Raw genomic sequence first — 72,089 nt, forward strand, 5'->3', positions numbered from 1 at the left:
CTGGGAACATGCAGTAATCAGGGATTTTAACGTTTAAACAAATTTACAAATTGTCTCTAAGTTTGCTTCTTAGTACTTTTTTTTTTTTTTTTTTTCCCTCAGAGGAAAATATGCAAAATGAAATTATTTTGGAGACAGAGTTGCAGTGATGTTTCTGTTTCTTTGGCTGGATCATCAGTGGTTAAGGTACAACCCAAAAATGGGATAAACCCCATCCTTGTTATACCTGAACACAGCTTGCCACAGGGCACTCCCCACCCTAATACTTCTCTTGATTTCTTTTCTCTCATGGCCTTGAACAACAAAGCTAAGCTCCAGCTCTTACTGTCAAATCTTGACTTGAAGAAAGCTGAAAAGCCACAAACTCAGCAATCACCAGATTTTAGTTCTTGGTGGTAAAGAGCCAGGGCACTAAAAATACTTCCAGCTGGATGGAGTAACCATGGAGAAGATGGAGTAACCAGATGGGTCAGGCTGACCTGTGCTTGATGGGAACACAAGCTGCTAGGATGTGGGTGAAGCAAACTTCTGCCTGAGTTTCTGCAAAAGCCTTGGGTCCTTGCTGTCACACTCCTGCCCAGGGCATGGTGGTTTTTTTAGTGTGTGTGTGACTGTTTGGGGAGAGGAGGTTGGGACATGCAGAGGAGAGTCCATAGGGGAGAGATGCCCTTAGTGGCTCTCATGCCTTTCATGCCTGCAACTCCCTGGGACCTGATTCAGGAATTTTCTAACAGACACTTTCAAGAGCATGTGAGAGCCTGCTGAGCAAACCTCCCTCACTCAAAGCCAGAGTACTTGGGTAACTTTTGCTCCCCTCCTCCACTTTATTTCAGTTGCATAAGCAAACATATGAGCAATATTTTCACTGGGCTGCAGCACTCTCCTTGCCCACACAACAGTTTGAAATGGGATTTGATTTTTATTCCTTACTGAGGATGTAAGAGTAATTCAAGCACATTCAGATCTACAAGGTATGCAGGTATCTCACTCATAATGATCCAACACCTGCCAAAGAAGCCCCAGACTCTAAAGAAAAAAAAATGGGAGTATGATTTTGGTGGGAATGTAGGGCTAAAGGATCTTCAGATCTTCACCACAGTACCTCATTAGGTTTCCACCCTCATTTTCTTCAGGTGAAGGTGATCTTGCTAAAATCCTGTTCTTGCTTCTCAATTTGCTCCTCTGGTCTGCAGACCCACTGATTTCATGCCCACATACAGCTACCAGTGTGGGGCCTTTCATTAACAGCTATGGAAAACAGAGGAGACACAACCTCAAAGTCCCTGAGGTATCACTTAGTCCTAGCTCATTGTGTGCAAAGCTTTAGAGAATTGTTTAAGAAGTCCTTCTCGAGGACTGAATATATTCACACTGGAAAATGAGAAAAGAAACATGTTTATACATTTATTATATACAATATTAAGGCACAAGTTTAAACAGCAAAGAACAAGAAATCTTTGGCTGACCAACAATATCAATATTTGCTGTGGGTGACACATAACTTTCTTAATTTTCCCCACTATGTACAAATGACCCTCCAGCTGTACAACACTGTACACCAACTTCTCTATACAAGCAACAACAATAAAAACAACAGTATTTTACAACTAGTTACCAATGTCACCTGGAATGGCTACAGCATGTTTCCCAAAACACAAACAGTTCAAAGAGCTGGGAAAAGCAGCACAAATGGAGTTGCCCCACTCTGCTGAGAGGGGCTGATTTATGGCAGTATTGCTCCACACAAATCCTGCTAGTGCTTGGGCTGGGGGGAGACCCCACTGGTCCTCCAGACCTTCTCTTCAGAAAAACCAACATCCCTTGAGTGACCATGGATCTGGGGCAGCATTGGTGTTAACACACCTTGGAACACCAGAGGTTGGAGGGACTGTGGTCTCCACAAGGAGGAGGAGGAGCAGGAGGAGGAGAAGAGCTGCACTCAACCTGACTTGGAGAAGCTGAGCCACACCACTACCAAACATAACTGAAAGCCACACGACACACATTGATCCAACACTGTTTCTGCTGGAGGCCCAGCTCTCTGCCTGTATGCAAAGAGTTAAATAGTTTAATCTAAACAAATAATACAGACATCAATAGAATGCTTAGGGACTTCCAAGCACCTCAGGATCCTTACTTCTTGGAGGAAAAATGATGAAGTGAAATTTACCTGTATTCCCTTGCTTTGCCTTCCTCCTGCCCTGCTCCCACTACAGACACTTGAGGAAGGGCCTCAGAGGGGGCTCAGCACCACTGCCTTTCCAAACACTTACAGTGCTTAAATTAACTTTAGACATAAAAATAAAATTATTTTACAAAGCATATATTAAGCCACGTAACATCTTCCAAGGGTGTAACACATTTGGTTTTACAACACAAAGCTGCTAATACTTGAAACAGTTTGCCTGCACAGCTACCTACCACTACTTTGCTTAACAAGTGCAAAAATCAGAAAGGAGGTGACACCACCTTACACCTAACTTTATGTACACACAAAAATAAGTGCATAGGTTCAACATAGCAATTTTGTTTTTCTTTTTTTTTTTAAATACACATTAGGCAGTATTGAGCATAGGGCTCTGGCCCCTGCAGGCATTGAGGTTGTAAGGATTTGAGTCGCTATTGAAAGCAGAGTTTAAAGTGCCTGATTTCACAGCGAGGGGCTCTGATCCAACACCCACAGGAAGAGGTGACCTTGAGCCAGTCCTGAGCACACAGTTCCTCCCAGCACCCATCAGTTTTCCACTCTAGGCAGCTTCACATAAAATCCCACCAGCCTTTTTCCCAGAGCAATGTTCTTCCTAATTTCCTTATGGTACAACCATAAGGTTCTGGAACTGCAAAGCCAAGTCAAAAATACCTCCAAGAGGAAAATTTCCTGATCAGCACGAGGCAAAAGGTGGCTGAATACCCTGATTAACACTGCAGGTACGTTGGCTGCTTTACAAAGACAGTGGCCACCTCTTACAGAAATCAGGGACTAAGCTGAAAATCAGAGATGTTCCATCCCAGGTAAATAAGGTGAAAGGAAACTATAGCTCAGCACAGGAAACAGATGATGTTCATGCTTTGCTTTGCAGTTAAATCCTTCCTGATCTGATCCTACACCTGTTAATACCTTGTTCCATGTCAGCTTGAACAGCACGTTTGTATGCTCAAGGAAGGTAGGATTTGGCTGTAGGCACTGAAAATAAGGACAAACCCTGTCCTTACTACAAACAAGCTGATTCTTCCACTACTGTGTCCCAGTGCACAGTTAGAGGCCTCTCCTCATCTCACATGCAAGCCCCACTTAACTCCACTGGAAATATTCCCAAACAACCCCCCCCTGAACTGCACAGCCCTTTGGGGAGCTGCTGGGATCCTCCTCTGACTTTCCCTCCTGAAACCTTCCCATCCTTGCAAAAGAGATTGCTTCAGTAGGGTCCCCTTCCTCCCCTGTACTTTCATCCTTCAGTGGGAATTCCAGCCAACAACTGCTTCCACAAAAAAAAGAAGCCTCAGCAAGCTCTGAAGCAGCAAGACATGAATATTTGCACTGTAAATCCCTTTCCAAGAGCAATACTTGTCCAGCCAGGAAAGAGGCACCTGACCTGCCTACCCAGGAAAACCACACCACACTACTTCACACAAATACTTACAAGAACCTGCCATGCACATCTACAGACCAATTATTCACCAAAATTAAACAGTGAATACTTTTGAGAAATGAACTGATACTGCAGAAGACACAAGTTCCATGTGGGTTATTCAGAAACTCCCTCTGGCCTGGAAAGAGCCAGGATTTTACTGCCTGTCCCAGTTGCAGAGGCAGGAAAGCAGAGTGACAGTCTGCACCCAGTCTGTAACTTCACTACCTGCTTTTTACTCCAGGAAATGCAGTTTTCTTTTCCCTCAATGATCCCCTTCTCACACCACATTCCATTTTCAATGCCCCTTTCTGCTCAGAAAATCCCAGACATTCACTTCAACCTTCCTCTTCAGTGCTCTTGACTTCTTCCCTTGTCCAAAGTCTCAACATCTCAGACTCAAGCTTCATTTCGGGCACAAACTTTCTCTGTCTTTCTTCAAATTTCTTGGGGTTAGTTTTTGAGCTTGGCACATTGAGGACCATCTTGGACCTGGCTGTACACACACAAAACCCCAGAGATTTTGTCCTCTGCTCAGATGAGGACTTCCATCATGTCTGTATCTGGAAACTCAGGCTTGTGGAGCAAGCTGCTCACTCTGCCTTTGCTGTCAGGCAGCTTCCCATGGCTTGAGTTCTCTGTAAGGAGAAGAAGGGAAAGTTGGTATTCAGCTCTAATTCAACAGCAAACTGTTCATAGCAAATATAGAACAATTTTTTGGGGTGGTGACGAAGCACATCCTAACTGTATCTCCTATGTATTAAAAGCCAAATTTGATCTCAAGGCTGAGAACATGTCATGCTGTATTCCCTGCACAATGAAAGGAGGTGTGTTGGGGTGCACAGACCCTGAGAGCAGCAGGAAAGCTGATTTTTAAGAGATACAGACCAAAGTACTTCTTCAGCTGCAACCTAGAGAGAAACAGGCACTTGGGAAAGGTCTGCATCACTTTCCATAGTTAGTAATTATCATCTGATCCACACTAGCTCTTGGCATGTATATTCCTATTCAGCTTCAGTACAAAATTTAGGAGTTTAAAACATCACGGAGGCAGGAACAAACAATCAGATGGGTGGTTTCATTTAAAATGTATAATTTTGCCAGTATATGGCCAATTATCACAATGTATGATAGATGCTGTTAGGTGTCCACCTTCATCATCACAGTTCTCAGAAGTCAAATTCAGGAAGGAGGACTCCAATTTCTTTCAAGCAAGAACAGCTTGAAAGACTATTTTAAGAGCCCCATGAAACAAATTCCAATCCAGGTTGCCCAAAACGCAGTAACTCAGGGTTTCAAGGAAACAGTGATATTTTGCCTTATTAATGATACATGGAATTTTTTAGAGGGAAGAACTGCTTTTGAGACAAGATGAATGTGTAGGAAACTGGCTTTTTCAAAGTCATGTGTGCAAAATAAATGTCTCCCTATTTAGGAATGCAAATCAGGAGTTTCTGCCTTACAAAAATAATGAAAATTGTGTTTCTCTACACTATTCACCCCTCCTCCAATTCTTCAGTTCCTCATTACTATTTTCCCCCAGGTTTCCTTTAAAAATTAGGGAGAGAATGGTGCCTTCACTCACCATGGTTAAAATTGAAAAAAAGAGAAAGGTCTGAGTATGTGAGCAGGTGCTGATTGTTTTCAAAGTGTGAAACTCTGTGATTTTATCTTTGGCAGTACGAATAATTGCATTTGTTGGAAACTTTGCCTGCCCTAGGCAAGTGGAGCTTTACAGAAGCTGCCAAGAATGAAACTCTGCAAAGCGGACTGGGCAACCTTGGGAAGTTGGGGTTGCACTCAATGATTTCTCATGGTCCCTTCCTATCCCTAACATTCTGTGATTCTGTGAAAGTTCTCTCCTCGTGATTTTAGTTTCCCTGAAGAGACCTCCCCACCACCTTACAGACTGTGAAGACCTCACCCCTCCCCATCAATACTGGGGTGTCCCTGGAGATCCACTGACAGCCCTGGGGGTGCTGGTGTTTTGCATGGGTCAGGCTGAGCTCAGCCAGTTTCTCACCAGTGACTCGTGTCCCTGGGGGCCGTGGGGCTGGGCTGTGTGAGGGGGTGGTACCCAGACGTCCGCGGCCAGGGAAGGAAGCAGTGGTGGGCCAGAAGAGCTCAGCACTTTTGTCTGTCTGGGTGCTGCTGTCTTTGCTGCCTGTTTTCATGTGGGAGGCTGTGGGTGCTGGGATGGGCATGCAGGACAAGGAGGGCAGAGGAGGAGGCAGCGAAGGTCCCGACGAGTGGTCCTGGTGCTCCTTCCCCAAGAGCAGCCCTGAAAACACATGAGGTTCAGTCACATCCCAACTGGAACTTAGGTTCAAGTGCTGTCCCCCTGATGCTCCTCAGAGCTACAAGGTGTTGGTCTGGGTATGTCTCCAGCCCTTTAGCTTGGCTTAGCTTTTCCCCCTGACACAGCCTATTGCTCTTCTTCTGACACCCATGTGGTAATTTCTTACAAAACATGCATTTTGAGAGCAGCTGCCCTTTCTTGCATCCCCTTCTGTATGCAGATACCAGCAGTACACCCAGCACAACCCCCATGCCCCTCGTCCCATGTAGCCTCAAACCACAGTCCTGCACTCATTTTTTTTAGCTGCTGCATTACATCACATCCATCTACTCCAAGTGATGCTCACCTTCTTGTTTAAGCAGGCTTTATTTCTAGCTCAACTTTGTTATTTACTCCCACAAAGTTAAAAACAACATTTCTGGTAGACTTTCCCCCAACTAGGACACAAAGCAAGGTTAAAAAACTACTCCTTTTTTACTTCAGCACAAAGATACACGTTCTTCCCATGGGAAGTGCTCTGGAAATGAGCTGTTAGGGTGTGTGTGCCATGGCCAGGGGCAATTCTGCTAAACTGAAGCAGAAGGATTAGGACAAAGTGTTGGATGTGCCAAAACTTCAGCAAAAACTGAGCTCACCTATGCTTCCCTTCCAGATTTTCTCTTCCTTCTTCTCCTCAGCTATTTGGTTGCTGGTGAGTGATGTCTGGCGTGAGTGTGTCCCTGCAGCAGCGGCAATGGAGGGGACAGAACGAGCTGGCCTCAGGCTGGCACTGTCAGCTTTCCCAGGGTCCTTCCGTGACCGCTGCTGAAGGACCTTGATCATGGCATCCTTCTCAATTATTTTTGCATGGAGGTTCTTTATTCTGCCAAAACACAAATGCTTTGCTCACAGGAATGTAAGAAGCATTCATAGGGGCAACTCACCCCACCCTAGGGCAGCAGGATGGGTTCCTGGGTATGTGCCTTGATGCTCTGTACTTCCAGTTTTGAACAACTTGGACAAGGGAGCTCCCATCAGCTCCTCTGGGGATAAACATGCAGTTCAAAATGGGTAAATGGGCAGCTTTCCGAGGTATTAAGCCAAAATTGGGAACTCTTTTCTGCAAGGTTAACTGAATCCATCTATTGCTGTGGCTTGAGCAACCCTGCAGGAGCAATGAGGGCAGTATGCTGACTGGGTTGCAGGTTGCTGCTTTCACTGGAATATAAACATAGAGGCAATTTCCACCCTCATAATACACTGGGGACAAATCTGGAAACCCTCCTTTGGCAGGCTGAGTTAACCCCCCCACTCAGGTCTATCGTCAGCTGGAGTGAAGTCCTGCTGAAGTGAGCAGAAAGATCCCCTTTGGATCTGGGCTGAGCTCTTGTTTCTCCTTCAGTGCTGCAGAAATGATCAGCACTCAGTGTGCAAAGCCAAGCAAAGCTTATTACTTCTCTCATACACACCCCAAAGGCTCTGAAATCACAAAGAACCCCACGACTATCTGGTCCATCCGTCTATCTTGGACTTTTTCTTTCTAAGAAAGGCATGATTAGCACCAAATCATGCCAAAAGACTGGAAAATCACATTAAAAAAAAAAAAAAGTATGTGTATGACAGCCAGGTGACTATAGTTTAACTGTGATGTACAATAAATAGTCCAATGCAGCTGCATATTGTAAAGCAATGAAAGTTAAAATGCAGCATCTTGAAAACCTATACATACAAGGGAGATAGCAGGTAACTTCATATTGGCATTAGTTTTCATAATTAGGTGTCTAATTTGCATTGAAAACACAAGATCCTAATCTATCTTTAACAAAGCCAATGGCAAACCTCCATTACTTCACTGGAAGCAGGATTAGTTTGCATCTGTGAGTGGAAAAGAGGAAACAAACCTAGTGAAAACAATCACTGACATTTTCCACAAGCAACAAATACACCTTTTATAAACATATTTGCAGACTGGTGTTTTTGTGGGGAAGCCAAGACTGAAGAACAAATTTTAAATAGTTTTTCAGTAAAAATGTAGAGGACTACACAAACTTTCTCATGGGATTTTTACTCTTAAAAACTCCACTGCTTACCAGGAAAAAAGTCTGGATTAAAAATCCTGACCAGGCCTAATGCTCATGGAACTACACAACCACATGTCCACTGAAAATGGAGAAGTATCTGCAACAATGACTTCTACTCTGACTGCTTGTCAGAGTAAACCCCCAGAAGTTTGCTTTGTATCTTCTACTAAATATATCTTTTTTAATGGTGCTCACGGTGCTAAATTTTGCAGGCTTGTTCCTAAATGCCAGTGTGACTACGAGACAACTTGGATGTCTGGAATTTAGTGTATCTAGAAAGAATAATGAGCAGGGAAGGCACAAAGAGCGAGGCAAAGGCAAGCCCTCACGTTGCTGATTATGTACTCGTGGGATTACAACTTCAGCTTTTACAACCAGACACTCTTGTTTCCAGAGGGGGATTTTCACTGAGATTAAACAAGCATTCAGCTTCCTCACACGCCAACCTACTTCTAATAGTGGAACAGCCTCTGTTTTGTAAGAAGGTTGGTTTTGGCACAGAGAAGATTTAACAGGAAGGTAGGGAGGAACTTGTTTAATGACGGCAACTCTTTAATCCCTGCTTTAACGCAAAGCTAAATCAAAGTGAAGCTAAGTCCATCCTTTCCAGGCATGCATGAAGGAACAAAAGGGCATCCTGTTTTCTCTGAACCCAGCCCAAACCCCCGTGACAAGCAGGTACAGCACGATGGTCCCTTACGTGTACTCCATGTCCTGGCAGCGCCGGTTGGCTTGCACGATCTCCTCCTCCTCCTGCCAGCCCCTCACCTCCAGGGTGCTCTCACCGAAGCTGCCGTTGCGCGAGTGGCTCGGGGCCGAGGTGTCCCTGGCAAAGGGGTTCAAGATGTGAGGGAAGCATCTGAGCCTGAGGGGGGCTTTTCCACACAGGATTGGTACTTTCAAGGAAAACCTCAAAGCCATGTTCAAACAGCAAGCTAGCAATGGTTGTCTGTCAAGGGGATGGCTTTGGGTCATCTTGGTGTGGGCTACTCTTGGCATCAACACCATTAATTAACTGGGCTGATGGAACAGAGAGCATGGTGTGGGCAACCTCCATAAGCACATCCTGAAGGACAGCAGGGGTACTCACTCACTGGGAAAATGGTCCCAAGTCAACCACACTACATTGGAAAACAAGGAAATTCACAGAATCATAGAATGATTTGGAGTGAAAAGGACCTTAAAAATCATCTAGTTCCAATCCCCCCTGTCATGGGCAGAGACACCTCTCACTAGACCAGGCTGATCAAAACTCCATCCAACCTGGCCTTGAGCACTTTGACAGATGGGGCATCCACAACTTCCCTGGGCAAAAATTGTACACTTTGGAATTGCTGTCTACACTGGAGTGCAAAAGAAAAGGATTACTCTGAGTCATGCATTTAACTGTATTTCAAAGGGAAATCCCATTTCAGGATGTTTTCAAGGGATTTGGCTTCTAAGAAACTGGAGCAAGAAGTTAATTATCCTGTCCTCCTCTTCACCGGAAAGCCTCGCTGCAGTGCCTTGCTTTTGGGCACCATGCTTTGACACAGACAAACTGGAGACAGTCCAGACAGATGCAGTGGGAATGGGTTCACATTAGGACATACGAGGAATGGCTGAAGGAAGCAAGTTAGTTCAGGCCAGGGAAGATACAACAGGGGCTATTTGTCCTCCAGTATTTACCAGGCATTGATGCTACAACATTGACAGTGATCTGTTCATCATATACACTTGGGAAGGACAAGAATCATTTGAGGTAATTTGCAGCAAAGAGGCTTATGTTAGCTATCAGGAGAACCCTCTAAGCTGAAGCTTAATGAAGCAGTGATTTTTAAAACTAGGTTAAAAAAACCACGCTACAGAGCTGGGATGGACACGGATGGATACCAACAGTCCCAGCTTGCTCCATGGGGGCAGTGGGGAGAAGCTGCTTCACCTCTGCTGTGTAATTTGTCAGCCAGAGACTTTGTCATTGAGGCCACTGCTTGAATCTAGTGTCTGATTTGATAAACTTTTGGACCTGATCAGAAGGGTAAATCCTATCTTAACCAACTGTTGTATCTCATTGGCTTGACACCACAGAGAGCTGCATTAACCCTGGTGGTGCAAGTCAGCAGGGAAAGGCAAGCAAAATCCAGCCTTAAGAAAACATCCATTCTGTATTATTCCCCATGGTCTCCACAATGAAGAGAGCTGCCTGCTTGCAGCAAGGCCATCTCACCTCTCTGTTGCAGCTGTGGCCGCAGCATTCATGGCAAAGTGCCTGATTGTACTTTCCTCCAGGTACTTCTGTTCCCACTTGGTCATGTCAGCTTCCAGGGCCAGGATCCTCTCCTCCTTCTCCCTCACCAGCTCCATCAGGGCTGGGGCATTGTGCTCTGGGAGGCTGCTCACCTGGTAGCTCCCTTGCCTCTGCCAGTGGAAAGAGCAACAGATATTCACCCCTTGCCAAATCCAGGAGATGCTGGCCCCTTTTTCCCCACATTTTCCCTGGAGTGCACCAAGACATTCCCATGTCTTCTGACCTACCCAGGGCAGGTGGAAACCCCAGGCTAAAACCCTTACGTTGCAGAAGGATGGGCAGGCTGACTGTGTGTGCAACCCCAGTACATGCTTGTCTGGACCATGCTGACAGAAGCAGGGGTTCAGTTGCTCCCTGGATATGCAGGGGCTTCATGGGATACTCCAAGGCAATAGGAAAGGAAGGAAAGAAGAAAGTTGGTAGGAAAAAGAAGCAATGAAGCTTTAGAAGATGTTCATGTTGCTGGGACTTCATCCCACAGCCAAGCAGTTCTTGGTATGGATGGTATCTATTACTAGAGGTTTTATATATAGAAGCAGAAAAAAAAAAAGTACACGTAACCTAGCATCTGAGAAAATACCCCAGACATGAATTTTTATCTCTTCTGGCACATAGTTCTCCTTTGCCCTCAGGAGATACCTTTGGTGGCGCAGCAGGTAACCTTCCAGCAGAAGATCCCCTGGTGCTGCAGGGTGACTCCCATGGGAAGCTGACAAGCAGTAATGGGTGTGTAACCCTGTAACCCTTTGCACCTATGCTTGGAGGAAAGTACTTACCCAGGCAAGATTTACCCCTCCTAGTTGCAGGTAATTAATTAAAGTACCTAAGTGGCATGGGTAGCTGCCCCAAGCTCCCTTCATTGCTGCTGCTAAGTTAAAGAGGATGGAGATCCATCCTGTGGCTCAGCAGAGGTTGGATGGGACGAGCCCACACCACAGGGGAAAGCATGAAGCTCTGGGAGAAGTCAGTAGAAGTAAATGGATTTTTTTTTTTTCAATTAAAAATGCAAGAGATTAGTTACACTTCACTGTGCACAGTACTGTCCTAAAGGGAAAACTGTGTCTTGAGAGCCACCAGTTTCCCATCTGTGCTACACCATGAACTTCCACTGGGAAAGCAGTTCCCTGGCACAGTATCAGCAAACCAGAGCGAGGGTTGCAACAGCCATTTCCATCTTACAAACCACATTTCCTCCTTCTAGACACTTATCTCCTGCTTACAGGAAACTAGAGACACCAGGGGAGGGCTGCAGCATTTGCCTTTGATGGGAGTAACAGCATGTTTGGAAGCTGCTTTCTGGAAATGCAATATGGAACAGCCCTTAGGAGCAACAGCTGCAGCTCAGCTCCTGCAAAAAATAGCACTTACACTTCAGATATTGTCAAAACCCTGGCTGGAAGGTAATCTCATGGAAGCGGAGTCCTGGTCTGTAAATGGCATCCTGGGACGCTGCAGTCTCCTTTCGTCTTCATTCTCAGTCAAAACCTCTGCCAGACCCACGTGCTCAGCCTGCAGTGCTAAGTCAAAGGGGTTTCTTTTGTGTCCTAGCTCATGCATCAGTGATAATGAAGATCTGCCACTTGAACTCAGTTATCAACAAGCCAGGAAAAAAGAGAGTCTGGCTTGCTGACTCCAGTAAAAAGGAGAAAAAAATTGTTTTTTTTTTCTGTGCAATGAGAAAGTATTTCAGTAGGTATATCTTTGATAACTCAGAGAAGACAGCTCTGAAGTAAAACACAGGGACATTTTGAAGCAACAAGATGTATTGAAGGGCTGTGGCTCATAAAACAAAAAGTATAAATAGTAAAAAATATCCCAAAGTCTCTCCTGATAAGTGAGATATGAAGTCAGAGCATCTTTCTTCTTAAGACTTTTTATAGGGAGCTGGTGTAGGCATTTGAGAACTATGACAATCTAAAATGCAGTTGCTGATTACAGTGCCAAGAATTTGTTTTAAATGAAGCAATCTGGAAGTTACAGAGGAATTTTCTACCAAAATGAGCAGACACAGCTTGAATTCCCAAGACAAGGACTTCGTCGATAGTCCTTCTCAGTTATTTAATATATCAATTTGTCCCTACATCCAGCCCAGAGAACAGAAACTTCTAGTTCTACTTTTACCTTCATTAATATTTTAATTGTATTTTCTCAAATGTTCTTTCATTAGCTCATTACACCACAAGTGATTTCTTTTTTAAGTTGGGAAGCAGGCAACTGAGGAGAGCTACTGGAAGAAGACAGGAACAGGAAGCCCACGGTGGATGGGGCAAAAGACTGAGCATCCTTATAAAGCAGCAAGGAAGAGCCAAGACAGATGGGAAGGGTCTCCAGGGAGCAGCAATGACAGCAATGCCATCAGAGGGGTGCTGGGGGACCTGCCTTGCTCTGGAGCTGCCAGTCAGAAGGGGATGCTTTGAGGTCCAGACACCTTGTGACTCTGCAAACCCCTGCTATTGCTCATGGCACCATTTCCCAGCATCATCCTGCTGGCAGGATCACACCCTCTGCTTTTTGGCAGCACAAGCTCTGTGTAACAGCTGCTTTGGTCTCCACTAATAGCTCATAAATAAGGAAGGGTTATCATAGCAGATGCAATTCTTGACAGAGATATTAGTAAGCCCTTCAAGAGCTACAAGAGCATCATGATTTGCTTATGTTGCTGTTTTTCCCTAAGTGGTGGTTTGATAGACTCAGTACATCTGCTTGCCAGCCATGGCATATTTGGCACTCAGTGCTGGCTGTAACCTGGAAAACCTCCCTGCAGCCTCCCCAGGCTTTTTCCCCCACTTTTCACAACTCACTGGACTTCGGGACTTGTGGATGGAGAAGAATGTGAGAGAACATTACCTACTCGAAGGAATAACTGTGTATAAAATACATGCATGACACTATCCCTCTGAGGACACAGGGCTGCCAATAAAACAAGGGGATAGAAATGCAAAAGTACACTTCTAGCCAGTCTGGGCTGGACTGGTTTTAATTTATTGCCTGAAGATGATGACACCATTGGACTGAATGATTCTGATGGGTCTATTCCCATTTGAGATATTCAGTGATTCTCTGTTTTGTCTCCAGATCTGTTATAAACAGAGGTTTCTGTAAACTACATACATAATAATTGTCCAGAATTAATACTGCCCAAGCTCTTGCTCCCATTTAAATCCACATGATGCCACTTTGCTTTTTCAAGAAAAGATCAGCCAAAATCTGTGGGCTAAATCTCATGTTCACATGTACTGCACCTTCCCTCTCTTCCTTTGGTGTCGAGCTGATCTTACACAATCTGTGATCACTGGAGAGAAACCTGGAAGGATGTTCTCCTCTGGCATGTGTGGGAATGTGTGGGGGCAGAGCCCTCCCTGTCCTTGGGCAAGAGAACCAGGACCTCCAGCCCCACAGCAGGCAGGACTCAGCTGTGTCCAGGAGCCTCACTGTGGAGCTCCCCCATTCTCCACTGAAGATGATGAATTAGAATCATAGAGTGGTTTAGATTGAAAGGGACCTTCAAAGATCATCTAAGCCCAACCCCGCCGACAAGGGACAACTCCAGCTAGATCAGGTCAGTTAAAAGCCCTGTTCAAGCCGACCCATCTGAAGAAAAGACTTAGGTGAAAAGCCCAATGACTCGAAATCAAAAGCAAGATGGCACCTGGCTGGAAGTGCCCATCCCTCTTTAAAAGCAACACTGAAGGCCCTGAGCTGGGGTCCTGCAGAAAGCTCCCCATCCTCACCTGCTGCATCCGCAGTGAGTCCAGCTCCCGCTCCAGGCGTGTGCGCAGCCGCCGCTCCATCTGCTCCCTCTTCTCACAGGCTGCCTGCAGCTGGGTCAGCGCCTGCTGCAGCTTCTCCACCTTCTCCACGTACGCCTGCTTCCTGCGGAGCTGTGGGGGACAGGGCTCAGCACTGCTGGGAGCCACGCTGCACCCACCCAGGGGCCCCTGTCAGCTTGCACAGGGCTTGAGCGTGCATCCGGCTGCTTGCTGCAGAGTTCCTCCAGGGGAGGGACGGTGCCCCTCGGATGGGCAGGGAAAGGACACAGCAGGCACTGCTGGGGCAGCTTTGCCCCCTTCAAAGTGAATGCTGCCCAGATCTTCCACCTGCTGGAGATCTGCTGGCCATGAAAACCCCTGGAGGTTTCTAAGCAAGAACCATCATGTTGGTGGGTACTCTCTGGGCAAGCTGGTCTCATATAAGAGTATTCTGGTGGGTCTTATTGAGTGGTGACACTCAGCACATTGTCTGCACCCCAAATCACTTTTTCAATCATGTATCTGTTCAGCAAAGGTGGGAGGAGCAGAGTACCAGCCCAGCAGCCAGAAGTGCTCCACTTGCTCTATCCTGCTCAAGGGCTTGGCCATGCCTATGTGTAGATGTGCTGGCAAGTAAAAAGGGGCCCTCCTTATGAATATAATGCAATTACTGAAGCTCTAAATATGACACAAGGATTTTGTGATAGTTTTACAGCCAGATTGCTCAAGCATCATGCCCTAAAAGGAATCTGCAAGTGGACCACCATTAGCAGCTATCCCCACTTCTTCTGGCCTCCTACCATGCCACCAGGCACTCAGTGACACTCCAGGATATCACGACTGGGGCTCATGACAGGAGCTGACACACTTAAAAGCCCTCAGGAAGAGAAGGCTACAGACACCAGACATGCTGGGCATCATCTGAGTTGGGCACTGGGACAGGCAGCAAAGCCTGTGCTAAACCTTGACCCCCAGATAAAATCTGTCACCAAGAAGAGGCAAGCTCAAGGGGACCAAGTGCACCTAGATGAGGCACCCTCATCCCTGGGCAGCATGAGTGCTGACCCAAAAACTTGCCCATGGGGCTGCAGCAGCAAGGGTCTGCCCACTCACCCCATGGGCTGCAGTCCCAACCTCAGGACAAACAGTTCCCCTCTCCCACCCCAACTTTTTGCCATCAATTTTCTCTTCACAAGCCTGAATACATTTACCTATCTACAGACACCTGTCTTGTAGTAGAGAAAGCAATAGTGCACAGTAACTGAAGCTCAACAAACCTCAAAAGACCCCCAAACAGTCTCAACTTCATCTTCTAACTCAGAAAGGGAAGGTGAATCAGTTCTAATGCTGGATCACATAGATTTGTCAAGTCTCAGTTGGACTCTATTTGCAGCCTGGGGGTTAATGGGCAATGCTCAGGATCATCATCATGATCACTACGATGCCCTTTAGGACACCTCCCTCATTTATCTGTACCCTTGTTTGAGACATCAAGTTTTTCAGAAGCAAACCAGGAGACAGACAAACACATTAACCCTGGCTGACACTGAGAAACTAGGTTAACAAAAGAGGCTGAAGAGGTGTGAGCTGTGAACTGGTGAGGCAAGGGCCAAAATGCTATCCTACTGCCTACCTCTTTTTTAAGTACTTAAATCAGTATTGAAACTAACTGCAATGTGGGTTGTGATACAGGAGCTACAGCCACAAAATATCTGTGTTTAAATATCTAGGGAATACAGTGAGAAATTTGCTGCTTTATTCCTGGGCATCTGGAGCACATAAACACCAGTGCTGGGTCCCCTTGCTTCTGTGAGGCTCCCCTTCACCCAGAATCCTCTGCTTAGCCCATTCTGAAAAAAAGTTCTCCTTTCTACTTGTGTGATGCTGGATTCAACTAGACCTCCTCCCTCTGACTGCAACGATAATAACACAGCTTTTTATTGAAATTCTGCTTCTGCCACCCTAAATTCATCCATGTCACAGGTGACATGAAATTCAGCTTTTTTATCTCCCCAGCCAGAGCCAATGACTGGCAGTGTGACCTTCCCAGCCCTGCTGTAATCCAGGTTAATGCTTATGACTCTAGGTCTTTCCATGAAAATCAATGAGATTATAATCCCCACCAGTCTTTGGCAGCAGCACGAAGACTGCATCCCTCAGAGCTCCTGATTTGGCAGGACAGACACAGCAGAGGCTTTTTGCTGAATGTGCTGGTTTGGCAGCAGGAAGGTGCCTGTGAGACCTCTGAGCTGCATGAGTGTGGAACAGAGAGGGGAAGGGGGCTCCCCTGGGGTCCCTCCTTGGCAACAAAACTCATTAGCTCCTGCCAGGCGTTGGAGGGCCCATCTGTACCACAGCGGCCACAATTTGGCTTTGCAGCAGCCCTGTAAGCCCCAGGATTCACACACTCACACTTGAGTGCAGCTCTGCCCATGTGGGTGAGGTGATACACATGCCTCCATCACCAGAGAAAAAAAAATTGTTGGAGATACAAAGCAAGACAGTTCCCACATTCATAAATTTATAGGGAGGTTCTTGAGCCCATTCTGACTTTTCTATGCTGCCTGTTGATCCACAGGCAAAGAATTCACCCACATATTTTAAAAATGTAAACACAAAATGTTGTCATTTAAACTAATGGCCTTGTCAGTGCAGGATGCACCCATAAAGGAAGGGGACTGAAATCAGAAATACAGGATTCTGTAAGATCCACTACTTCAGAGACACACAGACTCAAATGAAAAAAACAGCTGGATGGCATCTGGAGAGGTACCAGTCCATCCTCCCACTGCAAACTCGTGTCAACTCTACCTAAAACCTGGCATGTGTCTATATGATCTGTTTACAAAACCCTCCAGGGCTAGGGACTCCACAGCCTCCTCCTGCAAACTACTTCACATCTTATTTTCCTTTACTGCCAGAAAACTTTTACCCTAATGCCTAATCTGGCTCTCTCTTATGCAATTTAAGCAAATTACTTCTTGTTCTGTTTCCAAATTGTGATCTACTAGAGCAAGAAGCACTTAATGAAACAATTCACATATTCACAAGATCAGCAAACTTGCCCAAACACTGCCCTTGTCCCAGGAATTAGGAAAATAATGATGAAGAAGAGCTAAGGCTAAAAGGAGATGATCTCAGCAAATAAATATGAGTAAAGATGAGTGGGAAAAATACCTGCACTAGGAACATAACTCCAATTTGAGCTATAGAGTATCTATTCTATATGTATGAGATTTGAGTTAAAGATTGTAAGAGATGGAGAATTCATTATCACCCTAAATAGGTTGTTCCAGAGTTAATTACTCTAACTCTTTATGGCCTGATTTGCTCAGCTTCAGCCCCCAAACACTGCATCTCATTATTTCTTCTTATGTTAAAGAGCAACATTTAATCTGGCTGACAGCAATCCCTTCTTCATGTTCATGTGCACGGACTGAAGCTCAGCCACCTCTTCACTTTAATTGTTCACAGTGAAGAACAGCTTCTGGGCCCCAAATAAATTCTACATCTGTTTTCTGAGCCCTCTCCAATTATTCAGTCTTCTATCCAAAGCATGGAGCAGACACATGATTCCAGCAGCAGTCTCCTAAATGACATGTGGTGATAATACCACCTACATATTTTTGAATTAAATCCTTCCACTAGCAGGCACCCAGGATAATGTAGATTTACATAGAACACTATCTTATGTTAATTCCACTTACCAGTGACTGCTTATTTCTCGAGGCTTGATTTAAAAAAGCTTTAAAACTTAATTACATTCTGGTGGTAGAAGAAAGCTGGGTGGATTTACAAAGCAGTGCATGAGGTAGAGCTCTGTTAATAATAGCAGTGATTTTCATTTAAGTTATTTTGTATTTCCTTCAATATATTCCAAGTTATAGTAAAAATCCCTGGTTTAAGATGAAGGTTTAAAAATTCAACAGTATCTGCTGCATATGTGTCAAACTGAGCCCCAGAAAAACTGGAGACTGTTGAAAACATCTCTGATTTAGTGATGGAAGAGGCCAAAACCAAGGGAAAGGGAGCAGATGAGCTTGGGCAAATGCTGCCAGCTACAGACTAACTGCACTTCTGAGCTGGATGACACTGCCTTGAACAATTAAAACAGGGCAGCTAGGATAAAATTCATCCAAATTCCCTCTGGAATTAAAAAAAAAACCCAAACAACCCACAGGTAAACACTACCAGGTCAACATGGGTTTGCTGAGGCTGAGGGCTCTGCCAAACTCCAGCAAATATTATTGCATCCCCTTCAAAAGCAATCACTTCAGATCTATCATGCCACAGGCAGGAGGTTGGCATCTCTGTAACACCTACCATGCCCTGGGCAAGTTAGCAGCTCTCTAAAGAGGAACATTCTCCCTCTCCTCAGCTCCACAATCCAGGATCCTTGCTCCAATGCCCAGCAGAAGCACATTTTTGTTGGATGACTAGAATAGAAACTGGCTACTGCAGAGCTCTTGGAGACAGAACCCTATGTCTGCAAATGTATTTACTACAACCCAGCAGGCACAGGGTAGCTTCTTACACCACCTGCCTGGAAAGCTGCATTTATGCTTCTGCTGCCTTCACCTGTGCATATTCAGCAAGTCAGGGTTACCTGCCAATACCACACTGACAGCAGCCAGGAGTTAAAAGCACTTCTTCCCATTCCCTGCATGATGCCACAGCTGTAGGAGCAGGCATTGCCACCTCAAGCATTCATTTATTCAGCCCCTTTGTAATGAAATGCAAATAGAAAATGTCTGGTTGCCTTTAAGGCAAACAGTGTAAATTGAATTATGTACAGATTAAAGGTATGCTGGCTCCTGCAGCTACCCCTAAGGGACTGCCCCAAACACACTGGGGTGGTGAGGAGGCTTTAGTCTAACAAAGGAACAGTTAAACTTAATGTGATCCTCTTCTTGCTGCTGAGTGTATCCACCAGAGGCAATGGAGTTTTTAAAATGTTTCTAAGTAGCAAATCAGAGTGGTCTAGGTCAGGAACCAAGCACCGCAGCACTTATTACATAGTACCTTAAATCTTCCAGACTCTTAAGTAAGGCTGTCATGGTAGATATCCTGATAAAAAACATTAAAATACCACTGAGGCCAATTCACCCTTCATCCTTCCAAGGTGATGAACTGCACTTAAGTTACCTGCAGACATTTGAGAAAAGACCTTCTGGGCTGTTCAGCAGACCCCTTGCATCTGTGCACCCAGCAGGCTCCTGTGGCTCACCCCAGGCCAGGCCTGGGGAGGGTGCAGGTGAGAAATGAGGCACTTAAGGGGAAAAGGTCTGTTCAAGATGATGCCAGCATTCTGTGCCAGAGCACAAACCTCTACCCCAGCCTGCTAAGTGAGCATCCTTCCCCTCACCAGTGGCCTCCCTCCTTAAACAGGCTTATTTTACTCTCCTTAAAGTATCTCTTTTTGCAGGTCATAGGGCTAGAGAGTGTTTTCAGTCTTGCTTTATCTGCCACAGTGTATAGGCTTTCAGTTAGTTATTATATCCAAAACTTTTGGATAAGGTCTCAAGGAACAAGGTAAACTGAGATTGAGAGACCTCCAATAATGAGGAAATAATTCTTACTTCTAGTTAAACCTGAGCATTATTTCCACTTTGATTTTGTCTAACTCCAGCTTCCACCTACTAGATGATGTTCTGTGCCTGCCTGTTAGTTTGGAGAGCCCTCTGTTACAGGGATCTCTCTTCCCATCTGAATAAGGCTATGTTCTCACTAACAGCCTTACAGAAACCTTAAAGATCTCACAGATGGCAGTTCTTGGATCCCATGGTATGACAGGTTATTTCCAGCTCTCACATAAAACCTGTAGCTATAAATCCTGGAATTCTGCCTCCAGCCAGATCAGTCAGACCCTTTAAGACCACTGTTCAGATATGAAGTTACCAAAGCCCTGCACTTTTGTGCACATCCCAAAAGCCTCCTGACATTCTTTGGGGAGAAATGGGATGCATCAACAGCACATTTGTATTGCCATCCCAAGCCAGTGAGTAGTCAGATTTCTGACTACTCTGGTATTTCTGTTAAGTCCTACCATCACCTCAGCCAACGAATAGCTGAGTTTGGAGTTGCTCCTTGTTACATGTTGAAGGCTCTGCTGTAAAAACATCTGTGTTTGTAGTCTCCTTTTCTTGCTTTTCTGACTCAGCACTGTGTAACTATGCATTTCCTCTACAAGAGGGACAGAGCAAGGGGAGCAGGAGAACCTGCTATGGCTAGAAGAAATTCAGGACTTGGGTAGAGAAAGCCCTAATCATGAGCCACCACTAGCCTCAGAGCAGAGAAATGTTGCCCATGCCTCACCTCCTCTTCCAACTTGATGACCTTGGCTTGTGCATTGTTTAGGGCCTGGTCAAGGATCTCAATGTGCCTCCTCTGGTCCTCATTGGCAGAGCGCACGGCTGCAAGCTCCATCTCCAGTTTCTCCTTCTCCTTCAAGTGCTCTTTGTCTGGAAGAAAGACAAGAACAAGACCTGTTCCAGGAGGACAGCTCACAGGCCCCAGGTCATGTGCCAGAGGTAACCTGCTGCATCCCTAGGAAAGCAAAAATTATGTGAAGGAACAGAGAGTGGGACCATTACAACAGAGTGATGAGACACAGCAGGCAAAGCTCAAGCATCTCAAAGTCCAAGCTCATGTGAGCACCAGCAGCAGAAACAAGTGGCAGCTTGGGCTGCATCTGCACTGGCAGAGCTGTGAACCTGAACCTTGTACTGAACATTCTCCAGCAAAATTTTAGCTTGCACCATACCAGACACTCCTTTCCCACACAACACCCAGGTCCTGCTTGAGGACAGCCTATGCCAAGGACCACTCAGAGCTTCCAGCTTGGATGCTGCTGCCCTTCTCAGCCACGTGGCTGCCAGCTGTGCTGTGCCCAGCCCATTTTATCTACAAGAATGGAGATCATGAGATACAGAAGCCAAATAATAAACATAGATCTCTGCTGGAGAGTTTGAAAATGGGAAGAGAGGAAAGCAATAAGGAATAAAAGAAGAAGCCTCTGAACAGGGTTCCTCTGGCCATACAGAGAAAGAGGGGCTGCAGAAGGCATTCCAATCCTGTGGGGCTCCTGAGTCACCTTCCAGTCCTCCTCTGGGGGTCAGCAAGCAGTGCTTCTCCCTTATTAAAAGCCTTAGCACCATGAGCAAGCCTAAAACATGCAGATAACACCTGTGCTTAAAAATCATCCCTTTTTTGGTTAGGATTTAAAACATCATTAAAAAAGGCAAACAGCTCACTAAATTCAGTCAGCTTTGCTCACATCTTTTTCTTCAGCAAAAAATTGCAGGACGACCACTGACTTCATTGGCAAGCTGTCTGGTGAAAGCAGCTCCATCTGCATCTTCCTGGACAGTGCTGAGAAACCATTTCAGGGAACAGGAGCAGGACAGACCAGCCACTGGATCCCTGACATTGGACCACAGACAGCTAATGACTGGGATGAAGGTTTCATTCAGTGAAATATAAGATTTTAAAATCTGGCCTTCCTTCTGACTGACAACAAAAATAGAGCACTTGGCAAGCCTCCAGGGAGGAAATTTCCTCCATAAATTATTCTGGCATCGATTAAACCGTATTTTGACTTTTGGCTTTTTAAACACAGTATTATAGAATTTATTATTTTTAACTGAAGTAAAAAGTTGCTCCAGAAAGATTGAAATGTAGAAAAAGTGTCCCTAGTATCCATCTCATCATACTCAAGTGTGATGACTCAAGCTGGAATCCCTGTCATCCACCTCCCCCCGAGGAAGGACAGTTTTATGTGCCAAAGCCAGATCCTTTGAGACCTGAAATACCCCCAGAAGAGCCTTATTCTTCCTTAATTACTAAGGGGGGATGAAAATGGGTTTAATTTACACACTACCAGTAGGTGTATGCAGCAAGGTGAGATGCATCCAAGCCGAGCCATGTGGAACAAGGCACAAGAGGCTGAGGTGAGCCCAAACTCACCCAGCTATCCTCCCATTTATCCTAAAAGGAGCAATTCAGCACATAGCAGAAACATCCCTGGAAGCAACACCACTACATTGGCCTCTGGAAAGCCCACAGGCAAATCCCAGGGAGTGCTGCACACATGGTGCCACTGACTGCCACCATGAGCTGTCTCAGTATGACGTGGCCTTCATCAGCAAGGAATTTCATATTGGACATGCAGGTCTCTTCCTTCAATGCAAAGTACAACAAGGAACATTAATATCTATTGTACAAGTGTAAATCTGGGAAAAAATATCAAGCAGCTAATTTCATTAGATGCTGAAGAAGCTGGAAGGCTGTTTCAGCCCTGTGGTACTCCACCATCTCATGCTGGGACTACTTGCTGTGCTCCAGGTTTGAAATGTATATTTTCGGAGGACAGCACATAGCAAAATAGGATTTGAAACCTTCACTTTCAACTTTCATCCAGGGAATTTTAAGCTCTCAATTTGCTCTCCTGCATTATGATTTTTTATCCCACCCTAAAAGGAGGACAAGATTATGCTGTACACAAAATGACCACTGAACCCACTAGAAAGATGACATGAAAAGTTTACTTAACAGCTCTCAACACTTCTACATGTCAGTTTCTCACTGTAAAATGCTGGAGGCACATTTTGTAACTCCTTTCCTATATTGCACTAATTTATAGTAAAGAAGCTCTTTGTTGAACATACCTTACATTCTCTTCAAGTATGTACAGGTATCTTTAGAGTCAAAAAATACCAATTTACTGTGCTACACTTGCATGTACTTCCTGCCCAGGCATGTGCTTAGCTCCAGCTAAGAACTATTTGTATTTTCTGGTAAGTCATTGCTACATCCCTTTACTGAACAGTCCCCAAAAGGCTTCTCTGGTGTAGTTTACAGCTGTAACCTCACAGCTTTCCACCCACTGCCTCTGCCTGTTGGACTTCAACATGCTGAGGATATTACACTGATACTCTGGCTGGTAGAAGAAAGAGAAGATAAAGCCCAAAGCCTGCTTTCGTGCTTTGTAAATAGGCTTTTTGAGATATCAAGCTGGGTAAGTACATCAGGAGTAGACCACTCATGATCCCACTTTGAAGTAGCAACATTAGACAGAAAGTTACACTCAGTCTGCAGTGGCATTAATAATTATGATCAATTGTAATGTATTTCATAAATGGTTCAGTACATGGTTATATATGATCACTGATTTAAGCAGGGTTGCAAAAAGGCTTGATATTCCAGTCACCAAATATTCATTGAAACTCATAATGGCCTTCCTTAAGTTACAAAATACTACAGACAGCTTAAGCTTGGTCTAATTTACAGCAAGGACATTTCTGTTTGCATGTCATGAAGTAAAAGTCAGGGGAGTATTCAACTTTCACATGTTGAAAACTGAAACCATATTTCCCATTCCCCTTCCCTTTGGAGTGCAAGGGTAAGTGAAACAAAACAGAAGCATGTTTCTATACAACATTCTTTCTTCACTATTTCTTCAGGATGCTGCTCTCTGTGCAAGTGTACTTGGCTTTGGGTGCAGGGGGGCAGTGGCTTTCCACCTCCCCAGGTGCAGCTCACATCTGTGAAACAAGGAGGCAAGAAGGTCCCTTTCACTCATCCCTGAAAGTTCTGCCTCTGCCCCGATTTATTTCCTGTCTGAACACTGAATGGCTCTCAGTTTGCCCAAAATCCCACTCCCCAAAGCATCTACTGTCAATCTACTGTCAACATTTTCTTTGGGTGGATTATTTTGATAGGAATATTTCTTTGCCTCGGATATTTGGGACAGAGATGCATGCACAAGTTTTTCAAGGCACATCCACGTCCCACAAAGCATGACCCTCTACCAACACACTGCAAAACAGTCTACACATCCCCACTAATGGGCTCAATTTGCCTCAGACACCTGGAAAAACAGCCCCTTGGAGAAACCCCTGTTCTAACAGAGTGTCTGTAAGTCCAGAAATCCCAGAAAAAACACACAAAATTCTCAGACTTCACAAAAAGAATTCTTTTTCCCATGATTTGGTGTATCATAAGCTTTCTCTGTGTCCCTGAAACCATCCTCAGCCTTCCCACCTTTCCCTTTACACAGCAGCCTCTCAGCCCACTCCTGCCTGGCTCCTCCTCACCTGTATGGGCCTATAAGGCTTCATCAGTCACTGCTTTCCCTAAAAGAACCTTTTTAACCATCAAAACATGATATAGTTATCATTATACTAACAGGCTGTGAGTGCTCTCCTACCCCTGACACAACAGTAGCCTTTTTCTTGGGCACAAATACCCAGCATTTAGTACCTGAAGGCATGCTGCCTGGCTTTGCTTATTATTATTACAAATTATAATAAGTTTTGTCACCTCCACTCATCACCTCAGAGCACACAACTGCTCTGCACTATTGGACTTCTAATGGACAGCTCTGTGAGGAACTGAGAAATGATCCCTGCACACCCTGCCTTGCCAGATGTCTTTTTCAGGGTGCTTTTCCTATTGTTGGAGTTCTACCACAGTATAAATTCCCCATTTGCAGTATTACCAAGGACGAGCATTGAAAAAACCCTCAGGACTTTTGTCTTTCCTTCTTCATCTCATCATGAGACTGGCTTAAAAATTGCAACTTTCAGGAACCTGCTGATGTTGGAGTCTTTTTATATAATGTGGGATGAGGATGTTAAGGGTCATGTTTTCAGGCTATTTTACATAAATGCAAGGACAAGAAATCTGCTATTACTTTCCAAATGAAAACTGAGATTTCCATTTATTAATCTGACTTAATAAGCTACTAGCCTTAGGAAAAAAAACCAAAAACAACCCCACAAGTTTCATGACAAAATTGCAGCAGCTGATGGGAGTGTACATAGGCATGATTTTTTCCTCCCAAAAATGACTATTTCAGTCTTAGTAGACAAGTGTAAACATGGCAGCTAAAGAAGCTGTGTCCATTCTCTTCTGACTTTAAGATTGATCACTTTTTTGCCTGAGCATCCCATTAAAAGATGTGAGGAAGGTATAGACAGTGCTTACAATACTTCTAAATCAGCAGTGGACTGCAGTCCCATTCCTGTGCAGCCCTGGGGAAGATGGACAAGGATTGGTGTAGAAATGCAGTCAATGACACAGGATTTCCAAGCAAAATCCTTTGCTCTCAGATGGGCATTTTAGTTGATAACCTGGTATTGAGGTCATTACTGCAAGCACAAAGAACATGACTGAAGAGGTCCTGCTTTATATATGCCCATTTTTCTATTCTTGGAAGCACTCTGCATCACATTGGTAATATTTAGCTCCTTGGCCCAGCCAGGAGACACGCCAAGCATCCAGCCCATCTTATGTGATAGGATCCAAAAAGCTATATTTGTTCATAAGCTGTGAATTGATAGCAGGAATACGCTGGGTGAGGAGCACAAAATTTTATTGCTAGATATTTATCAGTAGAAGCACAGAGAATGTTTATGTGCTGGGAAATGGTTCAAACTAAGCCCATCCTGGGGATTTAACTCCCCCTTGTAGCTACTAGTACATGGGAACATTGACAGGCTGTCTCTAAATGAAGACAGCAGATCCCAGTTTGCAATTTGCACGGTGCAACTTACCCCGTTTGAACTCTTCTCAAGGATGACAGGAATTACATAGCAATGATATTTTCTTAACAGATCATACCCTTGGATTTGCAGAGGTATCTACACACCCTTACGGCATCTGCTAATATAGCAAAGCTAACACAGTCATGGAAAAGATCATTTAATTCTCCTCTGGTTTGTGCACACATGCACCAAATTATCAGCAAAGTTTTGGTACTGGCATCATCACTGCTGACAGGATCCAGGAGAAGGCTCTCCTGAATTTGGGAGTCTGGTGGACATTGCAGAGCTGGCAGTGAGGCATGCTGAGTGTTACCAAACAGCATACTGCTAATGCAGGTAGCTGGTTTTCCACCTAAGGATTTGGAGTTGCAGCTCATCTTCCAAGGAAGCTCTTGATGTAATGCATAAAACTGAATGATCAGCTGTACACAGCATTTACCTTCAATGGGATTTAATCCCACAAGGTACCCCCCAGCTCCCAGGTGCTCAGGAAGGATGCTGAAGATGCTCAGGATACACAAGAAGCCATGTGCTGGCATGAAGCATCCAGCTGCTTGGGCTCTGGTTTGGTTAGTGACACAGCTGTCAGCACATGGCACAAAAACCCTGCAGCCCTGTGATCATTCATGATGGAAGCCTAAAACTTGACAGGAAGAGATGTTTTTGATAATGGTAGAAGTTGTGAAATCCTTGTCTCTTCCCATCCAGGGAACCCTTCCCTACCTATCAACCCCTGTCATTAGAGGGGTCAGTAAGTCAGTAGGGGTTGCTCTGGGCTCATCACAGCCAAGAGAACAACCTGTCTTTTCTAAAAAGCATGCATCCTCAAAGATGATCCCTGCAACCAACATTTCACAATTTCAGACAAATATTTATTAAAAATCAGCTAAGTTGTATTACTATTAACTCCCACTTCCCAGTTTTGGTGCTCAGAGAGAAAAAAAAAAAACAACAGCAGCCCAGTCTGCAGCTTAAATAAGTGATGAAGCAGTCAAGTAGAATCAAGCCATAAGGACAATAACAATTAGGAATATTCTTATTAAGAGCAGAGTATTGACCATCACTACAGTACATATATATGTGCATATATACATAAGCACCTTCAAAACAGATTAGCACAGTACTCACTCTGAGTGACATAAAGGCCCTCTGTTGATTTATCCTCATGCCCATCGAAGTCTCTGCTGGCCAACTGCCTATTGGCTGTCTCCAGACGTTCTGCAAAAAACAGGAAATACTTGAAGTATAAATATACGTATATAAATTTGTAGGCCAACCAAGAAAATATGATGCATGCCAGCAGAGCAGTATAAATAGACCTCTGAAGGAGGACATTAAAATGCAGGCTGACACATACATAAAAGATGAGGCCTTTGACCTCTTTCATGAAGCTGTATTGTTAAGATTTACAGAAACTGGGGGAAAAGCCTCTGCCACCCATTGCTGATATGTCTGAGCAGTTCATCTCTCAGGCTGTTCAAAATGCACAAGGCACTTGCAATCTGAATCATCCAGCTTTGCAAGGGGATGGCTGCCTTCCCACAGTGGAGTGCAGCCCCTGATGCAGCCAGATGCCGTGGGACACATAATAGCTCAGAGTCAAAGTCATGGTCAAAAGCACTGACTGGTACTTTGCCAGGTTTCTCTGCAGCTGGACGGGTGAAAGCAGCTTTGTCTTATGCCAAGAGCAGGGCCTGATTTCTCAATAAGTTTATCTAAAAAGTGTGTGAACCCACTCCTTTGAAGTCTGCTACTCAGAAGTTTCTGAGATATGGAACACCATGTCAATTGGGAAGAAAAAACCCACACAAGTAAGTGTAACATACCACGGAGATCTCTGTTGAAGTCATGAAGTCTCCTAATTTCTCCTTCGAGCTTGTTTCTCATTGCTTTGTCCAGAGACTCTCTCTTAGTGGTGGTCTTGACCAGGCCCTCATAAGCTTCTGAAATCCTCTGAATCTCTATTTCAAACTGCAAGGAGAGAGAGCTCCCATGAAAGCCTGTTAGACATAAATCCCATCCCAGTGCTTACCTAGCATGTCTTGATGGGGTGTAAGGGTTGGGGCAACGCCACTGCCACACCAGCCACCAGCCCCACAATGACCAATCTCCCCAGTGGAAGATGTCAAAAAGCTCCAGTGGTGCTAGAGGCTCCTGCAGTGAGCAGTGGAGACCTGAAAATGCCCCATAAGGCAGTTTGCCACCCCACAGCACCCCCATTGGCAGCTCCCAATGAGCAGGGGATGGGCTTGGCTTGACACAACCATTCAGTTTCCTTCACTCTATGCTTTAACACCATCCAAAAGGAGAAATGAAGAAAATAGCCTACTTGTGTGGACTGGATTCTTTCCTATAGAGGTATCTGAGAGGCAAGATTTTTATTCTGCCAGATCCTTGACACAAAACTTAGCTCTAAGCTCTGTGCCACCAGAAAAGCTTTAGGCTTGGTTCTGACCACACATCAGTCTTAAAACTACTGTGGTCCACTCCCTTCCATCCTTGACCAAAGACTCTTCTGTCCAAAAAGAGACTATAGCAGATCAAACCAATTGTTTTGGGTTTTCAATCTTATCTTCATCTCCTTGAAATCTGGCACACTGCAAGCAAAGGATGTAGAGGGAACCCTTAGCAGTGAACTTGCATCTTAACATTCAAACCCAAAAACCTGACAGGATAGTCCCAGGCAGAGCTTTACTGTTCAGGTCAATTCCACCCAGCTCTTTTAATATCTAATGTCTTGTTAAGTGCTTTGCTGCAATCATTCCTGTAGGAATCTGCTCCTGCATGCCTAATGCTTGTGTTTGTCAGAAAAGCTTGATAATGCATGTGTACAGCTGGAAAACCAATAGATATATAGAGCCTCCCACATACCTTTCTAAATCTGGTGCTTTTTTAGCCTCTTGTGTCATGGGTGGGTTGGATTAGTGATTTGTGAAGCCCAGGTGTAAGCCCACCTCCTCTTGCTGTGGATGCAGGTCCCTCACCAGAGCTCATTAAACTTCAGATGTTTTTTTCCAGCTGCAGCACATACAGAATAAAGGTTCCAGGAACACAGGAGCTGTCATCCTGCTGCCTGCAGAGAAACCTGCAGAAGCCCTGATGATGAGGCCTCTCTGTCTGGATATAGCCCATGGACATACAGGACCACCAAGCCCCACACCAGGGAAAGCTGTGCAGAGCTGTGATGGGGAAACTCGGTTACTTTCTCCAGTTTCTGCTTTCAGCTGACTCAGGCACAAAAGCTGAAACAAGTGGTGATGAACAAAAGCCCATGGTGTGGCCCCACGACACCAGTAGCTTTGTATCAGTTCCTTGGTGGTTATCACATCACCTGTCTCACACCAGTGGTGATTTAACAGCTCACAGGTATTTCACAGACATACAAGCTGCTTCCCTACAGGTATGATGTTTAAAGGTATCATATGTAGATTAGTCCTCATATGACAGCCCTCTGCAGCTCCAAGAAGAAGATGACCTGGTGAACTGGCTGTGACACTCCTTCTTTGGTGAATTACAAATTTAATTATATTATTCTTTGGGTTTGGGTGGTTTTGGTTTTGTGCTTGTTTTTTTTTTTTCATTTTTCTGTTATGGCTTGGGTTTTTTTTATAGCAGGAGTTCAAGGAAGCCCCATTACAGTTTCCCTAACTACATCTAGAAAAGCAGGTCCTTCTTCCCCACCCCACTGATGCACGGCCAGGCACCAAGTGTATTCCCACCACTATGACAGCACACTTGGAGGAACACTGCATAAATCCAAACCTTCTTGAAATTCAGACTGAACCTTAACATGGTTCAAAAAAGCCAATGATTTTAGTCTTCCTCATAGCATATGAGAAGTAGAAATCGTGCATAGCAATGCAAGATTGTACAAAGCCTCATCAATAACTCTGAACTTTTTTGAGAAAACCTGTTTCATGTGAATTTTCCAGAATCAAAATGACATCTACACTAGATGCTCCAATAACAGCATAGTTTCAGCTACTGGATTCTGTACAAGCTTTTTCTTTAGATCTTTTTTTTCTCTTCCTATAAGTAGTTAGAGGCTATATTCAAGCTGCCTCGCTTTGCTCTCCTTGACCATTTGAACAGATTGAACTTCTCTCTCCTTGAAAGGAAGATTTGGCTTAGCAAAAATAAATTTTGAAGTACTTTCCTGAATTTCTTAACTACATGATCCCAACCAGAGACTGTCCTCAGCTGAGTGCCTTGATCCCCAGCAGTTGCCATGCCTTCCCTTCCTCAGGTGAACCACTATTTGCAGGAGAAGGTGCCTGCTCCAGAGTGCTCCTACCACTGCAAAGCAGATTTCCCAACACTGGAGGGGTTTTTCCACAGTCCTGCCCAGTCTGCCCAGCACTGCTGGTTACTGCAAGGGCTCTGCTCTGCCTGTTGCTTCCCAAAACACATCACCACACAAGTTTCTTGCAGCCCTGGATCCAAAGACTTGCTGCAGGAAAAGGAAGAACCTACATTAGCACTGAACAAAATTAAAGGGGAGCAGAAGAACAGTCCTAAATTGTGCAAGCATTTCTCAGCAGCTCTGGGATTTCCTTCTCCTTCTTCTATGGAGGGAAAAAACAGTTCAGCCTCTTCTCTGGTAGCAATCTTCTCTCTTTTGTCTGGTAGCTGCTAGAGCCAACCCATTCAAACAACCAGCCCACATGTATGGGGAAGAACCAGCCCAGCCTGGCAATTAAATTTCAGAAAGGTAACACCACCCATCAAACATAAATAGCACACAAAAAAAACAAACAAAAAACACTCAGAAGAAAATGTGAACAACTCCTCTCCCCAATTCTTTAGGTAAGAAAACCAGACAGCTTGTCAAACAGCACAGGGATTAATCACTACCTTGTACTTCTCTGCAAAAAGTCTGTTCAGACACGACTGAGAATTTTACAACCCTCAGGGCTAACCTGTTTGTACAAACACCCAGGGCTCCTTCCCCATCAAAATGATTTTCTTTAATTTCTTCTCCTGTTTTTTAATGAATATAAGTGATGGGAGTGTGGTTCTACCTAGAATAAACAAGTTACACACAAACAAGAAGTACTCCTGGTGACCCTTCTACTTCCAACAAGAGGAAAGAAGAGTTTTCAGACCTGAAGTATGCAATTTAACTCACTGCCATGTTTTCACAGGTGATGTTCAGCTGACACTGAGGAAACAGAGGAGGACTTGGCCTGTCCTTGTGTTCATACACAGAAAAATGAGCATAGGAGGGATACTGTGTGTTAAGGCTTTAGTTCAGGACATTTTCCTGAAGGAAGGATGCACTTGAACATGCATTTAACTTTAACACTTCACTTACATTCCCTCAAAGGTGAATGGGACTCGAGTCCACACTCTGTTGACTGAACTGAGACTTCAATTCATGCTTTAATACCTTCCTGTTAGTGTCTGATGCATGGGGTATCCAAGATAAAGACAGAGCTATTTACAAGAGTGTAAAAGGAAATCAGAATATTTTTAGGCCATCATACTCAAATATAATTCATTTAACAAACAATGCAACTTTTGTGAAATTAATAGCTGGAATATTTCTTTTTTGCCCATGAAGGCCATAGGAAATTTAGCATTAAAATCTTTGCAGACATCTTTGCAAATAGTTAATGTTGCTGCAAACATTTCTCAACTAAGTTTAGGAAACTCTGTGAGTAAATTCAACTCATCTGGTTGCAGGTGAGGAGGTTGAAAAGATGACAGCAGCTAGAAAACAACAGGTCTTTTCTAACCTGTTTGAACAGACTGTCAAGGATTTTTCCCAAAGCTGAGGATGAGAAATGATATCTCAGAGCTGCCTCTTCCTGTGAAGGGTGTCTACAAGAACATCCTGATCCCACACTGCATAGAAAAAAATTGAGATCTTATTTAGACTTAAATTCAAAGAGAAATGACCTGCAGCCTGAGCCCATTTGTGTATAAGCATTGGAAAGACATAAATTAAATACCAGTGTAGGATCCTAAATAACTCATTTGGGCCCTTGGACCCAAAGCCAGCAGATCTGGGAAACATCTCTGCATTGCCTTCAGTGAGCTCTCATTTTTAAGCAATGTTTACTTTTAATTTGAGTCTTCCTCTTGTCACCCCAGGCAGAGCACAAGACATGGCCCTTCTCCACTGAAAATGCCAGCTTGCATACAGAAAAAAGGATCTCTTTGCAAAAGGATTTTTGAGCAAAATCTTTACCAAATGCTTATTTCATATTAAGAGGGCAGTGCTTTCTGAACCAAGATGTTCAAAGGAAGGTGTCTAACAACAGCTCTTAGAAACTCATAGAGTAGCTTCTGAAAGCCTCTGAGACAATCAAGTTAATGCATTTAAAACAGCAGGCAACCCCAATGACACTGTTGCTAAACTTCCAAAGAGTGTGGAGCTCCAGGAAAGCATATTGTGGTGGACAAGGCCACTCAGGAGAGATATGGCCATGGTCTTCAAATGCTCCTAACTCACAGACTCTACCCATGGGAGACTTCCAGGGAAAGCTCTGGTGAGGCTGACACAGATCCCCAAATGAGAGACATCTGATGGGCTGTCCACTTTCACCTTAAAGGCAGGAAAGCCCAAAGGACACTGGGCCCAGGATTACACTTCTGAGAGACCACCATCATGAGGTAATATTTAGAGGTGGCCACTGGTGTGTCCCTATTGCTGTGGCAGGACTATGAAGAACAGCTTTGGGGACCAGCTTCAGGAGCATGAAGATGGTTGCCCTGCACAGGTCTCACCCCCACCTTTCCACATACCTTCTGCAGCTTGTCTGCCTTCTCGTAGTACCCCTCCAGCTCCTGCCTCAGCACGTGGTTCTCCTCAGAGAGCATCTCCACCATCTGCTGTGCCCTCTCCACGATGGCGAAGGCGTCAGGCGTCAGCTGCTGGCCCGGTGGCGTTGGTGTCGGTGTCTGGGCAGTGGCAGGGGCTGGCAGTGGTGGCAAAGCTCCCGGGAGCAAAGGGCCACCAGTGGCAGTGGCCTGCGAGGACATGGGGCTGTGCTGCTGGGGTGGAGGTGGTGGGAAGGGCACCTGGCATTGTCGGCTGTGAGGAGACACATGAGGGAAGGCATTAGAGTTGCTCGCCCTTGAAATGCTCAGAGAAGCTTTCACCTGATGACTGCATGGTTTATTGATAGGGTTATAACTGTACAGTGGTGATGCCAGTCCTCAGTCACTGCTAAGTACCAACAATCACAGCAGGGACTGGGTAAATTTTCTCCTCGCCTGCTCTTTACAGTGATGTATACATCTGGCATGAACAGATAAAAGAAGCATTGACTGGAAAGCAGCCTTTTTGCCTTGATGCACTACTAATATTTCAGCAGCCAGCCAGCCTCTCCCTGCCCCCGCTTGCCACAAACCCCACTGCTGAGCAGCATAATCCAGCAGGCCTGGGGGAACCACAAGGGATGCATTACTCACCCTTAGAACACCATTCCCTGCCTGGAGTGAGACCGACTGATCGGTCAAACTGGGAAGGGAAAGGAAGTGATGTGAGTGCAGCAGCTTCAGCAAGAGGCAGAGGGACGGGCTGCTGAGGAGCTGCAGGAGGCATCACCCAGACAATCATGGGTGATTTCATCACCACAGAAGCCACCTTCCAGAGCGAGACCTCATTGTGTCACTCCCCAGCTAACAGCATCCATCACACACGAGGCTCATCTCAGGGAAGGATAAGAAGTAAGCTGGAGGTGGACCTGCTCATGGTTAAGGCTTTCCAGCAGTGGGCAGCTCTTTAATCCACCTGACCCACAATTTGCAATGGCTGGAGGACAAACCAGGAGGATGATTTTGCAGGACCAGAGTCCCTCACTTCTGTCCTGCATTTCAGCCCTGTAAAGTTGGAAAGGGAGAACACTGTATCCGAAGGGGAAAATTCAGGCAGGGAGCAGCTCGGAGCTTGTCTGCACCAGACCCATCTCCATCCCTGCCTCACACAGCCTGCCTTGGAGCCCCATGCAGAGCCTCACTGTGCACAGGCTGAGCCACTCATCAGCCCCAGAGCCAAAGCTGTGAAATTTCTACACTGTGCTGTGCCAAGAGACTCAACCCGGACCACATGGGACATCTGGGTCAGAGCCTAGTGTGGCTTGAAAATAAGCTGGCTGCTGGACCTGACCTGAAGGCTGCAATCAAGCACCTTATGAAAGTTGTATTTTAGCTTAACCACAAGGTATTAGGCCTGCTGTAGCTACTGTTGCCTTCATTGCTGTACCCTACATGAGGCAGGAGACCTAAGAAACATCTGTATTTACCCTACGTGGCCTCAAAGATCCATTAATGCTACTTTTTAGACAGGAGATTTTGTGCTACATAAATACATAAGTATGATTATTGCTGTCTTCAACACCTATACTGCTTTTCAAATTCTGTTTTTCTCGGCATTGGCTTAGTTTTACTCATAATAACCTGTCATTGCCTTCAGCTGCATGGGAACAAGATAAAAAGCAAAGGTAATTTTAAAGCCCTGCCCTAAAAGCAAACGGCAGTGCTGTAACAAGCTGGTCCCCACCAAACAGCTCAACAGTGAGGAAAGCCAGCATGTCAGTCGTATCTTCTGTCCAAATTAGAGGGAGAGCAAACAGAGCCCTGCAACCTCCCAGACACAGCCCTGTATTCCCATCCCTGCGCTTGTTCTGCGCCCAATGCATTCCTGGTTCCACAGGAAGGTATTTCAGTGGAGCCAAGGCCACAGATGAGCCATTCCCAAATGCAAGCACTCTGCTAGCTGGCTGGCAGCACAGGGACACTGTGTCCAAGCTCAGTGTCCTTGGGAAGAAGATCCCAGACAGTGCAGTCAGCACTGGGGAAGCCTGTGCTGTATCCGCAATGGCCTCCAGACGGCTTTTCCCTGCATGACACAGACCTAAGGCCATGTCTGCCCAGGCAAATTAAACATCCCTGGAAGCTGCTCAGGAGAACAGGAGAGTGTCCATTCCCCACAGTCTGCTCCAAGGGCAACGAGGGCTTGCTCTCAGCCCTGGGCACGCTATTTGTCTGGCAGAGAAGCAGACTAATGACTAAGGAGCTAAATGTCTACAGAAAGTGGGTAACACTTTGCAAAGGACAGGAAGGCAGGGAGGTGACATACGACACTTCACGTATGGCCAACTAAACATACAGTAAGTCACAGAATCATGAAATGGTTTGGGTTGGAAGGAACCTTACAGATCACCTAGTTCAACTCCCCTGCAATGAGCAGGGATATCTTTCCCTAGACCAGATTGCTCAAAGCCCCATCCAACCTGGCCTTGAACACTTCCAAGAAGGAAGCATCCACAGTTTCTCTGGGTAACCTGTGCCAGTGCTTCCTCTAAATCTACTGTCTTCTGGTGAGAACTGTTTCTCCTTGTCCTATTGCTACAGACCCTGATAAAAAGTGTGTCTCTCTTTCCTATAAACCCCCTTTAAGTGTTGAAAAGATAAGATAACATCTCCCTGGAGCCTTCTCCTCTCCAGGCCAAACAATCCCAGTTTTCTCAGTCTGTCTTCATAGAAGGGGTAGTCCAACCCTCTGACTATTTCTTGTGGCCCTCTTATGGACCCACTCCAACTGCTTGTCCTTCTTGTGCTGCAGACTTCAGAGCTGAATGCAGTAATTCAGGTGGGATCTCATGAGAGAGGATTGGAGGGGCAGAATCATCTCCCTTGACCTGCTGGCCACACTGCTTTTGGTGCAACCCAGAATACAATTGGCTTTTCTGGGTTGCAATCATCCACTGGGGGCTCATGTTCCATTTTATATCCACCAATCCTATCCATTTTATATCTCCAAATCCTTCTCTGCAGGGCTGCTCTCAATCCCTCTGTTTTCCAGCCTGTATTTATTAGGGGATTGTTCCCACCAGTGTGCAGAACCTTGCACTTGGCCTTGTTGAATTTCATGAGGTACACATGGTCTCACTCCTCAAGCCTGTCAGGGTCCCTCTGGATGGCATCCTGTCCCTGCTGGGGGATGTGCTGCACCACACAGTTTCATGTCATCTGCAAACTTGCTGAAGGTGCACTCAATCCCACTGTCTATGTCATCAATGAAGATATTAAATAGTATTGATCCCAGTATGGACCAGTCAGAGACCAGTCACTATTTTCCACAGGAACATTGAGCCATTGACTATAACTCTCTGGACATGGCCATCCAGCCACTCTCTTATCCATCTAACTGTTCATCCAACAAACCCATAGCTCTCCAATTCAGAGGTAAGAATGTTGTGGGAGGCTGTATCAGAGGCCTTACAGAAGTCCAGACAGATGACATTCTCAGCTTTTCCCTCATCCACTGATGCAATCACCCCATCACAGAAGGTCCTTGGATTAGTCAGGCACAATTTGCCCTTGGTGAAGCCATGATGGCTGTCTCTAATCACCTCCCTGTATTTGAAATATTTCAACATAGCTTCTAGAAGGATCTGCTTCACGATCTTTACCTTCTCTTAAAAAACATTGTGAAGTTTTTATCTGTCATCACTGGTGAAAGCTCTGCTTACTGTGGCCCTGGTCACCCATCCCATGCTGCAGAGTGCACCACAGTGACAGCACAGTGGCATGGAGGAGAGGGAGAAAGGAAACTACAGCAGCTAGACAAGAACACCCTTCCCTTAATGCCATGCTAGCTGACACCAAAAACCATCCCACCCTGCCCGAGGAGAGGATGCTACTGCAGCTTTTTCCTCTGTACTGACTACAACAATTTGCTGCAGCACATGGCACTGCCTTAGCCCTGGAAGGCATTCCAAAGGGGACCATGTAATTTTGATTCAGGGTGTTGGGCTCCTTTGCTCTCCTGTGATTATCACCAGAAAGGAAAGGAACGTGCACCCTCCAAGGCTGACTTTCTGGCTGGTGTATCTGTATTGTGGCCTTCAGATGGTGCACAGCAAAGCCCAGGGCTGCAAAAGGAGGAACATCATGACCTCCCCTGACATCCTCTCAATGAGGTGGGTCCAAGGTGGCCCCAGAGGTTCTGGACACTGGCATTGGGCTAAGATGTTCCCTGCTCACTTGCCTTTGAAGAATACTGCCACTGACCACTTCTTCCCACTGCTAGGACCTTGCAGCAGGATGTCCTGGGGGGTCTCACTGACCTAAGGAAGCTGATGTTACTTTCTTGAGACACAAGCCACATCTCCTGGCAGTGCCTGGCAACCCAAAGCTGTGCAAGCCAGTGAGCCCTGCACCACGGTGCTCTGCAAACTGCAAGGACTGCTGACCATGGGCAGAGCTCTCACACCATCCTCACAGTACCCCTTTCCTTCTGGTGTTCCAGCATGTAAAACTCAGCATCCTGCACCTGTCAAGGGCTGGAATATTTTTTTGCTCAGAAATCTGAACAATAAAGAACATCATGAGCAAGGGATCCCACTCATGATGCAGAAGATGCTCTACAAGCGTGTGCAAATGCAGCCAAGCACATGGCACCTCCTCAGGTCTCCAAGTGCATGTTTTTCCATGGCAATAAATTCAACTAAGTGTAAGTTTATCTTCACCAAAACAAAGGCCACAGCTGATTTTATGCAACTAAAAGCCCCGCTGTCTGGACAGTTGTAAATCACTACAGACTTGCTACAGGTACAGATTTTCTCACTTCTTTATGGAAATAGCTCACAGAAGTATAATTAAATTGACCTCTGAATCTAAACCAGTGGATGTTGGTTGGTTTTTTTTGTTTTTCATAATGAAGTAGTGCAATCTTTTGTCATAGATACACCCTTCAAATGCTTGCAGGAACTTTTGACACTGTATTTTAGCAAAACCTCAACCTCCCATCAATTTAATGATTCCACGTGCACTGCAATGTGTCTACCTTTATGCTACAGAGAAGAGGGATCCTCAGGATCTCCATTTTCTTGAACTGCAAACCACTTATTGAGCTACTAGAGATTTACATCCTGTAGCAGCAGCCATGAGTCAGCATCTTCACAGCCTGGGCCACAGAAGAGGTTCTCCAAAATGTTTTCCAATTTGGAAATGGAGTGGGCACAATTGACATTATGCCTTTGGAAACACAGTTGTTTAACATAATGACCATGTTTCTGACTTTCCTTTCACTTGTTTAATCTGTCCCAATTTATTTCTGACTTAGCCAGTTGCAATATCTGAGCATATATGCAATAAAATCAACACAGTAATTCACATTAGCAAATTAACATTTCTAGAAACAGGAGAGATGTAACATCAGCTCAGTTCAAATCCAACTTCTCATGTAAAGCTCCAAAGAAATGAAGTAATCAGGATTATCCTGAGCTCCTTCAGGCTTAGTAAAGAATGACATTCTCAAAATGTTTTCACTGTATTTTAAATGTTGGTCTTACTTTGCATTAGAGCAGGCTTAAAATCTTCCACCCAAACACATTCTCATCAAAAATCACTCTTCTCAAAAGCATGAAACTGTGGGACAAGTTTTAGATATCTTTGCAACATTCAGCTACATTTCTATTGAAAACATGGTATTTAGTTGACACTGTTGTACAAGTAGAGCTCCTATATGCTTCTGCAATGCAACATAAAGAAGAAAAGAAGAAAATAGTAAGGAAACAGCTTTTTTTTTTTTTTAGGGAGCATCAAGAAGGTAGTGAGCTTTCCAAGGGCTACCATACTAGGGTCACCAGACTGCACTCTCTAAGTAATGTACAGCTTGTGATACACATAATAGCTTGATATACATAGCTTGCAATAGAATCACAGAATGTTTAGGTTGAAAGAGACCTCCAAGATCATCCAGTCCAACCTTTGACCAACACCATAAACTAACTACTAACCCATGTCCCTAAGGCCAGGGCCAAACACCTTTTAAATGCCTCCAGGGATGGTGACTCCACCACTGTCCTAGGCCAGTCCAATGCCTGTCTTCAATACAATGTCTTCACACTACAATGTCTTCAACAAAATACTTGACCACAACATCACTTCCATGAGAAACTCGTCAGAATTCAGTGAGGCCATGCAAGCTCCCAAATTTAAGCATGGTCTTAATACACCTCTTCTACTGGAACCCCTGGAACAAGAATAACCAACACAGAGAAATTTGGGGGGATTTGTATCTGTATGTAGGAATAAGAAACCCTGATAGGGCAATTAATGATAAGCCCACTTGCTTTATCAATATAATAATAAATACAGAGTAGCAACTGCTCAATAAAGCAGGGCAGTATTAGGAAGTAGTAAACCAAAACTTCCTGTGAACATTCTGGAAAGGAATGTCCACCTCTGTCTGGCTACAGGGACAATGCAGCTCTCCTCTGAGTAGGGAGGGAGAGAGGCCAGTGAAGAAAGGACTTTGTTTCAAACATACTATAGCATTCATCATTAAAATGCCCTCCTAACCTATTTAGCTCTTGATTGCTCTACCTTCCTCTATCCCTAGGGCAGACTACTACTACTACTACTACTACTTCATCTCTTCGAAGCCTCTCCCAAGGAACTTCATCTCACACCTTACCCCATCTACTGTGGACACCCTCGCTGAAAACAAAGTGAAAGAGACATTTCTGGGGTGCAGTTCTTGGAAGCTGCCTTAGGCTTTTACCTTTCAGTGCTGCTCACTGACTGGAAGCCTTGAGTCTTAATACCAACCTCAGACCCAAGTGTCTACATGACTTCAGCTACAGTTCCTGCAGTCATGAAGCAGACTTCAAATGCCATTCTTTGTAGCATTGAATAACACAGAGAAATAGATGTTGCCAGTATGTGGAAAAAGTATGGAATACTGGGAAAGTTTATAAGCCCAGCCTGATGGTTATGGTGCAAGGAAACACAGTTACAGACCAATCATTAACTGCTGATATAGCCAGAAGTGGGAGAGGATTTTCCATAGTCGAGATGTAGCCCTCATGTGTCCTCTGGATTATGGACTAAGCAACAGTTGCAGCACCTTGTAAACACAAAGGTTTCTGTCAAAACCACTTTGCAGACTTGGACTCACATCTCCAGAGTTCACTACTTTGGGAGTGATGTTTGTCAGTGCTAGGAAGACTTGGCCTGGCTTCACTGGGGGATGGCTGCATTAAGATTTACAGGGTAAAACTATCATCTGAAAAGACACATGCAGTATTAAACCTATCTGTAACTAAGAGATGAACAGGATACTGCATTTCTTTACAGGGATCGAGCTCTCTTTATAAAGCCCAGATGACTTTCTGCCTTGATCAAATTCTGTGCTCCTAGTGGAACCAACCAGGACAACCCGGAGGGTAAAGGGAAATGACATGGGCATCACTCAAGCCATTGAACATCTTCATTTCCCTTTCATATATTGTAAGGAAAGGCAGACAGACCAGAAGGAGATGATACAAAACTCTTCTGCAAGTCTATCTGCATTCACAGCAGCTGGAAGTGCAGCCTCCAACCCACTCCTGTGGCTAGGTTACCCTCACTGAATAACACCAGAAGTCACAGAGATCACAGATCACAGAGATCACAGAGTGTTAGGTGTTGGAACTGACCTCGAGAGATCGAGTCCAACCCCCTTGCCAGAGCAAGACCACCCAGTGTAGGTCACACAGGAAAACGTCCAGGTGGGTTTTGAATGTCTGAAGAAAAGGAGACTCCACAACCTCCCTGGGCAGCCTGTACCTCACAGTACCTGGGCAGTTCTGTCACCCTCACAGTGAAAAAGCTTTTTCTTACATTTACACAGAACTTCCTATGCTCCAACTTTCATCCATTTCCCCTTGTCCTATCATTGCTCATCACTGAGAAGAGCCTGGTTCCATCCTCCTAACACTCACCCTTTACAAATTTGTAAACATTTATGAAGTCACTCCTCAGTCTCCTCTCCTCCAAGCTAAAGAGACCCAGCTTCCTCAGCCTTTCCTCCCAGTCAGCTTGGGTGTGACATCCCCCAGCTCACCCACCTACCTGGGGTGTCTCAGGGAGGAAAAGGAGCTCCTTGTAGTTCCCTCAGCAGCCATAGATGTGTGGTTGATTAAGTCAACATTAATGTGTTGCCTGAAAGCAGCAGTAATGTGTGTGTGTGGGGTTAATACACAAATACCCAGAAAACCCACAGACTATTCCATTAGGTTAATGTCTATATCCAGGCAGGGTGGAATTTTCTGAGGTACATAAAAAACTGGGATACCTTTAAAAACAGCCCAGATTTTCTTCCATTGCATGCTGTTTTTTAAAACACATGGATTAAATCAGAATAAAAAGGTGCCCTCCTGATTGACGTCTCATGAATGAAGTCCCCTCAATAAGCAGTGATTCTAGTTCAAGACTTCATTTGCATTATACACACTTTTTATTACTGGTGCAGAGGAAGAAATCATTTTGGATAAAAGACACCCAGGATCTGACAAGGGCCACTGGGAGCAATGAATTCACTGCACTAAGTGATCAACCTTACTGCTTATGCAGGGCACAGAGAAACAATATGGACTTGAGCAGGTCCAAGTTCATCCACCCAGGAATAAATACAGCAAGCTACAGGAAAAGGGTAGGAAATCCTATCTTAGGCTATGACTGTCCCTCACATGCTTGAGCAGATAACAACCTGGATGGGGAGCTCCCACAGTGCCAAGGTCTGAAACAGCAAGTGTTAATGAGCTACATAAACCAGGAACCCTGAGTCACATTGCAGAAGTGATATTATATCTGGTACTGCAACAGTGTCCAGGACAGCTTTCCACAGTGCAAAAAAGGGGGTTGACAACAGTGAAATAATACAGGGCTCCACCTGTTAAACAAGTGAAAGGACCCAAAGTAGAGGGCTCCTCACTGTATCTGACAATGCTATTGCAAAATCCCAACCAGTAACTAGAAAACACAGGCTAAAACTAAGAGGCAGATCTGTGCCAGAGATGGCAATTACCTAGTGGAACAAGTCTGTAAAGGCCATGATGGATTCTCCAGATGGAGAAAATTATGATCACCAGGACTGAATGTGCAAACTGGAACTAATTCATAGCGTTGTGCAAAAGACTAAACCTAGATTATTTCCAAGTCCTGACAAGCTGCAACTCTCTTAACATGCACCTAAGGAAAGTTAGCAAAGACACCATTCAGGAATAGCTGTACATCTAGGAAAGGAAATGTTTTCTAAAGATTATTACACTTGGCCAACTTAAAGCATTCACAAGTCATGAGTCAGGGCCCCAGGAATCATGCAACTGGCTTTAAAATACTGGTATTTTAAAACAGGAACAAATACCAGTTCCTTTTTAATCTGCCTCCTGGGTTTTTTCTCTGCTCTGCAATCATGATGTCCATAAAACAGATTCTAATTTATACAAATGCTCAGCTTACTGCAGCACCAGATGAAACTAGCTCTTCAGGAAAATAAAAAATATTTTGGGATTTACAGTAAAGTTGTGAGGTTTGACCACGGTGATTATAAAGGCAAAGTTCCCTTTAAAATCAGCCACATGCCACAAAAAAAAAAAAAAAAAAAAAAAAAAAAAAAAAAAAAAAAAAAAGCCACACCAAAAAATTAAGTTAAGGAGCAGCTGTAATTATCCCACCTCCTTCAACAGCATTTGTGGGTTTCCAGCCACATGTCCTTCATCACAGAAGGACGTTGGGGGAGTGGAGGATCAGTGACCCTACAGGTCTTTTCTATCCCTGGTATCTGTGGGTGCTGCTTCTTGGCTGATGCAGCTCTGTGCCTTTCTCTCCACTTTTCTGGAAGGCAGAAGCCTTTTACACAGTACTCAGGATCCCAGGATGGATGGGCTGGGAGACAGGGCCAAGACAGAGAGAAGGAGATGCTGTGAGATTCCCATCTGACCGTGGGTGGGCAAAGCTTTGTTTCTATTAGCCTCAGTTCAAGAAGGACAGGGAAGTGCTTGAAAGAGTCCAGCACAGAGCTACTAAGATGATTAAGGGAGTGGAACATCTCCCTTATGAGGAAAGGCTGAGGGAGCTGGGTCTCTTTAGTTTGGAGAAAAGGAGACTGAGGGGTGACCTCATCAATGTTTTCAAATATGTAAGGGGTGAGTGTCAGGGAGATGGAGTTAGGCTCTTCTCAGTAGTGACCAGTGATAGGACAAGGGGTAATGGGTGTAAATTGGAGCACAGGAGGTTCAAGTTGAATATTCGAAAAAAAATTTTTATTGTAAGGGTGACAGAGCCCTGGAACAGGCTGCCCAGGGAGGTTGTGGAGTCTCCTTCACTGGAGACATTCAAAACCCGTCTGGACACGTTCCTATGTGATGTACTCTAGGTGGCCCTGCTCTGGCAGGGGGGGTTGGACTAGATGATCTTTCGAGGTCCCTTCCAACCCCTAGGATTCTGTGATTCTGTGTGATTCTGTGATTCTTTCCCAGGCTCTCCTAAGTTGTTTTTTTTTACTTGAGCTGGAATTTCTCACCTTGATGGCTCTTCTAACTCTTCTAAACTCTCCTCTTCCATTAAGCTTATAAAATCAGGTAGTCCTCAATCTTGACCTCTCTTATCAAGGTCCTCCACCCCAGCTAGATGTCTGGCTATGAGCCTCCCCATCAACAATTAATATTTCAGTACACCCAAGTAAAGTAAGAGGCCAAAATCCCTGTATTGAAAAATATTATATATAAGACCCAGGAGGATGAGGACCAGAGGACCAGTGCTTGCCTACTCCTACAGAACCAAACATTCCCCCTGGCACTGTCACTGAGCAAAGCAATGGCACAAATCACGGTCTGCAAGCAAGGAACTGTCTTGCTAGTGCTAGTTACCTCCTCACATGCAGCCAGCAGGAACACATGTGCAGGAGACAGCCCCCAGAATCCAGGCACTGTGGGAAAGGAGCTAAGAAGGACCTGAAAATCCCTTTCTGCACACCAGGATGCAGAGCAGCCTCAGAGAAAGCAGAAGAGAAACCATACACCTTAGACAAAACCTCGCTGTGGTGAAGTACCCCTGTGCCAGCCTCCTAAGCTACCCCTGGAAATGCATGCTGGAGTAGCCAGCAGGGATGTATGCAATGAGAGGTATTAAGGTAGTAACTGTGGAGCGCAGGGAAGACACCATACAAGATTTTTCAGTAAGTCCACATTAGCTCTGCTCCACCATGCTGCCAGCCCTCTGCTGCACATCTCATTCCCCCAGTGCCCCTGCACCTGCCAGGAAGGATATTTCTCAAGCAAAGAAAAATTTGTGCACAGGATTAGCAGGCATCCCCTGTGCAGTATGATTCAGGGGTCAAATCATGCTGCCTTACCAGGAATGAGCAGTGGTGGTTTCTCTCCACAGCTGCTGGGGTGATCCAGCAATTCCTCTGGGTAAGGTTGGGGTCTGGCCCACCCTGACAATGTGGAAAGCTGCACTGAATTCAAAGGGTTTCTCAGCATTAACCTTGCTGATCAAGACACCTGGGAAAAGTTTTGGAAGTGTCCCCAAAGGGTTTCTTACTCGACACCAGTGCTGCTCCCAGCCAGGTGCAACAGTGCATGCAGTGCTTGGGTCTGCTCGCTTACACGGAGTCAGCAGAACAGACTCTGTGGGTATTGAATCAGCATTTTCCAAGAGTGACAAAAAAAAGCCCAAACCAGCTCCTTTTTTTTGTGGATCAATCTGTTTGGTGCTGGAGATGTTTGTCTGCACCACGAATGGCTGCAGCAGAGCATGGCCCCAGCCTGACCACACTGCCCTCCAGTTTGTATAGCTGTTTCTTAGCATAAACAGAGATTTTTGCTGAGCTCTTAAAAAATATCATCTTGCTCTGGAAAAAACTGCACAAACTCTGCACAGTGGTAGGCTGGGAATCAAAACACACGTGTAGCTGGGGGAAGGCCAGTGGCACTCAGCACAGGCTCTCTGCTTGTTACAACCAGCTTGCAATGTCCACCAAAGCCACACTCCCTGTCTTGACAGAAACCCTGTCACTTTTGCAAACACAGAAAGGCAGAGCATTCACCCATTGATTTTATGCCTTATGAATTTCAGAAGGGAAGAGCTGGCTCAGCTGCACCACCTCTTCTCTTTGCCTGTGTGCAAAATAGATGCATATAACTTAAGCTGACGACAACAAAACCTTTTGGGATTTTGGTGTCAGAAAAGACATCATGAGGCAGCTTGCAATATGAAACCAACTCACAATCACACAGACAGCACCAACCTTCCAAAGCCAGCAAAACACTGTCTGGACAGTTGGACAAACAGGGATGACACAGAGAAACACTTGCATTTATGTACAAGGAAGGAAAAGGGAGCCCTCAACACACGGGCTTGCTTCTGAAAGCAGCAAACCTGCCTGGATGTTGGGCAGGACCAGGGCTGCTCACAGGGATCAGCTCACAAGGAGTAAACACCGTGGATTATTTTTAATGCGCTTGGAATAAACTCGTGCTCTGGGGAGGCCCAGCATGAGGGGCCCAGTACTGTGAAAGCCCCACATGAGCTCTGTTGGGAAGATTTAAGTAGCAGCTAAGCAGTGTATATGCTTCATTTAGCCCTCTTGGAGCCACAGGTGCCTCCAGCAGCCATCCTGTGATGTCCCCACCATGTGCCGGAGGCTGAACCTCACAGGGGCAAGGTCTCTGTGAGTCCCGAGCCCTGTAGGCTCCTCCAGCAGATCCACCCCCCTCAACGGCCATTACCTGCTGACCCCATACTCCGGGGGTGGCTGGTAGCGGACGAGGGCCACCTCAGCTCTGGTGGGCTGGGGGGGGGACATAGGTAGCTTTGAGGACATCCTGTGCTGCTGGCTGCTCTCCGTAGAAGAGCCCGTGCTCCTGCGCCTTGCTGCCTGGGGCTGCTGCCTTGCCCTTGTAGGGGTACTCGGGTGGCGGCCCCCGCGGGTCCGTGGCCTTGCTGGGTGGCGGGGCCGCCTTGAAGCCCTTCCCACCCCCTGGGGCTGGGGGATGCTGTTTGGCCCCATTCCTCTCCAGCGAGAGCTGCATGATCCTCTCGCTCAGCGAGCGGACGTGGCCCTGCTTCAGCTCCTTCAGCGCCTCGTCCTTATGCGCCTGCCCGCTGTTGGCCCGGTTCACCGTCGGCCTCCCCTCCGTCCTGGACTTCTGTCCCGTTGAGCCATAAAAAGCCGGTGTGGTGGCGGTGGCCGTTGGCTGGCCCCGGAAAAACTGAGACTGGGCCTTGGCCTCCTCGTAGGTGGGGAGCTCCTCGGTGGCGTGCGGGGGCTGCAGGGCCCGGGGCTGCTTCTCCATTGCAGCACCGTCCCCCTGGTGCTCCTGCCCCTGTGGTTCCTGCCGCCCCGACGGCTGGACCATTGGCGGCTCCTCGGGCACAAGGTTTTCTGCGGAAGAGAGAGTGCTGGCAGTGCTGTTGGAGGGGCCGGCGCTGCCCGTCGCCTGGTGCTGTATGGCCAGCAGGTTCATGTTCTCGCTGGGGTTGCCATACCTCAGCCGCTCCTGGATCAGGCGCTGCAGGACGGTGCCGGCTGCCACCTCCTCCGCCCCTCGCATCTCCGCCTCTGGGACCCGGCGGCAGCTGCTGGGTGGGCGCAGGGTGCAGAGGGCCTCCTCAGCTGGGCAGGGAGAGAGAGAGGAGACCATTAGACCTGCTGACCAGGAGGATGGACTGCCCTCCCTCTTTCTCCTCCAACACCCTACGGCTGTGACCCCATGTTCCATCCCTTGGGACTGTGCTCTGCCAGGGACCCCCAGAGAGCAGAGGGGACATGGCCGCAAGCAGTTGAAGGAGGGAGGGCACTGTTCCCTGCTCACCCTCCTACCCCAGATCATCCCTAATTCTGTCTGCATTCACGCCTAAAAACATATTCCTGTCCTCTTCCTGTCCTCTCCATATTCTCTTGGTGTCCCAAACCCATGGGTCTAAACCCCTTCTCGAGCCAACAGACAAACAGGCAACGGCATGGGGAAATTTGGTCTTTTCTAAGAGACAAACGGGGTAAATCCCCCCTGGATGGCTTTGAGCAGTTTACAGAGGCAGCCAGCATGACAATACTATAAGAGATGCTGCATTTTTGATGGCCAAAGTTAGATGAGCCAACTGCCCTCCCAAATGTACTGCCTGTCATGATAAAAGAAAACACAGAATGTGTCACAGAAAAACTCTGAAATTCCACCGAGGAATGAAATTCCACAGAGGAATCTTCACTCTGTCACCGTCTCATAAAACTTCTCTTCTGGCCAATAACACTATTGCTAAGGCAGTCAATACTAAGTTCTGTAATTTTGCTGAGTGAGTACAAGGAAGGCATTATGGTCATAGATGTAATGCCTGCATTTTAAACAGAGCACAGACAGACCAGCTACACAACTCTAACACAGACTGCTGAAGTAGTTCAGAGGCAATGGCACCACTATCCATGCAGTGGGGTTTGCCCCAAGCTAAGTATCTAATGACATATAACCACAGCTGGGAGGTTGGGATCCCTTCATTCTGGAGGCCTCCTTCTGCACCCATCTTAGGATGGTGGTAAGACATCTGCCTGAGCAGTGTCTGAGCCCGGAGGGGTGCTCCTGAAAGACACCAGTATGGGTGAAAGTGAGAATAAACCTCCAGCTCTGGACAGAGTCCTTCCATTTCCCTAGGCAAGAAGGAGGTGCTGTTTTTGGTTGGTTTTTGAGGTCATTCTTGGCAACTTTCTCTCCTGATGTTTCCAATTCACAGAGGAGTTCCTCAGAAGGACCTACATTTAATTTTTGGCAGTTGAAAGTAGTCAAAAAGCAAACTTTATTTTGAGGTCTGGTATTTTGAGGTTTCATCAGTTACTGCACATGCTGTGGTATAATTTATATACAACCCAGAGGAAGAAAAGCCTTTGACTCTTGACTGCAAGAATAGATTATTCCCACTAACATTTTTGTGGCAAAGCCTTAGAGAAGTTTGTGAGGCTCGAACAAGAGAAGATTCCCAGGCTGTTTCACTTCACTCCTGCCATACAAAAACACTTCTGCTTCCCCTGAGATGCTATCTGCCTGCCAGCCTGCCTCATGGGGGCTGCAGTCTGGCCACAAGCTGTCAGAGGGTCTGTCAGCTCCCCAGGCCTGTGTTGGAGCCAACAAGATGCACAGACACACACATCTCCATCTACCTGTCTGCACAACAGCTGAGCACCCATCTACTTTATATGTCCCTGCAGTTACAGCACACTCTTACTGCTTTATTCATGTTACTGCAGTGCACAGAAGCCTCACCAAACAGCACATTTTTGCAGACGTGCAATAAAAGGCACCCTAACACACCAGAAAGCTCACAGATGATGTTGTTAAGACTACTCCTAAGCTAAGCCTGAGTAGATAAAGCCAACACCATATGGTCAAGGAAGCTCTTTATCATACATCAGAAGGATTTTCACCTCGGTGCAAGCCATCTGTTAGTATCTTCCTATCTGGGAGATGTACTTTAGTTGCCTATTATTAAGGTGTGAAAGGACTGACCACAGCAAGCTTTCCTCAGGGTGCCTGTCGCCCTGCTCCACTGATAAAAAGCTGTGGACCTTGGTCCAGCTAAGCAGTGAAGAGCAGCCATGACCTGATGGACAAGTGGAAATTCTGTGTCATCTGCAAGCACAGGTGACAAATGATGGTGGGCTATAACACTCAAGCCATAGGTAACTCCCCTTCGTTTCTATGGAGGATGAGAAGCTGGCTTTTAGCTCTGTGAATATTATTTGTAAATGGTCTAAACAGCTCAATTTATACTTTGAGAAAAACCTGGAAGTAAATGTGGTGTGACCAAGCACTTACCAGCTTTTTCTTTGGCACCGATCACTTCAGCTGTCAGAGGAGAAACTTCATGCCTGCCAGCAAACAGCTGGTGATCCTGGTAAAGAAATCCAGTGTCTTCCAGTACCTGGACTGGGCTAGTAGGCTTGTAACAAACAGATGTGGAGCCTGCAAAAAAGAAGCATGGGATGGTAGTAAATAAACCACGTGAGTGACAAAATATAAAGCCACAACTTATGACAGAAGTCCAAAAAGGTTTCTTGAGCATGGCTGGGTAGTTGAGGCCCTGCTGAGGCCACTGAACCAGCTGCCTCTGTTGTCCTCACCACCCAGATAGCACATTAGCTGTGAGGAACAAGAGGCAGCCACCAAGTCATCAGTGCTGTTTTGAGGTCCCCAGACCAGATACAGTGGCTTGCAAGAAATGACAGTGACACACTCCCAGGTCAAGGCATGGCCCTGGGACAGAAAGCCAACTGAGCCAGATTAAAACTGAAGGACTGTGAGTAAAAAGAATGAAAGAAGGGTAGGTGAAGACCCAGCTACATATTTAAAAGGGCTAAAGTCTGGGAAAGGGTTTACCACAAAATCCACCTATGAATAATAGTTCAGTAACAGAACATTACTGAAAAATAAAATATAGTCAATGCTATCAGGGGAGAGAGTTTATAAATCACTTTGTCCAGATGTTAATATGGTAAAGAGAGGATGTAGCTGGCAGCCATGGGAATCTGTCTGACAAATTAACTGCATGGGAGCCACACACCTGAAACTACAGCATCCCACAGACATTGATGGTTGGGCTACACCCCCAGCCCCTTTCACAATTAGTGAGCAGGAACAAGCTCTCCTGGCAAACAAAAATATTCATCCTAAATCTGCTCTCATGGATGGCTTTCTCCAGGGGTGATTGTTTTAACAAGCTCATACAAAATGCATCACAGCAGTGCTGAGACAGGAATGACATTGATTTGACCCCACATTTCAAGAAAGACACAGATGGACTGGAGAGGGTCCAAATGAGGGCCAGGGAGATGACTACAGGGCTCTAGAACCTGCCATATGAGGAAAGGCGGAAGAAGTTAGGTCTTTTTTCCCTGGAGAAGAAAGGCTCAGGGGATCCTTCATCACAGTGTTGGAGTACTTAAACGGTGGCTGAAAAGAGGACAAAGTCTCTCTCTTTACAAGAAGTTACATGGAGGACACAGAGGACAATGGGTACTGGTTGCACTGTGAGAAGTTTTATCTTGACATAAGAAATAAATTCTTTACAATAGGAACAATCATTCACCAGAACAACCTCCTCAGTGATACAGAGTCCCCATCACTGGAGATTTTTTAGAAGCAATTGGGCAGGGTGCTAGCTCATCATCTAGGCTCCCATTCCCACAAAAGATTGAACCAAGTAATCTTTTGAGGTCCCTTCCTAACATAATTTTCCACTTCTTTATACTGAGCACTACCTTATTTTTGTAAAGAGAAGGGCTCTTTGAGGCCCAAACCTTGGAGGTGAGCATCTCCTGGCCCCAAGCACTCTGGTGCAGCAGAATCCCTGTCCATTTACACCACCAGTTGCCACAGGTCTTAGTCTAAGGGAAGGGCCATCAACCTCCAGCACTGGCCACTGCCAAGGGACTTCCCTGAGCAGGAGGTGGTGCTCACAGTGGCACCAGTGACATCCATCTGTCCCATCACAGCATCCACCTATCCCAGTGGGGCAGGAAGCCCATTTGCACAGGGACCACAAGCAGCCTGCTTTAGCAGGAAAAAACACCAGCCATGGCTGATCCAGATTTATTAATCCTGACCACTTGGTTTGTGCTCAGCTGACTGCATGTATCACACAGGGGGGTTACTCTGCTCTCCTGGCACACAGGTCATCACTAAACCCATGGCCTTGTGTGGGTAGCAGATGGTTAATGAGGGGTACTATCCAGCTCATCTTCTCTGCAGGCATGAAGATGCAGATTGTATTTTCTTCTGTGCCCAGAGAAGAAATAGGCACTTCTGAAAAATGTTAATGAATTCATCACTTTACCATTCATATTATGCATGACTGTGTCTGGCAGTTATCTATATTTAGAGAGCAAGCGGGAAAGATCGCTCACTCGAGTTGATCTAAGTAGATCTTTGTGAAACTAAGCAGGGCAGACTGGTCTGGAATTTGTGCTGATGCTGACAGAAACCCAGCAAAAATCTCAAGAAGCTTTATTTCCAGTATTATTACCCCATTCAGGTACAGAATTACATTAAAGACACCCTTCAGTGCCCTTCTGTACCTGGTCCTGCCTTGGAATTGGGAATCCTGTATGGAACAAGGGAGTTTTGGGTCCAGGGATTTTTGCCAGTCAGAGACCTTTGCAGTTTGCTGTATCCATGTTGTTGTTTTATCATTGTAAAATGATATACTTATGTTTAATGAAGTCTAAAATGATGTAGCAATGCTTTTACCTTCATTCACAGTAGGTTTTAATAAAATGTCAGCTATAACTTGGGGCAAGAAGCCAGTTTATGTGTAAAATGTAACAATTGATGAAAGACCAGTGCTTGGCATGCAGCCACAATCCAGGTAAGGGTCAGTAATTTGAAAGCTTAGTGAAGCCACATGAACCATTTGGAGCAAAGCACAAGAGAAAGTTTCTTTCCCCTCTTTCTATCACTGCAGCCTCCCAAATCCCAGCTATTCTATCTGGAGGAGAAGGGTTTGCTACACAAAACTCTGCTAGGTTGTAAGGCACCTGCTCCTTCCCCAAACCTCACCACTTTTTTACAATGCTAACCATAAAAGTAATTTCCATCCCTAAAACTGAATTCTGGTGCCAGAGCAGTAGGGCCCACAGGCCATGGGTAAGCAGCCAGTTGAAGGCAGCTTAGGATGGAAACCATCATCCCTCCAAAGATGTGTCCCTGAGGAAGGGCTTCCTACCCACATCCAGCTCAAACATCTCAAGCCACAAACCATGGCTGCTGCCAAGAAAAGCTGACCCCACCACCTCCATAGGTGACCATGGGCAGGTACCAGCTGTGCTGTGTCCCCTCCCAAAGCCAAGTGAGCCCCCTCAACGTGTCAGGATACAGCCTGGTCCATTGACATCACCTCTTCAATTGTCACATATCTGGTGTCTCTTACAGCTGTCCCTGTAAGACATGATTACACTTCAGGTGGGGTTCAGTCCTTGCTGAATGAAGCAGCTACTTCAGGCCTTCATTTCTGCATCTCTACTGACTCTCCTCATCTATGTGACTGTCTGACACCAATTAACTTGGTTTATATTATTTTTTTAAATTAAGATAAACACACACTATACAGAAGCAGATGTATTATCCTGGAGGGTTACTACAGTGCAGCACAATACATTTGAAGATTCAGAACCATTTCAATTAATCACTTGCTAAGATTAACACCAGACAGTCAGCATGGACCCAGAGACAGGGGAGTAATGCTTAAATATTTCCAGTTTCTGATGTGGTTTCAGTCTGGTTTTGAAAAGGATCTGAAGCAAAACCTCAGAGGAAGCTCATTGCTGTGACATTACGGGAAAGCCACAATTTTACAGCAATAACAGCATCCCCAAGAAGCAAACTTCCCCCTAAAAAAATCCCAAAAAACATAGTTGGAGAAGATGATTTTCTTACAGCCAGACAGTACTACTACTCACTCCTTCAGTAAAACAAACAAACAAAATTGCCTGTTGTGCCAAGACAGTTTGCTGCTATTTAGAGACAACAGCTGGAGGCAACACCCGGGTGCTGAGTTTCCACATCACACCCCTGCCTGCCCAGGTACCACTGAGGGACAGCCTGTAGCCTGCAGCACGTATGGCTCCCCCTCTGCCACCCAAAAGCCACCTAGCCAAACACAAACACACAGTTGTTCTCCAAAACATCCTCTTCCAATTTGCACTCTACTGACCGAGCGGTTTGAAAGAGACAGAGACATTTCAAATACCCTCCAAGGCAATCACCTGAAACTGAAAAGCAAGTAAGGCAGCTTTACACTTTCCTATAAGCTCTGCCATAGTTTGTTAGGAAGGTCCAAAAATGATAGAACAAAAATGACATAGTTTCCAAGCCCACATCTGTCCTTCTGTCTCATAGCCAAGCCACAAATGAGTATAAATACCTTATTCCACATTTAAAATATTTTCCCTGCCCTGTCACTGCACAGAAGTCTCAGGTCAAGAAAAAAGAAATTATTTAAGGGAAACAACCAAAGGATGGTTGAAGTGCTCCAGGGTCCCAGGGGCTGCCCAAAAGGTGTGCCCCAAATTCCACAGGATGGACCCATCAGTTCTTCCAGTGGGTGCAGGGTCCCTCCACTGAGGCTGGATGTGCCCCAATGTGCATCCCAGCCCACAAACTTTAGTTTCTCTCTCAAGAACCAGCCTAATTTCAAGGGGAAGGATTCCTGTGCCCCAGCCACATAGCCGTGCCACTCTCCCAAGGCTGGGAGGAAGATTTGAGTCTCCTTTGACTCACAAAACCAACAACTCGTGTGTCCAACTTCTTGGTTTAGGTACACCACTTCCAACAGCAATGCAAAGGATGCTTGGGGTGCCTCCCACAGCTTTCCTGCAGTGATGCTGGGACTCCTCTGCAGCCCCAGCTCGGACAAACTGCAGGCACTCAGGCAGGCATGGGTGATGGTTTCCCATCAACAGCTCTCCTATTGATGTGCAAGCACCTTAGATCACTTCTGGGATGGCAAATTCATCCCTGTACCCCATAGATCCTTTTGGGAATCTCACATCTGCTGCCAGGGCTCCTGATTTCTGCAAGGACTGAACAAACATTGCCAGGATTATTTTCATGGGAGCAGAACAACATCCTGCAGGACAGAAATCCAACCCACATGACACACACCAGATGTGAGCCAGCAGCACCTCATTTCCCACATGAAAGCTGGGGATCTACCACATCTGAGATGGGAGAAGCCTCACCCCTGTGTCTGGCAGGATTCCCCAGAACAACTCTCCTCTCTGCAGCTCTCTGCTCTGGGGAAAGAAATCCTCATCCCATGATTAGCTCCAGGATCCACATTGTTCTTGTCCCTTGCTCAAGAAGAGCTCCCAGCATCTCCCTGCTCAGGTACTGTCATTTCAGTTCCCAGAAAGTGCCTCATCCAAGAATATTCATCAACAAGAGTAATGAGAAAAGGCGACGGAGGCAGCCAAATCCCATCTCTCCCAAGGGATCATGCTAACACACCCATATTTAACTGCCGACAAGGATGAACACTTTCTGTGAAACTTCTGCCTCATGTGCTTATTTTCATACGTGCAAAAAAAACCCCTCAGCAAAAAACAAAGCGGACAAGCAAAAAAGCTACGAGCAAACCAAAGCAAAGACACCTTGAAAGCATCTCCCAAACCTGGCAGGAGATCAGTTGGATACCAGAAAGAGCAGAGCCAAGTCTGTCTGCTTGGGAGATCCCCCACGGATGCCCACACCTCCCTGCCTTCCTGATGGAAATCAGGTGCTCGGGCATGTGGGGGCAAACAGTGCCCACCACAGCTCTTTCATCTCAATGGTTTCAGGTTTTATAACTTCAGAATATTGTGCTGGTTTTTTATGCTTCTCATGCTTACCCCCAGAGGAGAGGCAGGATGCAGGCACAGTATTTTCATCACAGCTCCAAGCACTGAGCAATTACCTGGGCATCAATCTGACAGCAGGCAGGGATGGATTTTCCTTAGCTGGCCACACTAAGGTTTGCACAAATATGTGCAATTTTAAGGTCTATACATATTATAAGCTATAAATTCATGTTTGCAGCTCTAGTATTGAGTCTACAATACACAGACACATGAAATTCATTCCAAAAATTGAATCAATAATTGAAATTTCTTTGATCAAAGCGCAAGTGGCATGATGAGGACTCATGTCAGCATTGCTGCTCCAACATAAAAGGGTAAGTATTATTCAGAGATAAAAGTAGGGGAAGAAACTCTCAGTAAAGGAATGAAATACAAAGGCTGACATGGAGCTCATGAATGAGACATCACTTCTATAGTTGTGCTGCTTCTCAGCACATCAGATTCTGCAGAAGTTTTCATTACACCATAAATTCTGATTTCAAAGCCATAAAAAATCTACAAGATAAAAATTAATTGTACAGTTTCTTAGGGAAGGATTTTTTTTTCCCCTGGGGGGAAACCCTACATCAACCAGCTACAACATACAGACAATACACACAAGGCAAGAGCTTAAGTTACTATTAACATTGCTGTACTTACTGCCTTTAAAAATGATCATATTACAGAAAAGCACTGGCATGAACCATGCCACTTGGATATTTAAGCTCTTCCATTAATTAACCAGAAGTGAAACAGGACCCAGGACTGTAGATCATTAAGTCTAGTTCCTTGTTACTTTGAGTAACCATATTATAAAATTCCCTTCTTGAGCTGAATAAGCAGCATCTAAAGAAGAGCATTTACTTTTTTTCACTCCATTTGTAAGAGATTTTGGAACCCTTATCCTCCGATCCACACAAATATTCCTCTTGGTTCCCGCTCACAGTCACTGACATCGCTCTTTATCCATCTTTTTTTTTTTGTCACTGGTGTCCTTTAGGTTAAATAGCTTTCTCCCTGAGTCATTCCCACAAACTTGCAGTGTACAAAGGAGCCTGGGATAAGGACAGTACAAAAATAGTACAAAGACTGTACAGTACTCTAACTGAAAATGGAGGCATTGAACCCTATCGTATGGAACTTCAGATTTTTAGAGCTTTTCCATTTTTTTTTAGCACAGGCAACAAACCAGAGGCTAAGGACACACAGTGCTTCATTTGATCTATGTGAAGAACTGCTTGTGATAACCCTACACCGAACAGAGCCTTTGTATTACTCTTACTGTAAGTGTCATATGTAAAGGAAAAAGAAATTAAGCCTTCTTCCCACTGGAATACATATTAAAATTACGAGTCTTCAGTTATCAAATCATTACATGCAATTTATATTCAGCCACTTTAAAACTCAGAAATTAATAAAGGTATTAGCACTGAAGTGCTAACAAGATAATTGCCTTTAGTTCCTGCTCCCAGAAGGCTGAGCTCAGATTTAGATCAGGAAAAATCAGAGTAAGAGCTGATGGTGTGGAGCCATTGTCTCAAAAATGGCCCAAAACTGATGCATGTCACAGGCAGGGTGACATGCCCCAAAGGACAGGACATGCCACTGGCAGGGACCATTGCCCACCCCAAGTAGCCATCTGAGGGGGGGGTCCCCACAAGAACTGCCTCCCCCTCTCTATAGGATGCAGGTGCTGAGACCAGGTCCCTGGAGGGAACCAGGGTGCCTACTGCCCTCCAAGCACTTCAGGAGCCCCACACGTCACCCCCCAACCTGGTAGGGACTTGACTGAAATACTTGCTCACTGTATACACATTTAGAAGGAAGGGCAGAGGAATAATATTTTTTTAAAGACTTCAGTTGCTTTAGGTCTTAAGTGGAGACTGAATTCCAGTAAAAGCATTTTAATTCATTAAAATATTCATGAAATTAACTTAAAATAAAATAAATTAACAAAATAATGTAATTATTTTCCAGTCTGAGCCTTAACCACTGGAGTTACTGTTGTCTAAAGCACAAATATATTGTGCTAACCAGTATGGTCAGATCTGATAATCCCAAGTATTGCTCAATTATTTAGTCCCAGGTTATAGCTCCTCAAGATGTGGCATCCCCCTAAGGATAGCCTGTTCTTTAAAGGGCTCTGTCTAGATGTAGGTCAGCTGCCATTGCCTGCCTTGTGCAGAAAGGACCTGCTACAACTTCATGGTAGAAATGCACATGGGGAAGGGCATGGCCATACACATAGCCCATGTGGAGGGACACACTAGAGTTGGGCAAGGCCACTGAGAACCAGACAACACTGCAGGACCTTCTGCTGCAAACAGGATACACAGCACAGCAAGGCACATTCTGCTCTTTCATGCATTTGTCCAAATCTGGAGTGATTTCACCAGCTTATACAGATTTACACCCACAGCAGTATCTCACCTACTTTAAAAGTCACTTACAGGACCAAAAAGGCACATATACTTCCTAAATACTACATTTCAATTGAAAAGTTGTCCTAAAAATTTATTTTTTTTAGAGAGAGGTGGTGTTATTCTTGTTGTTACTACCATTATTTTCAATTTATTTCCATCTACTTCTACTCCTGCCCTAAGCTAAAGGCAAACTGTTCCATTTAAAAATTGAGGACACAAATGGGAACCAGATTACATCTATCCCAAAGCTGCCAAAAAGCAATTGCTCTATGAAACCAAAAATCCTCCTGGGATTTTTCCCAAATCCACAAAATATTCCTGAGCACTAAAGTTTCCACTGGGACTGCTGCATTAACAGATAGTCTCTGTGCAAAAACCCGAGCATGCAGCCGTCCTCCTAATGATTTCCAGGACAGGGAGGCTGTGCAAGGCACGTACTTTCTACCTTAGCACCACATAACATTTGTACCAGACCCAGCCTTTAAAGAGACTTACACACTTACCAGTGTAAAAAAAAAAAAAATAAAAAAAAACCCCAAACTTTGGCAATCACCAGGCTTTCATTTCCCAAAGCTGCAGTGGTCAGCAGTAACATCTCCATGTCATCCTGAAGCCTCCATGTGCACTCCCAGAGTCCAGCTGAGCCTGACCCACCCCCTCCCCACATCCCTCCCAGAGCTGCTGAAGGGATCCCTACAAACCCCCTCCCCTGTGTCTGCACTGGAAAAAAGCAATGCCAACAGCTCGGTGCTGGAGCTCCCTCCATGCATCAGTCCCTCCATCCAGAACACTGATGTGTGGGTTTGGTCAGACTGCTGTGTGGGGCAGAACCCCAGGAACTGCCCCTTCACCCACCCATGACAGTGCAGGTGTGTGGAAATGAAAAATAGGAGAGCAACCACTGAACCTGCTGGCATGGGGGCTTCAGAGGGGCAGCCCAAGCTGCTCTCCTAAAACAGCCAAATGCTTTCTGAAAGAAAAGGGAAAGCAAAGCTCTGCTGTCAAACACTGGCAAAGAGCAAACGGGAGCGACAGACACCAGGTCAGAGGAGGAGGACAGACAGACAGGTGATGGAGGAACTCTCAGCAGACCACCTCCACAGCCTGGGGAAACTGGAGGGCCAAGCCCCAGCAACTCTGGGGCATATATCCCTCCCTATTTAACAACATAAATCCACCCCTCCAGCTTCATCCTCTCATACCACTGCTCCAGTCAGGATTGGAGATGAGGAAGGCTGGGCAGGATATGGTCCCTCCATGCAGGGACACAGCTTGCAATCAGTGCACCCCCAGAGAGAGTTTTATTCTGGGCTCTCACCCACCTGATATTCCCTGCCCTCACCACTTGGGCATTTCTCGATAAGGTATTTATAGGACCCTTTTAAGAGGTTTTCTGGACATTAGAAATAGCCACATAAATATAATATATTATATATTATACATATAGTTTTTATATACACACATATAAAAAGATAAATGTACACCGCATGGCTTATATGTATATGTAGGCATATGTATATACATACATATAAATACAGCAACATATAGCCACACATTTTATATATCACTACATATATGTAAAAATACATATAAAGCAAAAATATTTATATGAAAATATTTATATCCATGCCGACCTGTGAGCAGAAACAGCCCTGACAGCTAGCAGTGTGCCAAAAACTGTAGGGGGACTCCTCATCTTCATGGCCACCCCTTTCTCAAAAAGCTTTTTAGGTTTAATTTTACATAAAAGTGACAAAACCTCAGCTGAGTGGGTGCCAATAGGTCTGGCAGATGCCTCAGCAGGCAGACCCTGGAACCTGCAGCAGCTGCTCCCCGCTCCTGGGACATTCACACAGCACCAGGAAAGAGGAAAAAACCCCCTCTTTCCATCGCAAGAGGAAAAAGACCAAGCAGCGACCTTCCTGTATTTAAAATTGTGTATCACAAAGCCTGGCAAGAGGATTTAAATGTAATTCACGTGGGTTTTTTCTCCTCTTTGAATTTTTTTTTCCTTCATTTAAACGGGAGTTCATCTTTCTTCTCCCTGCAGGGATAGGAAGGTTAAATATAAAAGTTCTCTCTCACCATCCCCCTACAACAACGACGAGGGAAAAGGCTCTCCCGGCGCGGGAGGCCCTTCCCGATCACACCCTGCCTCCCGGCGCTGCCGCCCCACGCTCCGCGGCCACCATCGCCCCCTCGGCGGGGAAGAGCGGGCCGGGAGCCGCCGTCATCCCCGCGGCTGCTCCGGGGCGGGGAGGGGGAAGCCGGGAGGCAGGGCTGGGGCCGAGGGTGACAGCCTGGGCAGAGGGACCCACGGGGATGCCGCGATCGCCGCTGCGGAAACACCAAGCGGCCGCCCCGGGTCCCCCCACCGCGGCCCCGGCCGCTCGCTCCGCTCCTCCCCGGGACGGCGGGAGGCGGCTCCTCCTCACGCCTGACACGTTCCTCCTTCAAAATAAACCGCAAACATCCCGAATCGAGCGGCGGCTGCTCCGCCGCTCTCCCCGGGATCGCTCACCCGGCAGATTTTGCCTTTCCGGAGTGGAGAAAATTCTCAGAAGTACCCGGGGAGGGCTCAGAGTGCGGAGGAACATGGAGTATCCCGCGGCCGGTCCGGATGGGTCCGCTGCCCGGCCCTAACGGTGCGGCGCGGCGGGGGAAGGAGAAACTCGCCCCCGCTCCCACTCCGGGGCAGGGGGGAGGTCCACGCAGCCCGGGAGCAGTTGGATCTACTGGGTCCAGGAGCCTGCTGGGGCTGCCCAGCAGCCCGTGTCCTCCCGGGGGAACATCCCCGGGGCAGCAGAGGGGCACATCCCCGGGGGAGCGGCGGGGCATCACTCGGGGGGGCGGCGGGGCACATCCCCGAGAAAGCAGTGGTGCACATCTCGAGGGAGCAGCGGGACGAATCGAGGGGGAACGGCGGGACGGATCGCGGGGGACCGGCGGAGCACGTCCCCGAGGGAGCGGCGGGTCGGCTCCCGGCCCCCCACCGGTGCAGCGCCCGCTTCTCGCGCGGGTGGGTAGGAGCAGGGCGAGCCCGCAATACACACCGGTACCGGTACCCATGCACCTTCCGATACACCCCCCGGCCCACACGTGGACAAAGGCACAGGCACTCCCACGCACACGAGCGCGCACAAATACACACACGTGTGCACACGCGTGTACGCGCAGACACGCACTTGTGCGGTGACACGGAGACATGCAGACACACACGCACACACCACACCGACCCCCGATCCCGCCGCCGTTACCTCCACCTCCGCGCCCCGCCGCCCCGGGCACCACCTTGGCCATACGCGCCGCTCCCCGCCGCCCCCGGGAGCGCTCCGCCGGCAGGGGCGGGGGCAGGGGGCGGGACCGGTGTGCGAGGCGGGACCGGTGTGCGGGGCAGGGACAGGGGCGGAGCCTGGGGCTGGGGGCGGGCGAGGGATGTGGGCAGCGGAGGGGTCAGGCGGGCGCGGCTCCTCCCGATGGGGGGGGCGGCTGCTGAGCACCCACTGGGCTGCAGCAGTGCTGGTCTGGTGGGAGGTGTCCTGCGTCCGGACTGGGGCTGGAAGTATGTGGTATGTAAGGTCATTTCCAACGCCAACCGATCTGTGATTCTGTGGTCCGGGGATGACTTTGCCGCAAGTGTATGGGGACCCCCAGGTCTGGCCAGGGGCTTCGGTGGAGCTTTGCAACCCCAAAGGAAGCCACCATCACCACCTGGATGCTCCCAAGGGTGAACGTGTGTGGCAGAACAGCTTCCCCAGTTCGTGCTTGGGGGTGCTTGGGACCTAAATCCCAGACTAGGTAACAACGCAAACTCCCCAAATCCCACCCCTCACCTCTCAGGCTTGGGAGTTACCAAACTGACAGGAGTTACCCTGAGTCTCAAGCCTGGGTTACCCTTGGCATCATATGTGTTTTCTAGGAGACCAGCTTCTTCCACTACACATGGAGCAGTGAGTGGCTGTTCGGGGAGCAAGTGAGCTGTAGCCAACCAGCGAGGAGCTGGGGCAGCTCCCCAGTTCCTAAATGCAGCCCCTTTCTCCTGCTGCCCACCCATTCCATCATGAGTAAATGCACATACCCCTTCATCATCAAGGGATTTATGGCTGGTAGGAAGAATACAGGACATTTGTCAGCTCAGGGTTTCTTTGCCATTTGGCACATAAGGTCCATGGGATGCATTTTCATTAGAGTTGTAGCCACTGCTTGACTCCCCAGCCCACCCTGGCCCCTGTTTGTTATTGTCTGACACGGGGGATAGCATGGGAGATCTCCTTGAGCATTTGCACCACTCTTCATTCTCCTCCTCAGGGCCATGTGAGCACAAATTGGGTTCCCCAGCTCCTCTGCAACCTTTTCCAGCACTGTCCCACAGGTTAGACCTATACTGATGTACTGGAACTGCCAGCATACTGCTTGGGCTTCCCACCTCATTGCTCCAACCTCCAGTCCAGTAAGATGCTCAATGAAGCTCATTCCTCCCTACTCTTAACACGGACAAGTTTTTAGGTCCAAAAGGGACAGGTAGTGCCAAAAGGGTAAAAGCAGCTGGAAATGCAGCAACAGACTGAAGAGGAGTATGCACAGTGCCACCACAGCCCTATAAAGGGGCATGACAAGATGGGACCCAGCCCGGTGCCATCACCACAGGGCTGGATGGATGCAGAGGGATCTGGCAGCTCCAGGTACTGGGAGCATGCTGTGAATCACAGCAAACTGAGGCAATGCTTTTTTCAACTGCAAAACTCAGCTTTTCTCAGAATTTGGGTTTTGCTTGGGTGCAAGACACAGGGAAACTATAGGAAGTGGGCAAAGGAGAATATAATATTGGTGGTGAAGCCAGGTTTCTCTGTTCCCTCTTCTGCACATCTCCCATGGCAGCAGTTACCCTGAGCAACCCGCCCTGTGTGAGCTGAGCATCCTCAGAGGTGCCCTTCCCTCCATGCCTGCTTTCAAGGGGAGGTGACACCCAGGTGTTGTCCCTGTGGGTCTCTGAATTTTGACACTGAGGCAGCCATTATTTTTCTCCCTTACCAGCTGGAGTTTTGCTCAAGCAGGAAAGCAGAGATTTGCAAACGTGCAGCCTTCAGGGGGGAAAGAAAGGGGAACCATTACATCCTTGGCCTCCTCAGGGCAAAAAACACAGGCTGGTGCTTAGGATACCAGAGCTGGACAAGAGAGGGATGTTCAGATGTGACCTGAGTATCTTGGAGCAAGTCAAGCCCAAATTAAGGTTTTTAAATGCCTAAATCCTCTGTGAAATCAGGGGGATAGGCAATAGACATACACCTCAGTTCCCTGGAGGAATTGGCCTTCAGTTTTTGAGATTGTGTATCTGCCCTCTCCTGTCTGCCCCAGAGATAGATACTGGCTTTGCCACAGGGAAACCGTGAAGCTGCTCAGCTGTAAATGAAGGTGAAATTTTGCCCTCAGGTTGTTAGGTGCCTGTTCACAGCACTGGATGAAAAAATTGGACATGGGAACTGCTTGCCCAGCCCAGTTAAAAATGGCAATTCAAGCACTACTTTTTGTCATGCTCTAACTTTGTCATTTGGTTGGACATAATAGGACACATGAGCATTTTGGTTATTCTGCTTGACAGTCTATGTCATGGGGGACTGGGCCATCCCAGTACCATCTGGGAGTACTACCTACAGCCAAGCAGACCCAGCCTGGCCAAGGGCTTATTTTGTTTCTCATCCTAGCCTCACAGTCTATGCTTCCCTTTTACCTATTCCTGTGTGATGACCAGTGATGGTATCAAGAAAAAGGATTATCTGCTGTCTTGTCTTTCAGTAGCATCTCAAGGATCTCATGAACCACGCTGTTTCCAGGTCATTTTGGACAAGGTAAAAGTGTCATTTCTCTTTCCCCAATTTAATTGTTTTTCTTGTGCATGTTTCCAAGTGATTTTTAGAAGTCCTCTTCCTGTTTGACTCTATTTGATAAACTCAAGATGGCAGCTTGGAGAGGGTGTTCTCTAATCCCTCTGTGGTTTGACACACCTGCTAACTGCTGGGGAGCTGTGCTTGCCCAGGAGGGCAAGGCAACAGTCTCTGAGCCTTTTCCACTTTGCACCTCCAGGATTTATATATATATACTAAGTATATATATATATATATATAAAAATATATATTGTTCCCCCAATGAATTTCAGAATAGCTCTAATATATATATATATATACAGATATTCCCCCAGTGAATTTGGAGAAGGAAATTAATTCTTCTACCTCTTTTGGTCTTAACCTGATGATTTGGGGACAACTCCAGTTGTCAGGTCAGCAGAGAGGAGCTGACAGTGCTGTCTCATTTCATTACCTCCCTTCAGCTTCTCCCCTATAACTACACATCCAGGTGACACACATGACCCTCAGGCTGGACGTGTATGTTTGTTATACCCTGCTGGGAAAGTAAACACCACTCATGAATTTCCCAAGCACTTCACTGTTCTGTGTGGGAAAGGAGAAGCATTGAGGACAGGCTGAGAGAGTTGGGCTTGTTCAGCCTGGAGAAGGCTCCAGGGAAACCCTATAGTGCCCTTTCAGTGCCTGGAGGGGCTACAGGAAAGCTGGGGTGTGTGTGTGTGTGATTTTCACAAGGGCATGGAGCAATAGGACGAGGTGTAATGGGTTTAAGTGGGAAGAGGGTGGGCTGAGGTTAGATATTAGGAAGAAATTCTTTACTGTGAGGATGGTGAGACACTGGCACAGGTTGCTCAGGGAGGTTTGTGGCTGCTCCCTCCCTGGAACTGTTCAAGGCCAGGCTGGGTGGGGCTTGGAGCAACCTGGTCTGGTGGGAGATGTCCCTGCCCATGCAGGGGACTTGAGACCAGATGATCTTTAAGGTCCCTTCCAACCAAAATAATTCTATGATTCTATGATTTCCAGGTGCCTCCCTGGTTCAGGCATTAGCAGCCCCTGTATCACTCAGCATCCCTATGCCACCCCAAATCCCCCATGAGTAGGTAGCTGTGAGTTGCCAGACCTGGGGCTGGGCCACTAAGGCCCTGCAGAGGGCTGTGGCCATCCCAACCCACATCTGCACCCTGCTATTGATGCTCATTGCATTTGCACCTACCCATGCATGTAATCCCGTGGATTCCTAACGCTGCAAGCAAACAAATTACTGTCCCACTCCACTCCAACCCCAAATGCCTGCACATAGTTTCATTTCTTGCTGTCACTGCTGCTTTTGCTGACAGCTGATGGGCAGCCAGAGAGTTACAGTCCCATTAATGCCACCACTGGGGACAGAACAAATAACCATGACACAATGCTGAGACCACAACAAGAGATGAATCTAGAATTCAGAATAAATTGTGTAGAAAGCTTCACTCTGGCAAGTTTAGTAACAAAAGGCACAGAGCCTTTGACATGAAGGGTAGCCTTACCATTACCTCAGGTAGATATAATCTTATCTCTTCTTGATAGTGACCAGATTCACTCACCCAACACACACATACCATTACAGGAGAGACCCTTCTACCCATCCTCAGCATCCCTGAGATCTTCTACCCATCCTCAGCATCCCTGAAGCATCTCTAACTGCTGACCAGATGTGAATCCTCTTGCAGTGTTGGAGCAGCACTTTCAAACCCACATCTGTGGAAGTTTTTTAAGGAAACTTGCTACCAGGCAGCCAGTGAGCTCAGCGGCTCAGGGACCCCCAAAGTAACTTTGTCTTGATGAATTAACAGCCAATGCTAACATTTTCACAGTGACAACTGTGCATGTTTATCAGGTCCCTCTGATACACACTGCACTGTATTTGGAGGCACAGAAATATCAGCACACATCTGTTTTTCCAGTTCTGCCAAAAGAGCTTTCATTTTTCTCTGATAATTTGACCTGTTTGGTTTCTGGCAGAAGACAGCCAGGCAGAGCACTCGCTCTCTGGATTCGCTCCAGGATGGGATGAGGTCAGGATAACAAAGAAAAAGAAACAGCTGGATGGCTACAAAGTGGTGAGAACAAACAGGGAAGGGACCTGAGTTTTTTCTTTCCTTCCGTTTTTATTTATCAAATGGGATTTCATTCCTGGGCATATTTATTCCCCTGGCAAATGGTATCACAAAAGCAGAGTTTCCTGCGGGGAGCCTCCTCCCGTGGGCTGACCATACCCAGGGTGCAGGTATAAATAGCCCAGGCAGCTCATCCCTCCTCTGGGCAGCTGTCAGGAAATGGGAGGCACACAGGTCCTCAGGGTTTCCATTGAGATACTGCATGTCCTACACAGGCATTTTCTTCCTGATTTGGCAGGGGGGGGTCACACCCCCACTCTTACTTTATTACTTCTTTTTATCACATTCTCATTAGCCTACCCAAGGCTTCCCAAACTGGGGACTTTCACCTTGCATTTTTCAATCAGTCTTTTTTCTGGTATTCAACTAAACCACTTTAAAGCAGCAAGAAGAAAAATTGCCAGTGGGATGGGAAGGAAGTAGAAAAAAGAGGAGGGATGAAGGAATGGAAGACAGGGAGAAGACAGCACAGGAGGGAGATGGCAAAACAGTCTGAATATGTTCAATGTTCAGAGACTTTCTCTCTCCCTGACCTCACTTTCTCCATGGCCAGAAATTCCACCCCAGAACTTGCCAAGGAGACAATGCAACATTCCTCTGCTGGGCCACAAAGCAAGTATAAGATGTACCATTTTAATAATTTACAGAACAAAAGGAACACAATAGTCACTGTCTGATTCATATCTGCTGAAATCCAGCAGCCAAAGCTGTGGGAGAAGGGAGACAGATGAAGAAAGGAAAGAAAGAGGAGGTGTGAGTTTGGTTTGTTTTTTTCTCTGGTTAGTTGCTGTGGACCTAAGGAAAACCAAGAAGGATCATGCCGGATTATACCAAAGTATGAGACCCTGGTGTCCTTTCTCTGATGTTGCCTCTGGTAGATGACTGCAGTGAAAATATAAGGAACAATACAAGTGCAAATGCTGTTTCCTCTAGTACATGATCCTATTTCCCTTCCCGAGCCAGAGATTGTAGCTGCATCATCAGGACTCAGAACCCTTCATTGCCCTTTTTTCCATGATGTTTCCTAATCCCTTTTAGAGCCCATTCATATTTTTGGCACCCTGGACTTCCTGTGGCAGTGAGTTGCACAATGTAATTGTGTGCTGTCTGAAGACACTCCTTCCTTGAGTTGTTTTAAGCTTTTCCTTATTTCACAGAATCACAGATGGCTGAGGTTGAAAGGGGCCTCTGCAGGGCATCTGATCCAGCTGCCATGCTCAAGCAGAGCCACCTAAAGCCAGTTGCCCAAGACCATGTCCAGATGGCTTTTGAATATCTCCAACGATGGAGACTCTACAACTTCCCTGGGCAACTTGTGCCAGCACACAGTGACTCTCATTTAAAAAAATAAAAATAATAATAAAAAAAAAAGTTTCCTGATGTTAAGAAGGAACCTCCTGTGTTTCAGTTTGAGCAGACCATTGTCTCTGGTCCTGTCCCTGGGCACTGCTGAAAAGAGCTTGGCTCTGTCCTCTTCAGATTTTTATACACATTGATGAGGTCCTCTAGAGTCTTCTCTTCTCCTGGCTGAACAGTCCCTGCTCTTGTCACCCTTTCCTCACAGGAAAGATTCTTCAGTCCCTTCACCATCCCTGTGCTCCTTCACTGCACTATCTCCAGTATGTCCATGCCCCTCTTACACTTACTTGCTTCTGTGTCATTCATAATTCTTCTACTTCTACAATATCCTCCTTGAAACATCCCTGTTACACATCATCAAGCTGCAGTTTACTCATTGTGTGTTTTCACAGAATCTGTTCTGTCCCTTGGTCACCTCTGCCTCCCTTGCCTGGTGCTTCCCCATGAAACCTCAGCACTGGGCTCACTGTTCAAGATCCAGATGAGCAGTTCATTGACCTACACAGCATCAGCCCACAGAGAAGTTTCCAAAGGCTGGGCATGGCAAGCAGAGCATTGGATTTTAAGAAGGGGAGAGAAAAAAGAATTAGGGAGCCATTTCCCTGTCATTGTTAATTCCATCCTTGAAAGCACTGGAATGGCCAAAAACTTTGGAAACATGTAGAGAAGGAGGATATGAGTAATAGCCAGTACAGATTCAGCAAGAACAGAGCTGAGCAGACTCATCTGATCTTCTCCAGTGAGGTAATAAATCTGTAGATGTGGGGGGAGGTGCAGATGCCATGGATGTTTGCCTATAAGTAAGTGCTGTGCTAGTGTGTCCTATGCTATCACTGCTAGGAAGAGAGGGACACCTGGACTAGGAGCCACTATAGATAGATGGCTGCATGATTGGTCAAAGGGTTAGTTGCTCAGGGCATGAAGCAATGCAAAAAATCCCTCATAAATCTGGTACTGGTCAGCATTTCCAAGAATGACTCAAAATCCAGGCACAGCTTTTTATGTTTGCAGTTGACAGCAGGCTGGGAAAAGCTGCCAGAAAGTTAGATGCAGGACTAGAGGTCAAGGCAGACTTGATGACTAGGAAAAAAAAGATGTGATCCAGTGATCCTCCATTGGGATCCTCCTCCAGCCCCTGCACAGAGGCCAAGAAGCTCTCAGATTGATCTGTGGAAGGGCTTTTCCTTGCTTATGCCTGTCCTTGGAAGCACAATGCATAACTGGCCTAAATTAGAGAAATTTAGGCCAAGCAGACATTTGCAGTGTAGTGAAGCACTGGGGTGGATTGCCTGGGAAGGCTGCTAGGACAGGCTGGTTCTCCAAGGTGAACAGGTCCCCCATGGGGTGATGGGTGAACAAAAGGTGTTCCTCCTGCCTTCAGGCAGAGGAGAGGTGCATCTGGCCTCTTGAAGTCAGACCTGCTTTTCTGTGATTTTATGGTGCTAATGCTTTCTTACTATATTGATGTTTTGTCTCAGGATGTTGTTAATATAATGCTGCTTTATTCTCTGCTTCTCTTCCAATGATTTCTGCTGTTCAGGTGGCTGGTTTGACCAGGGCTGAGTGTTTTTCAACCTATTATTCTCAGGCTCTAGTTACACAACCACTTCAACACAACATAAACCTGAGCTGATACTGGGATGGTCTTGTCCTCTCCCCCTCCAGTATGTGCTTGCTCTTACCCCCTCACTTGCCTGGCACCCCAGACCATGCAGCTGACCAGGACTCAGGTCAGGGGACTGATCCAGCTGAAAACTCACCAGCTAGGGGGGAGACAAGAGGAGGGGTCAGTTTTCTATGACTTGTTCTGCTATCTGACATCCTTTGTCTGTCTTGTCTACCTTGGATGGAGCAATCACATCTTGTGCTATGTTTGGAAAGCAGAGTGGAAATGTAAGGTGATACAAGCACTGGTTTGAATAATGTTTTCCTGACTGAGGGATGTCTAACAGTGCTGTGCAGGGGAAAATGGTGTCCAAGGAGTTCCTGCTGCCTCTCAGCTGGAAGCAAGGGTGTGCAGAAGCCCTGGGAGATGCCAGCCACCATCCCAGGGGGCAATGGATCCCACTGAATGGCATAGACTATTTCCCCATCCACGAGGGGCAGATGCCAGGAAGTTTGTTGTCACATCTTACAGCTCTGATCCCTGCCCCTCCAGGGTCCTGCCCCTTGAGCAGTGCTCACCATGAGCCTCATTTTGCACATCTAAAACATCTGTCTAGCTACTAACCTGTCTTTGGTATACAACTAAAACCAACCAAATCTTGTTACTGGGGAGAGTGAGCTTATTCTTTGTCACTGAATGTGTTTGCTAAGGCTTGGAGGGTTTACCAAGGTGAGGAGCATCAGTCACTGATAGAAGGAGCTGGTCAAGGCATAAGATGAGAAAGATCAAGACTAAAAGGAGCTGATGCAAACTGTGTTACAGGAAATGCAACTTAAAGTTACTTGACTTGTGTTTTAACTGAAATCAGATAATGAATGAGACAGCCAACAGAAGACTCCTGGATTTATTCCCCCTACCTGTTAGACACTCCTGGATGAAGGCATGTCAGAGTAGTCTCTATCCTGACACCAAGTGGACAGACCTAACAAGGACTCCTTTAAAATATGATCAAGTTTATGAGACTGCCAATGAGAACTGCCAGCCCAGCCACCCCCTTATGTGCCATCCTACTGTTCATAGGCATTTTTGTATTTACAGGAATTTTTTCAAGATCTTGGCTCTAAGCAAAGGAGTTTACATCCTAGGCTCCTGCAGTTTTACCTTTCTACCCCAAGTTTCCACCAGTGCTGCATGCAGTGAGCAGCCTGGGGAGTGCATGCAGAGGAAGTTGCAGAATCACAGACTGGTTGAGGTTGGCAGGGACCTCCTGAGGTCATCTGGTCCAATCCCTCTGCTCAAGCAAGGCCAGCTTGAACTGCTTGCCCATAGCCATAGCAGATGGCTTTTGACTTCTCCAAGGATGGAGAGTTCATTGCCCCGAAAGCAAAGAGGAGCGTGACCTTTTCTTGGGAGGAAGGGCTGGTGCTCTGTCCTGTAAAATGATGGGCATTGCAATGTGGGGGGCAGTCCCACCCTGCTGCCAAAGAGCAAGGCAAGGTGTACAGATTCCTGTGCCCAGAGTCTCCTCCAACACATCTCATTCACACTTTTCCACATGCTCCATTTGCAGCCTCTCCCCACTTCCTCAGGAGGGGTTGGGGCTTGAGTTGCACCCCCCACACTCCCCTGCACATGAGATCTCCTGAAGAAACTTTTCCAGTTTGCAGCTCAGGTCCTCAGTCTCACCTTGAAACCTCCTAAGTCCTCCTGAACAACACAGCTTTCTTGAACTCAGCCCTGGCAGTAAGGGGAGATCACTGCCAGATAGGGATCCTCCATGGATTCAGCCTCTGAAGCCTTCAGCTTCCTACACACATTTGAGGGTTTTTTCTCCCTGTGTGTTTTACTCTTTATTCTCTCTCTCCACAACTCTTCTGCCTCCCAGGGAGGGGACAGACAGGACAGATGGAACAGGAGCCTCATTTGGTTGCAAGACACCAGAAAAGAGGCACTGGTGATGATGAATTTATGCAGCAGAAAGCATTCAGCAGCTGCCCTGTGTTTTAAGTTATCCCCTAATTACTTTACATAGGAAAAAGGAAGAGGAATTTGTATCACACATGGACTTACCCAGCTGATCCAGAGGGCTGGGGAACCTTTGGATAGCTCATTGTCTGAGGGAAGAACAAATGCTTGGAAAGCTCAGGTGGAGAGGGAGGTGAGGAGAGCTGGGATGGCAATGCCTTTTTAATCATCCTGCTCAGCTTACAGCCTCTTCACCCCAGACAGCCTTTATGTGTGTGTTTCTTTTAATCCAGTTGTTATAGAAAAGCCTTGGATTCAGCTCAAGATGGAGGCTTGGCAGGATGAACCCTTATCCCCCTCCAGCACTGCCAAAGAACAAGATCTCTGCTGATCCCACACTGGGATCCCCAGCCCATGATCACCTTTCAGGCTGTGCCAAGGCTCTATGCAGCAGAGCATAGCCAGGAGCATCCTGTCCACAGCAAAGTTTTCCTGGGTGCTACAAGGATTTCCAACAGGGCTGCTGGGATAGGTTTAACCATCAGGAACAGGAAAATGCTCTATCTGGGATTTTTCAATTACTGAACAACATCTTGAGTCATCTGATAGTAATATTACTGCAACTCAATGTCTGTGGCAGTTTAAACCAGGACCTCTAGAAACTCCTGAACTGGTAGCATCTCTTCCAAAAAAACTCATGGGAGATTATTTTGGATTCCAGTCCCACCATGAGCCCACCCATTCAGACCTGGTGTCTTTCAGCTGCAGACCACAGCACGCAGTGAGGGAGCCCTCAGTACCAGAAGGACCTTCAGCTACACAGGAATGTGGGGCCTAATGCTACATGCTGGTTTTGCCTTGGAGTTGGTGGGTATTCCTTTATTTTCAAACATTCTTTCAATGTCAAAATGCTGCTAAATTGCAGAAGCTCAATGTGATTTAAAAAAAAATATAATAAGGACAGAGAGTGTTATTTTTCCTTTTGGTTTTGGGTTTTTTCCCTTTCTGGTTCACGGCATTTGTTCAATGAATGGGTAAGACTGAGAGTCTTTTGGTCTGGAATCTGTGGACTGTCCTTAGGGGCTTCAAGGAGGATGTTTAGGAAGGGCAGATGCAGATATCATACAGTAATCCACACCTGTGACATTTCTAAGAGATCTTGCCCCCACTATAGAATGCTGTCCATAAATTAGAAAAAAAACCTGAGAGCCACTGCTTTAGGATAACAACAGGCTGCATACAAAATCAAAGGCCAATGTCTGTCCACATTTAACTGCTTTGGACTTTTTTCAGCTCCTGATGGCAGCCACTCTGCTCTCCTGTGCCTTACAGACCTGCACACAGCCAGATCCCAAAGCTCAGCCCATAAAGGGACCACACATACACACACACACAGAAGATTTTAGCAAAATAAAAGAAGCATAGATTGTCCTAACGGGCAAGAAGGTTGGAGTGCAGGCAACATCCTTGTGCTGGTCCCGGGGAGCCTCCCTGGGCTGGGTACCAGCGGCAGCAGCTGCTGTGCTATGGTAAGGATGCCACCCAGTGGTGCTTGGCTGGGGAGTCTGAACCCGGGGCTGCAGGGTTCAGAAGCATAAACGTCCTTATCTAAATCAGCTCTCATGGAAAAGGAGCTGATCCTGCATCTTGGCCTGTCCTCTTCCCCTTCCCCAGGCATCTGGGCTATCAGCGGGAAGCCGAGGGAAACAGATGGAGATAAGCCCAGCATTTTACCACAACAAAATGTTTCCGTTCCCAAGGTGCTGTCATCTGGAAGGCTGTGAGTTTATTTTGGTTTTAGTCCGAGGCACAGCATGTCCCAGCCAGACAAGGAGCTTTGCCCAAGGAGGGGCAGCTTGTGCTGGCCCCGGGGGATGGGAATCTCCAGTGACAAAGACGGGCTGGGGCTGAGCAGGGAGCACATGTGGCTGCTTGTGCCAAATGTGAGGTTCAAAAATTAGGTGGAGATGAACTGAGAGAGGAAATAGTTCAGCTGGGTATTTCCCAGTACATCTGCCCCAAGTAGTCTCTCGAGATGGGCAGTTTCTGGAGAGCAATGGACTTGGGATGGGAGGTTTTGTGTCATGCTAAGGCGGGACGAAACCTGGAGTGTCTCCCTGGAGCCATCCTAAATTGTCCCACACAAATCTGACTGAAGAGGGGAGGGAGTATTTTATCTCTCCTCCTCACTCCTCCCCAAGCAGTTATCTTCAGAGTCCTGATAGTGGAGACTGAGGTGGTCACATCTAGCACAAGTGACGTTTTAACTTGCCAAAAGGTGGGGTTTTTTTGTTTGTTTTTTTTTGCAAAAGGCCACTCCAGAGAAGTAATACAAGCCACAGATTGAGTGCCTGTGCTAGCATGCCAGCTCCTGGCAAGACACTGCAGTTTGGGTCAGATCTTTCCTCCTGACATAGCCCAGCAGAACCCCTGGGACCACTGGAAGCAGAGTGAAGGGCAGCAGCACATCAGGAGGGCTTCCAGCACATTCGCTGGTTGGATTAAAAACCAGCAATCATGTCTTACCTCCTGTCACACTGGCAAAAGGATGGATCCCACCATGAGACAACCAGTTGGTTTCATCCAACTTCCAGTTTTCAGCAGGGTCCATCTCAGATCTGCAGCATCAAAGCTCTGCTTGCAGTGCCTCTTGCTGCTCTCTCTGGGAAACAACCAGAAGATACTCTCAGTGCCTGTCATGGTCCACAGTGTGGCCAGCTGCTGAGAAGCTTCCCTCAGCAGAAGAAAATGTCTTATCAGTATTTCAGGGGAGAAAAAAAAACCATATGGCTCACAGGGGAGTACTGGACCAAGGAGTTGTTGATTTTACTATGGTTTATCACTTCAAAGACTGTCCCTTCTGTGTCAAATGGTGCTTGAATCTCTTACATTTTCAGTTGTCAATCCCACCAACACTGAGAAGTTCCTAATCTCTCACAATACTTACAGGGATGGGGTTCATTTCTGAGCAATAAATATGCAATGGCATTCTGACACGCCATGAA

The 72,089-nt window shown here is 46.4% G+C and overlaps 1 protein-coding gene across 1 annotated transcript; it reads right to left on the reverse strand.

Annotated features, from left to right (window-relative positions):
* Positions 1–1,379: 1,379 nt before the first annotated feature.
* AMOTL1 (angiomotin like 1) lies at positions 1,380–59,473 on the reverse strand. The gene is given in 14 exon segments (XM_030455230.1): positions 1,380–4,267; positions 5,653–5,910; positions 6,564–6,790; positions 8,689–8,814; positions 10,195–10,385; positions 14,007–14,156; positions 20,340–20,485; positions 26,699–26,788; positions 27,397–27,541; positions 32,321–32,609; positions 45,085–45,192; positions 45,194–45,971; positions 48,160–48,306; positions 59,395–59,473. Coding segments are annotated over 14 exon segments (2,802 nt in total). The 5' UTR covers positions 59,438–59,473; the 3' UTR covers positions 1,380–4,163.
* Positions 59,474–72,089: the final 12,616 nt, after the last annotated feature.

Source organism: Calypte anna, chromosome 1, assembly GCF_003957555.1.
Source record: "Calypte anna isolate BGI_N300 chromosome 1, bCalAnn1_v1.p, whole genome shotgun sequence".
NCBI classification, from domain to species: domain Eukaryota; kingdom Metazoa; phylum Chordata; class Aves; order Apodiformes; family Trochilidae; genus Calypte; species Calypte anna.